This window comes from Salmo trutta, chromosome 8 (genome assembly GCF_901001165.1).
Source record: "Salmo trutta chromosome 8, fSalTru1.1, whole genome shotgun sequence".
NCBI classification, from domain to species: Eukaryota; Metazoa; Chordata; class Actinopteri; order Salmoniformes; family Salmonidae; genus Salmo; species Salmo trutta.
The window spans coordinates 28,789,433-28,856,194 of record NC_042964.1 but is presented as its reverse complement, the minus strand read 5'-3'; the positions used below and the strand labels follow the sequence as shown (position 1 = coordinate 28,856,194).

Here is a 66,762-nt window from a genome sequence, read left to right as displayed (position 1 = left end):
GCTTCGACCCAACATCGAGTACTATACTTTGTTGAAGTCATGCCTTAATAATATTTAGATATGTTTTCTTCCATTCCAAGTATGTTCATTTTGTTTTTATATTATTACTAACTAAGTTCATGGTGTGTTGCTTACCCAAAGACTTGGCTATATTTAGCTACTCCTACTTTGGCTGGCTAGCTAGTATACATAATAGCAACTGTAGCTTGATACAATTTAGCTAACTAATTCCTCTCGTCTTGAAGAACAGTAGCACAAATGCTCTCGCAGCCAGTCACTAACAGCAATAATACTCTGTTATATATTAGCTAGATATTGTAATTTTGACCTAAATGCCTTCATTTGCGGCTAGATGTTCTTTACCATTCGGCCATCAGATTTTCCACCAATGCTCCTTATAGGACACATCACTGCACTCGATACTCTTCTGTAAACTGGTAATCTCTGTATACCCGTTGCAAGACCCACTGGTTGATGCTTATTTATAAAACCCTCTTAGGCCTCACTCCCCCCTATCTGAGATATCTACTGCAGCCCTCATCCTCCACATACAACACCCGTTCCGCCAGTCACATTCTGTTAAAGGTCCCCAAAGCGCACACATCCCTGGGTCGCTCGTCTTTTCAGTTCGCTGCAGCTAGCGACTGGAACGAGCTGCAACAAACACTCAAACTGGACAGTTTTATCTCAATCTCTTCATTCAAAGACTCAATAATGGACACACTTACTGACAGTTGTGGCTGCTTTGCGTGATGTATTGCTGTCTCTACCTTCTTGCCCTTTGTGCTGTTGTCTGTGCCCAATAATGTTTGTATCCTGTGCTGCTGCCATGTTGTGTTGCTACCATGTTGTTTTCATGTTGTGTTGCTACCATGCTGTGTTGTCATGTGTTGCTGCCATGCTATGATGTTGTCTTACGCTCTTTATGTAGTGTTGTGTTGTCTCTCTTGTCGTGATGTGTGTTTTGTCCTATTTTTTTATTTTATTTATTTTTATTTTGAATCCCAGCCCCTGTCCCAGCAGGAGGCCTTTTGCCTTCTGAGAGGCCAGCGTTGTAATTAAGAATGTGTCCTTAACTGACTTGCCTAGTTAAATAAAATGTTAAACAAAAGAATACAAAGAAAAATGTAGATTCTTCATGTCTGCCTTGATGCATTGAATTTGTTGCAGTGACTACTCCTCCATGCTGGATGCACTCAATTGCAACGGTGACATGTTCCTCTCCAGACAAAAAGTTACTTAGAAAGTGGTTTATTTTTTTGTGAATATTCAATAAAAATTGATTTAAAACGTTTATTTTTTATTATAATACTACTGTGGTTGATGCATTATATTATGCACGCAGGATATATATATGTCACACCCTGATCTGTTTCACCTGTCTTTGTGATTGTCTCCACCCCCTGCAGGTGTTGCACACTTTCCCCATTATCCCCTGTGTATTTTACCTGTGTTCTATGTTTGTCTGTTGCCAGTTTGTCTTGTTTTGTCAAGCCTACCAGCATTTTTCCCTCTGTTTCTGTCTCTTGATTGGTCCTGTTTTCTAGTTTTCCAGGTTTTTACCTTTTCTGCCTGCCCTGACTCTGAGCCTGCCTGCTGTCCTGTACCTTTGCCCCACCTATCTGGTTTACTGACCTCTGCCTACCCTGACCCTGCCTGCCGTCCTGTACCTTTGCCCCACCGCCTGCCCTTGACCTGTCTTTGCCTGCCCCTGTTGGATTAAACAGCAGTTTTGATGTTAATTTGACGTTGTCTGCATCTGGGTCTTACCTTGAAACGTGATATTACATTACAAAGCCAGAAAACAATAAGTAAAGTAGCCTACAAATAACAGTATAAGGAACTTAATTTGAGCAAATATGAATGGCATTTTTCCATTTCTATGTGTAGAATCCAGGTCTAGTAATTGTCATGAAAGGGGTACTCTGGATGGTCACTCTACATGTTGAGTCAGAGTAATGTTTTTAGATCAACAATATCTGGAAGCAAATGGAGAAAACATACAAAGTGTTGCAGTGCAATCAGAAAGTCTTCTGTATACTTACATGAGAAGCTCCACAAACCGAATGTTCTTGTTTAGGTCCTCCATTGCCTTCTTTTCAGCCTCAGGTAGGGAGAAGTAAAATATCTTCATTGGGAGATATGAGGGAAACAGGAATGGGACATCATATGCTTCAGGAGTTTTCCTTCACTTAATCAATAACAATTGTAGCTAAATACATTTTGCACTCCCAATACACAAAATATTGTGTCCCACAATCGGACATTATTCAAATGGCACGTGTCTTAGATTCACACAGACCTAAAAGTTATCCTTTATGCGCTGTGGGTTTGAGCTCTTAGGGATGACTACCACCCCTCTCTGGATGTTGAACCACAGGGACATCTGAGCTGTAGTCTTCTTGTACTTGTGGGCAATGTACACCAAGAGCTCATCTTCTTACTAAGGGCGGACAGGTCATATTCACCCTATTACGTGAAATGTAATCAACACGGTTAAGAAAATATGTTTTAGGTATGTATATCTAGCTGTACATAGCTACATGCATTTTGTGCTCAATCTTTTTGCGGACTAATAGCTGTACTTATTTGATTGACTATACCATTAATCATTAATGCTTCCTTAATGCTATGACAGATTCTGCAGGAGATCCTGCAAAACTCTGGAAAACCGTTAATTCTCTGAAACGGGGGAATTCTGCTGTTTCTCTTCCTAAGCAAATTACCTCAGATTCCTGTATCCTAAGTGAAAAAAATGATATTTGTGATGCTTTTAATAAGCATTTCATCTCTGCTGGTTTTTTATTTGAAAGGAAAAGTGGCCATTGTGGTACTGGCCAGTTAGTTGATTTTTCGTCTTGCTTTTCAACCGTTACTCTGAAAAATGGTAACCCTGTTTTTAGTTTCCAGAAAATAACCGAAGCAGAGGTTCTAGCTGCCCTGTGTGCCATTGATACTAAGAAATCCTTAGGCGCTGACAATTTAGACCCGTTCTTACTTAAGTGTGCTGCACCTATCATTGCTGGTTCAGTGACACACATTTTTAATCTAACATTAAGCACAGGAAATATCCCTAAGGTGTGGAAAGCAGCTTTTGTTCTGCCATTACATAAGGGAGGTGACGGTAGTGATTTGGATAACTATCGACCCATCTCTAGGCTCCCTTGTCTGGCAAAGATCCTAGAATCTATAGTCAACAAACAGTTAGTCTTTTCTTTCTGCTAACAGTATTCTTAGCACCAATCAATCTGGTTTTAGATCTAAACACAGTACCACATCGGCCACTATGCTTGTTGTAAATGATATTGCAAATGCCTTAGATGATAGAAAGCACTGTGCTGCGTTGCTTTTGACACTGTAGACCGTGCTATCCTTTTGAGTAAGCTGTCATCTATAGGAGTGGGCACTGATGCCTGCCGATGGTTTTATGACTATCTTAAAGATAGAACTCAGGCCGTCATGGTCGACGGGGTCAAGTCTGACCCCTTACAGTTACTTAAAGGGGTCCCTCAGGGTTCAATAATTGTCCCACTATTGTTCTCACTTTATATAAACAACATTGGTGATGATGTCAGATATTGTAAATTCCATTTATATGCAGATGACACAGTGATGTACTCTATTGCTCCAACAGCGGACCAAGCTTTAATGCAGTTGGAGTCGGATTTTAGGATACTACTGGGGTCTCTCTTACAGCTTAAACTTGTTTTAAACGCTAAGAAAACAAATGTCATGTTTTTTTCTAGGTCTAAACTCTCAGTTAGAAACACTTTTGTAATCACTAGCTTGGATGGTACTCAAATCAAACAGGTCTCTGCATAAAAATATTTAGGGGTATGGTTAGATGATAGGCTTTCTTTTAAAAAACATGTTACTGAATTGGGAAAAAAGCTCAAATTCAAGATAGGGTTCCTTTACAGAAACAGGGCTTGTCTGTCCTCCGTAAATAGAAAACAAATTGTGCAGGCTACTTTTATGTCCGTTTTAGATTATGGTGATATTATCTATATGCATGCATCGGCAAACACATTAAAACCACTGGATGCTATTTACCATTGTGCAATCAGGTTTATCACGGGTGATAGTTACAAAACTCATCACTGTGTCCTATATCAACATGTGGGTTGGGCCTCTCTATCTGTGAGGCGAGAGCAACATGCTCTTTTGTTTATTTATAAAGCACTTCTTTTAAAACTACCTCCATATATATCATCATTAATTTCCACTAGATATACAAATTTTAAAACCAGATCAGAGATGTGGATTACATTAGAGACTCCTGCGGTCTCCACAGAGTTGGGTAGGACTGCCTTTAGTTCCTTTGCACCTTATTTATGGAACAAACTGCAGATCCAACTTAAGTTAGACACTCTGGTGTCCCTTGCCCATTTCAAAAATGTAATGGAGGATCAATATGATGTTGTCTGTGATTGTTTCTGTTGAATTGTGTCTTGTTTTGTATGTTTGAAATGTTCTTGTCTGTATGCCTAAAACTGTACATGTCAACATGTTTACACAGGGCACAGCCGTAAAAGAGATCCAGGTCTCAGTCTGTTTTCCCTGTTAAAATAAAGATTAAAAAAAAAAATAATCATTAACCATTGGATTAATTGTGTTGTCCTCATCCAATGTAATCACCATTGATTATGTCATTGATAATTATTTTCTAATGTAGTGCATTAGTTTTACCAGGATGCATCTCTTGACGTTCCTATGGAGCTGTATCCCACTTTGACGATGTCGTTCTGCAACTATTCAAGCAGCTTTGGCTGAGTGAAATATGGATGACATTCAACCTGTGTTGAGAGAAAATAAAGCACTCTAAGAAGATCAATCAGCTCTTATACATGTGTAGTAACACTGTAATTACTACAGTTACAACATTGTTGTTACATAGTTCTTTAGCAGTTGGAGTTCATGATTGTGTCCCAAATGGTTCCCTATTCCCTATATACTGCTGCAGTACACAGGGAATACGGTGCCATTTTGGACCCAAACTATGTCTACCTGATTTGAGACCAGTCTGTGTTTGAGGCCTGGTTTCTTCAGGATCAGCTCTAGCTGCCTCTTGTTGAAGTTGGAAACTCCCAGAGACTTGGTTAGGCCAGCATGTTGGCAAGCCCCTAAATCCTGTTTTCATGGAAGGAAAATAAAACAAAACCAAGAAACTCGTACATTAAAAAGACATCTCATTCATTCTGGCTAAGCACTCTAAAAGAAAAGGAACACAATCTTTTTTACCCCTTTTTCGTGATATCCAATTGGTAGCTAAAGTCTTGTCCCATTTCTTCAACTCCCCTACGGACTCGGGAGAGGCAAAGATTGAGAGCCACGACCCTGCCAAGCTGCACTTAACCCGGAAGCCAGCCACACCAATGTGTGGAGGAAAGTCAGCTTGCAGGCGCCCTGCCCACCACAATGAGTCGCTAGAGTGGGTTGGGACAAGGAATTCCCGGCCAGCAAAACCCTCCCCTAACTCAGATGACGCTGGGCCAATTGTGCGCTGCCTCATGGGTCCCCATGAGGCGGCGCACAGCCTGGGATCGAACCCAGGTCTGTAGCAACGCCTCAAGCACTGCAATGCAGTGCCTTAGACCACTGCGCCACTCAGGAGGCCCAGGAACCAGACTTTACCCTTCACTGCAAAGTGAGCAGGATGTATTTTACTACCTTTTATGGCCTTGGCCTTGACCTTTGGGTGAACACTAAAGCTTTTACAAAACTGTATTTCTAAGTCAAGGGGTAATCCGCAAGCTGAAGATATCTTGTACATTTTGTGAATTTAAAATACAGTGGTGAATGCATTTTTTTTTATAGATTTTTTTACCAAGTGTGGCGCAGTGTATATCAGTAACTGACACGGATCATCCTTGAACTCATTTGAATCAGCGGTTGTTATGCAGGTCTAGTTGGCGTACCTTCCATTTGGCACAGAGGTCTGTCTCATGGTATAAGTACTTACCATTCCACCCTTGGGGTAAAATGTGTCTCCTGGCTTCACAAAACTACACGTTTTAGGTAGAAATGTAGAGAGATAGAATTGTATTCAATATTCAGTTAGGACATGGGTCATTGCTGTACGTTGAAGGCAGTGTCCATTTCAACAATGTATAGGCCCACAAGGTCAAGCTGTAAGGTCTTCAGTGTTCTCTCTAAAGCACGTCTGACCAGCTCCAGAGGATGGAAGGTATTCCACAGCTACATATTTTGAATAACATTTGAATAAATACATTATTGACATAGGCTCTATGATCACAAAAGAAGACAGTCAGTGACCTTGCCCACTACTAAAATACATTTGATCAAATACTTCATGGTTTCATTAGACCAAAACAGACATGAGTATATGCCTTTCAAACTTTCTCAAAATATACACCTTTCTACAGTAGAAGATATCCTCTCTGTTTTATATTACAACATTTGGAAGTCCAGTACAGAAGTCCAGAGAGGACATTTGAGAGGAGATCAACTCCTCCCCAGGCTACTGGGTTTTGCTGGCAGGGACTTTGGGAGGGATTCATAAATTGATAATGAATGGGGAATCATGTAAGTAAATATGACTGTGAAAAAAATCTAATAAATGAACTGTTTTTTTTTACTTGGTACATTTATTTGCTTGTGTTGATTGCATTGAACAATTAAAAACGCCTTTCGAATATAACAAGCTATTTTGGCCTGAACTGGTCGCTGTACCATAAAAATATCGGAGTGCATGCTGGGCACTCCGTGTGTGTTTTTTTGGGGGAAAGAATGTTGCTTGTACAGATGGTAGCTAGCAAGCAATTTCCATTGATAGAAGTTTGTATTGCACGTTTATTGTACAACATTACTATTCGGTGTCCTCTACTATGGTTCAGTTTCATTGACACTAGGCAGCTATTTAATAACTAAATTACGTCATCCTTCGTGGTAGCAACTGTGTCATCTAGCTAACGTTAGCCATCTAGCTTCTCAACCGCAGAGTTAAACACTTTCAATTTATATTTTATACTAATGTTGGCTAAACCTGCCATAACTGTGGGTAATTTCGGGAGGTAGTATTATGTAGGAACCATGAAATTTGCTCGTGCAAGGCATATGTCCAACTGATTTCGACTTTAACAGACTGCAGAGAGACTAGCTAACATTAGCTAGTATCCGCTAGCTAACAGTGACTGGTTTCCAAGCACTCAAGTCCATCTTGAATAGGCACAAAGCAACAACCGAGACAATGGATGAGAGCCCAGAAGCTGCTGTGGACAACGATGACCTTGTTATTATTGTGGAAAACGAGGCAGAGAGCTTGCCAGCTGAAGAGGAGAGAGCGAAACAGCTAGGAGGTAGCATCGGTCTCATGGACACTTGCCCTGTCTGTAAGTTGAATTTCCACAACCGAGAGCCGAAACTTCTGCCATGCCTCCACTCTTTCTGCAAGAAGTGTCTTCCACCCCCTTCAAGGAACTTAGTCAACACTGAACAACGTCGCGACCCGCAACTTCAAGCGGACAACTCGAAACCACGTGAGATCCGTCAGCTTGTTTATCGGGAAGTTGATAACTGTACTGAAGTGCAGGATGATCATTGCAACTTTTCATTAAAATGCAGATGTCTTTTGTAACTTGATATTAGAAGATGCCTTACTCATTCCTGTGTATGTTATTCCCCTGGTTCCAGTCAATGTGATCCGCTGCCCAGTTTGTCGACAAGAGTGCTGGGAGGTGGAGGTGCTGGATAACTTCTTTGTGAAGGACTCTGTGGAGGTTCCCAGCAGCACAGTGGAGAAGACCAGTCAGGTGCGTTAATATTGTTTACCAGTAAGGGTGACAAATGGTACACTCGAATGGGGAAAACATTTTTCTGATGGTGGAGTCTGTTAAGGTCAGGTAGTAAGTGCTTACTGACTGAGACCCAGGACACTAACAGTGCCTAGAGAAAGTATTCATACCCCTTTACTTATTCCACATTTTGTCGTGTTACAGCCTGAATTCAAAATGGATTAAAAAAAAAAATTCTCACCCATCTACACACAATGACAAAGTGAAAACATGTTTTTAGAAGTTGTTACAAATGTATTCAAAATTAAATACAGAACTATCAAATTTTTTATTTCACCTTCATTTAACCAGGTAGGCCAGTTGAGAACAAGCTCTCATTTACAACTATGACCTGGCCAAGATAAAGCAAAGCAGTGTGACAAAAACAACAGAGTTGCACATAAACAAATGTACAGTCAATCACACAATAGAAAAATATATGTACAGTGTGTGCAAATGTAGAAAAGTATGGAGGTAAGGCAATAAATAGGCCATGAAGGCAAAATAATTACAATTTAGCATTAACACTGGAATGGCAGATGTGCAGATGATGATGTGCAAGTAGAGAATAGAGATACTGGGGTGCAAAAGAACAAGATGGTAAGTAACAACATGGGGATGAGGTAGTTGGGTGTGCTATTTACACATTGGCTGTGTACAGGTACAGTGATCGGTAAGCTGCTCTGACAGCTGATGCTTAAATTTAGAGAGAGAGATAAGACTCCAGCTTCAGCGATTTTTATTTTTTAAATTTTTTTTTTTATATTTTTTTTATTATTATTAGTATTTTTTTGGCAATTCGTTCTAGTCATTGGCAGCAGAGAACTGGAAGGAAAGGCAGTCAAAGGAAGTGTTGGCTTTGGGGATGACCAGTGAAATATACCTGCTGGAGTGTGTGCTACGGGTGGGTGTTGCTATGGTGACCAGTGAGCTGAGATAAGGTGGGGCTTTACCTAGCAAAGACTTATAGATGACCTGGAGCCAGTGGGTTTGGCGCCAAATATGTAGTGAGGGCCAACCAACGAGAGCATACAGGTCGCAGTGGTGGGTAGTATAAGGATGGGGCTTTGGTGACAACATAAGTATTCAAACCCCTGAGTCAATACTTTGTAGAAACAGCGATTACAGCTGTGAGTCTTTCTGGGTAACTCTTTAATAAAGGTCGACCGATTATGATTTTTCAACGCCGGTACCGATTATTGGAGGACCCAAAAAAGCCGATACCGATTAATCGGCCAGTTTTATATAAAAAAAGCTGATGGTTCCTTTTAACATGAGTCTTCAATATTCCCAGGTAAGAAGTTTTAGGTTGTAGTTATTATAGGAATTATAGGACTATTTCTCTCTACGATATTCTATTTCATATACCTTTGACTATTGGATGTTCTTATAGGCACTTTAGTATTGCCAGTGTAACAGTATAGCTTCCGTCCCTCTCCTCGCTCCTACCTGGGCTCGAACCAGGAACACATCGACAACAGCCACCCTCGAAGCAGCGTTACCCATGCAGAGCAAGGGGAACAACTACTCCAAGTCTCAGAGCGAGTGACGTTTGAAACGCTATTAGCGCGCACACCGCTAACTAGCTAGCCATTTCACATCGGTTACACCAGCCTAATCTCGGGAGTTGATAGGCTTGAAGTCATAAACAGTGCAATGCTTGAAGCATTGCAAAGAGCTGCTGACAAAACGCACGAAAGTGCTGTTTGAATGAATGCTTACGAGCCTGCTGTTGCCTACCACCGCTCAGTCAGACTGCTCTATGGAATCATAGACTTAGTTATAATATAATAACACACAGAAATACGAGCCTTAGGTCATTAATATGGTCGAATCCGGAAACTATCATCTCGGGAAAAAAACCGTTTATTCTTTCAGTGAAATATGGAATCGTTCCGTATTTTATCTAACGGGTGGCATCCCTAAGTCTAAATATTCCTGTTACATTGCACAACCTTCAATGTTATGTCATAATTACGTAAAATTCTGGCAAATTAGTTCACAACGAGCCAGGCGGCCCAAACTGTTGCATATACCCTGACTCTGCGTGCAATGAACGCAAGAGAAGTGACACAATTTCACCTGGTTAATATTGCCTGCTAACCTGGATATCTTTTAGCTAAATATGCAGGTTTAAAAATATATAGTTCTGTGTATTGATTTTAAGAAAGGCATTGATGTTTATGGTTAGGTACAATCGTGCAACGATTGTGCTTTTTTCGCAAATGCGCTTTTGTTAAATCATCCCCCGTTTGGCGAAGTTGGCTGTCTTTGTTAGGAAGAAATAGTCTTCCCACAGTTCGCAACGAGCCAGGCGGCCCAAACTGCTGCATATACCCTGACTCTGTTGCAAGAGGTGACACATTTTCCCTAGTTAAAAGAAATTCATGTTAGCAGGTAATATTAACAAAATATGCAGGTTTAAAAGTATATACTTGTGTATTAATTTTAAGACATTGATGTTTATGCTTAGGTACACGTTGGAGCAACGACAGTCCTTTTTCGCAAATGCACACCACATCAATTATATGCAACGGACAGGCTAAGGACAGGCTATGCAAAGGACAGGCTAGATAAACTAGTAATATCATCAACCATGTGTAGTTAACTAGTGATTACGATTGATTGATTGTTTTTTATAAGGTAAGTTTAATGCTAGCTAGCAACTTACCTTGGCTTCTTACTGCATTCGCGTAACAGGCAGGCTCCTCATGGTGCAATGTAAAGCATGTGGTTAGAGCGTTGGACTAGTTAACCGTAAGGTTGCAAGATTGAATCCTCGAGCTGACGAGGTAAAAATCTGTCGTTCTGCCCCTGAACAATGCAGTTAACCCACCGTTCCTAGGCCGTCATTGAAAATAAGAATGTGTTCTTAACTGACTTGCCTAGTTAAATAAAGGTGTAATTTTTTTTTTTTATATAAATCGGTGTCCAAAAATACCGATTTCAGATTGTTATGAAAACTTGAAATCGGCCCTAATTAATCAGCCATTCCGATTAATCAGTCGACCTCTACTCTCTAATAGCTTTCCACACCTGGATTGTACAACATTGGCCATTATCCTTTTCAAAATTCTTCAAGCTCTGTCAAATTGGTTGTTGATCATTGCTAGACAACCATTTTCACATCTTGCCATAGATTTTATAGCATATTTAAGTAAAAACTTGAACTCGGCACTCAAGAACATCCAATGTCTTATTGGTAAGAAACGCCAGTGTAGATTTGTCCTAGTGTTTTCGGTTTTTGACCTGCTGAAATGTGAATTCATCTCCCAGTGTCTGGTGGAAAGCAGACTGAACCAGGTTTCCCTCTAGGATTTTGCCTGTGCTTAGCTCAGTTTATTTTTTATCCTGAAAAACTTCCCAGTCAGCATACCCATAACAGCATACCCATAACATGGTGAAACCACCACTATGCATGAACATATGGAGAGTAGTACTTAATAATGTGTTGTATTGGATTTGCCCCAAATAAAACACTTTGTATTCAGGACAAAATATTGATGACTTTGCTACATTTTTTGCAGTAATACTTTAGTGCCTTGTTGCAAACAAAATGCAGGTTTCTCAATAATTTTGTTCTCTACAGGCTTCCTTTTCACTCTGTCTATTGGGTTAGTATTGTGGCGTAACTACAATGTTGCTCCATCCTCAGAGTTCTATCACAGCCATTAAACTCAAACTGTTTTTTAAAGACCTTTGGGCTCATGGTGAAATCCCTGAGTGGTTTCCTTCCTCTCCGGCAACTGAGTTAGGAAATGCGCCTGTATCTTTGTATTGACAGGCAATCAAAAGTGTAAATAATAACTTCGCCATGCTCAAAGGGATATTCAATGTCTGCGTTTTTATTTTTACCCATCTACTAATAGAGGTGGCCTTTGCAAGGCATTGGAAAACCTTCCTGGTCTTTTGTGGTTTAATCTGTGTTTGAAATTCAATGCTCAACTGAGGGACCTTACAGATAATTGTGGGGTACAGAGATGAGGAATTAATTCAAAAATTGTTAAACACTGTGTCCATGCAACATATGTGACTTGTTAAGTACATTTTTATTCCTGAACTTATTTAGGCTTGCCATAACAAGAGATTGAATACTTATTGACTCAAGACATTTAACCTAACATAATTCCACTTTGACATTATGGGGTATTGTGTGTAAGCCAGTGATAACAAATCTCTATTTAATCCATTTTAAATTCAGACTAACACAACAAAATGTGGAAAAAGTTGAGTGTGAATACTTTCTGAAGGCACTGTATACCATGTGTCACCACTGAAACGTTGCCTTGCATAAGACTAAAATCATGGATTCAAGCAAAAACCAGTTCTTGCTCATATGTTCTCCCTTCCCTATTTCCAGGTGTGTATGAGTTGTGATGACAACACCGAGGCCACAGGGTTCTGTGTGGAGTGTGTGGAGTTCCTGTGTGTGACGTGTATTGAGGCCCACCAGAGGGTCAAGTTCACCAGGGATCATACCATACGGCAGAAGGAGGAGATGTCCCCAGGTAGCCTACTCTATGAAAATATGTGGCTTTCTGAATAGTATACTGTAAGAAAATATAATGTCCAGGGCCAAGGAAGGTGGAAGGTACAACGAAATCTATGAAACCAAATCACAAATATGTAGAAAGGTAAATGCATAGTGATTTATTTTCTTATATGCTAAATTCTTGTCTTATTCCAGAGGCTGTGGGTGCGTCCTCACAGAAGCCAGTGTTCTGTGACATCCACAAGCAGGAGCCTCTCAAACTGTTCTGTGAGACCTGTGACCGTCTCACCTGCAGGGACTGTCAGCTGCTCAAGCACAAAGACCACAAGTATGACCACATTATTTATTCACCCTTTATGTTTCCAGGTTAGTTTCAGAGAATCTCTTTTGTCGTGCCTAGCTACCTCAACTTCTTTGGGATAGGGGGCAGTATTTTCACGGCCGGATAAAAAACGTACCCGATTTAATCGTTACTACTCCTGCCCAGAAACTAGAATATGCATATAATTAGTAGATTTGGATAGAAAACACTCTAAAGTTTCTAAAACTGTTTGAATGTTGTCTGTGAGTATAACAGAACTCATATGGCAGGCCAAAACCTGAGAAGATTCCATGCAGGAAGTGCCCTGTCTGACAATTTGTTGTCCTTCTGTTGCATCTTTATTGAAAATACAGCATCTCTGCTGTAACGTGACATTTTCTAAGGCTTCCATTGGCTCTCTAAAGCCGCCAGAAAGTGGAATGGGGTGTCTGCTGTCTCTGGGCAAAGTACAGCAGCAGAATTTGTAAGTGGTCAGCCTGGGGACAGTGAGACTGAAAGGCGCATTCACGAGACTACTCCATTTTTTTCTTTCAGCCTTTGAATGAATACAACGTTGCCCAGTTGGAATATTATCGCTATTTTACGAGAAAAATAGCATAAAAATTGATTTTAAACAGCGTTTGACATGCTTCTAAGTACGGTAATGGAATATTTTGACATTTTTTGTCACGAAATGCGCTCGCGCATCACCCTTCGGATAGTGACCTGAACGCACGAACAAAACGGAGCTATTTGAATATAACAATGGATTATTTGAGACCAAAACAACATTTATTGTTGAAGTAGAAGTCCTGGGAGTGCATTCTGACGAAGAACAGCAAAGGTAATCCAATTTTTCTAATAGTAATTCTGAGTTTAGTAAGCCCCAAACTTGGTGGGTGTCAAATTAGCTAGCCTGTGATGGCCGAGCTATGTACTCAGAATATTGCAAAATGTGCTTTCGCCGAAAAGCTATTTTAAAATCTGACACCACGATTGCATAAAGGAGTTCTGTATCTATAATTCTTAAAATAATTGCTATGTATTTTGTCAACGTTTATCATGAGTAATTTAGTAAATTCACCGGAAGTTTTCGGTGGGTATGCTAGTTCTGAACATCACATGCTAATGTAAAAAGCTGTTTTTTGATATAAATATGAACTTGATTGAACAAAACATGCATGTATTGTGTAACATAATGTCCTAGGAGTGTCATCTGATGAAGATCAAAGGTTAGTGCTGCATTTAGCTGTGGTTTGGGTTTATGTGACATATATGCTTGCTTGGAAAATGGCTGTGTGATTATTTGTGTCTATGTACTCCCCTAACATAATCTAATGTTTTGCTTTCGCTGTAAAGCCTTTTTGAAATCGGACAATGTGGTTAGATTAACGAGAGTCTTATCTTTAAAATGGTGTAAAATAGTTGATTTGATTGTTTGAGAAAATTGAATTGTGGTATTTTTTGGGGTTCCGCTAGCGGAACGTCTGTCCTCAACAGGTTAACCTCTCTGGGGTGTGTGGGATGCTAGCTTCATTTTGGGCCCACTTTTTTTCACGGTCGCTGCGCTTAGACCGAGCGAGCTACGGTCAAGCGGGGCATCTCATTGAACTCGGCACGGCCTTGAGATTATGGTAATACCATTGCAGGCTCTTTGTGTCTTTAACCTCTCTGGGACATGTGGGAAGCTAGCGTTCAACAGCCAGTGAAATAGCCAGGCGGCAAATTCAAAACAACTCATAATTCAAATTTCTCTAACATACAACTATTATATCCCATTTTAAAGATACACTTCTCATTAATCCAACCACATTGTCCGATTTCAAAAAGGCTTTACGGCGAAAGCATAACATTAGATTATGTTAGGACAGCGCCGAGACAAGAAAAACCACACAGCCATTTTCCAAGCAAGGAGAGGCATCACAAAAACCAGAACTACAGCTATAATTAATCACTAACCTTTGATGATCTTCATCAGATGGCACTCATAGAACTTCATGTTACACAATACATGTATGTTTTGCTCGATAAAGTAAATATTTATATCCAAAAACCCCATTTTACATTGGCGTGTAATGTTCAGAAATGTTTTGCCTCCCAAAACTTCCGGTGAATGAGCACATCAATTTACAGAAATACTCATCATAAACATTGATAAAATATACAACTGTTATTCAAAGATACACTTCTCCTTAATGCAACCGCTGTGTCAGATTTCCAAAAAGCTTTACAGCGAAAGCACACTTTGAAATAATCTGAGTACAGCGCTCAGTCACAAAACCAAACCCGCCATTTTGTGGAGTCAACAAAACTCAGAAATAGCATTATAAATATTCACTTACCTTTGATCTTCATTGGAATGCACTCCCAGGAATCCCAGTTCCACAACAAAGGTTCATTTGTTTCGGTAAAGTCCATCCTTTATGTCCAAATACCTCCTTTTTGTTCGCGCGTTCAGTCGAGTAATCCAAATCCACTGTGCTAGAGCAGTTAGTTCAGGCGAATAGTCAGTTATATTACAGTTCGTAGAAACATGTCAAACGATGTATAGAATAAATCTTTAGGATGTTTTTATCTGAAATCTTCCATAATATTCCAACCGGACGATTCCTTTGTCTTCAAAAAAGAAAAGGAACACAGCTAACTCTCACGGGAGCGCGCGCCACTGAGCTCATGTCATTTTCTCAGTCATCTGATTCCACTGGCTCTTATTCTCTCCCCATTCACAGTAGAAGCATGAAACAACGTTCTAAAGACTGTTGACATCTAGTGGAAGCCTTAGGAAGTGCAAAATGACCCCACAGACACTGTATATTGGATAGGGAATCACTTGGAAAAACTACAAACCTCAGATTTCCACACTCCCTGGTTGGATTTTTTTCTCAGGTTTTTGCCTGCCAAATGAGTTCTGAGTAGCAGGCAGTTTACTCTGGGCACCTTTTCTTCCGGACGTCAAAATACTGCCCCCTACCCCGATTAAGTTAAAGGGATACTTTGGGATTTTGAGCATGAGGACCCTAATCTACTTACCCAGAGTCAGATGAACTAGTGGATACAATTCTTATGTCTCTGTGTCCAGTATGAAGGAAGTTAGTTAGTTTCTAGAGCCAATGCTAACTAGTGTAAGCACAATGACTGGAAGTCTGTGGGCTTCTGCTAGCATGCTGTATCTGCTAGCATTAACTGGAAGTCGCTCTGTATAAGAGCATCTTTCTAAACGACTTCAATGTAACAAGAGACCTACCTATCAGAGGTCTGAGTTGAAACCTTCAATAGTCAATATTATGCTCAAACTGGTTCTATATTTTGAAGTATTGTTTTTGTACCTGTGCTTCATGTGTTGGTATTAATCCTCTGTGGGGATTTTCAGGTGAACAAAAAGGAGAGCAGTCGTTGATAAGATCAATAAAAATCCATCTGGTTTATTACAAGAATTCAGGGAGAACACCTCTAATTATATATTAATCATACAGCACTGAAGGTTCTGTAAACAGAGGCTTGTAGGAAGTCACATGAACTGCTACATAATCTGTGTCTCAGATAGATACATTACATTATCAGTGTGCCCTAGGCTCAGACAAACTTTAACCATAACATTCAACACGGACAGACATTTGATACTAGCAGTTAAACAGGTGTAAGGCGGAACATCAACTTATACTTAACAAAAATATAACGTAACATGTAAAGTGTTGGTACCACGTTTCATGAGCTGAAACAAAAGATCCCATTTTCCATATGCACAAAAGGCTTATTTCTCAAAAATTTTGTGCACACATTTGTTTACATCCCTGTTAGTGAACATTTCTTCTTTATCAAGCCAATCCATCCACCTGACAGGTGTGGCATATCAAGAAGCTGATTAAACAGCATGATCATTTCACCGGTGCATCTTGTGCTAGGGACAATAAAAGGCCACTCTAAAATGTGCAGTTTTGTCACACAACACAATGCCACAGATGTCGCATGCAATTGGCATGCTGACTGAAGGAATGTCTACCAGAGTTGTTGCCAGAGAATTGATTGTTCATTTCTCCACCATAAGCCGCCTCCAATGTTGTTTTAGAGAATTTGGCAGTATGTCAAACCGGCCTCACAACCGCAGACCACGTGTAACCACGCCAGCCCAGGACCTGCACATTCGGCTTCTTTACCTGAAACTGAGGAGTATTTCTACCTGTAATAAAGCCCTTTGTACAGATTGTAGCTAGCAATTTCCCTTTGGCTGTGCCCCCTGCCCAGTCATGTGAAATCCATAGATTAGGGCCTAATTTTATTTTAATTGGCTGATTTCCTTTTATGAGCTTTAACTCAGTAAATTTGTTACAACAGATAATTATAGACTAACAGGTGCAAAATGACTTAATTAAATATGGTACTTAAACATACGTGGTTAATTCCTGTTTCCCTTCCCCAAGGGAACGCATCTGTCTGCGTCTCCCAGCACAAACAGTTATGTTTTTTACACATCAATCAATATCACCAGTAAATCAAATACAGGAAAATAATTACTCAAGTAATTTCCCATTACACTCTGCGTATCTTGTCTCTCCAGTTACCAGTTCCTTGAAGACGCCTACAGAAACCACAGGCAACACCTGGAAAACATGACGCATCAGCTACAGGAGAAGAGGAAAGCCATAGAAGAAGTGTCCAATTGCATCAACAATGGGTAATTACATACACTAAACATGCAAACTAAACTCACATGTCATGGTATGTACATAGACGCGTTCAATAGCATGACTGACTACAGGCAAACTCAACATTTCCTGCTTTTCTACTATCTTTATTCTTTCAGACTCCAGCAAGTCGATGAAAACCGCAAGTCTGTCACCAATGAGATAAAGAAGTCAATTTGCAACTTGATCATGGAGATCAACAGAAAGGGAAAAATCTTGGTCAATCAACTTGAGGTATGCTTGTTAAACAGGACATGAGCAATCACATCATTCCACCACATAATAAAATAATGTACACTTCTGCTGACATGGCGCTAATCACACTATGTGAGCATATTTGTAAGTAGCTTTGTGCTAATCATGGTGGTTCTGTCAGACACTGACGAAGGACCATGAGGTCGGACTAAAGAAACAACAAGAAGATGTCAGCCACCTGACCAGACATCTAGATCACGTCATCAACTTCACCAAGTGGGCCACAGCCAGTCACAGTGGCACAGCTCTCCTGTACTGCAAGAGATTGGTAGGAACCATGACTTTCACTAGGGAGATGGATTTATTTTGGCCTACCTTTTAATCCCAATGTTGACCTAAATTGGTCAGACAGCTCTGTGTAGAAATTCACATTGGAAACTGAATTTGTTATGTTCAAAATCATTATGCTACTACAATTTGAGTGATTCAGAAACCTTTTCTTTCAGATTCTTTGCCAAATCCATTACCTAATGAGGGCCAACTGTAACGCATCCATCGTTCCTCAGAGCTCAGTCCGCTTCCAGTGTCGCTCCGGTTTCTGGGCCTCAAATGTCGATCTTGGTAAGAACGCTGAAACTTCAGTTCTGACGGATACTGTAGGCGTAATTCAAAATCATCCCCATGATGTTAAATGCAGACATTGTTGAACTTTTTTTTCCTTATGTTTCTGTGTATTTCCTAAGGGTCTTTGGCAGTAGAGAGAATCCCTGGTCGTCAGCCCAGTTCCATGCAGCAGGGCTTCCCTCCTGGCCACCCCAGCCAGCCTGGCCCCGGCCCCAGAGGAGAGGGCCCTCCCGGGGCTTTCCCTCCAGGCTCCTCCGCCCACCAGCGTGGGAGCACCCTGGCCCAGCTCCAGCTGCAGGTAGAGAAACTTGCCCAGCACCCCAACAGGGCTGGACAGCCCCCTCCCAACCACTGGTCCTGGTACCAGCAGGGTCTGAAGCTCCCGGGGCCAGGGGGCCCCCTTCCACAGAGGCCCCACCAGGGGGGTTCTCCGTCACAAGGTCCCCCCAACATGGTACAGATCCAGCAGCCGGGCCGGAGTTACGGACCCTCCGGGCCCCAAACCCATCCCAACCCCAGGAGCCCCACCTCTATGCTGCAAAACACAGGATTCCCTCCTCAGGTATTTGTTATTCTTAAAAAAATATGTATATATTTCTTATCCCTTTTTTTAGTTGTAGATTTGCTCTTTGCTGTTATCAGACAGTGTACAATAAGACTGAGCCACTGAGAACATGTTAGTTCAGTTGTGATAAAATGGAGACAAGCTGATGCAAAGACACCAGTTATGATTAAAATGTTTACTGAGTTGTGTTATTGCCTGTAGTAATCCATGTTTAGCATTTGTCATAATTCGCCTACAAATTGCAAGACTTGTGAAAAATGCTTACCTCTGACTTTTGTGCCATTCTAGTCTCTGAGGGATCTCATCCACAACTCCAGCTTCCCTCCCAAACCAATGGATGTGTTACAGGGTACCTCCCGCTACTCTCATGCACCCCCTTCCAACACAGGACCCATCAGCACTCAAGCCTCTATACACCAGGTACATGCGGTTTCTCGTAAACTGAAGCTGAAACTCATTATTTAATATATTTACATGTATTTTATGTCTCAATGGTTGTGTATTTGCCACACACACACAAACGAGAAATAGAGTAAATCTGGTTGTTGTTTTCAGCGTAACATGATGGAAGCCGCACAACTGAGGAGGAGTGACCCCAGTGGAGCTTCATCATCATTATCCATGCCCAACCCCAGAGCTAGTTATGCTCCGAGCCAAGCTACTGCCTTCCCAGACAGACATGGTAGGCGTCTCACCCTCATACTTCCCTCATTTGTTACATGCAAAACAAACATGAAATATAATTAAATGAGCTATTCATGCCCAAACATAATTTATTCTCATTAAAACCACTTTCTCTTTCTCTCCTCAGCACAAGGAAGACAGAATTCCCCCATGTCCAAATCTTCTTCCTCTGAAGCCAACATAGGGTAGGTGAACCCCACTCCCACACCACAGGGTGCTGTCCTCTTTACACCCCACACCAAGGTCACAGTATGTACCTTTTGGTGGATGTGTTCCTGGCTGTAATATCTGTACCATGAGATTGATGTGTTCCTGGTTGTAATATCTGTGGTTCGGTGTTGAAGGTCTGCTTCCTGGAAGCGCACAGAGCCTAATGCGGCGGCTCCACCCTCCTCAGCTAAGCGGAGGCGAAGGTCGTCCCCCGGACCAATCATCGTCATCAAGGACGAACCAGAGGACGATGACGAAGTCAGCTTTGTAAGTATGACTGCATTTACACACTCTCAGTATGTGTCTATCTCTGTGTGCCTTTGAAAGAGGTATATTGTATACAATCATGTATGAAAGATGATAGAATCTCCCTAGTCTCTCTTCCATCCTCCAGGTACAGTGTAGTGTTGGAGCCTCAGCCAGCCTGCCAGACAGCAGTACAGGCATCCAGCCCAAGCCCCAGTCCCAGCCCCAGCAGCAATCTCTCCCAGCACCCATGGTGGAGCCCCAGCCGGAGCCCCAGCCGGAGCCCCAGCCGGAGCCCCAGCCGGAGCCCCAGCCGGAGCCCCAGCCGGAGCCCCAGCCAGAGCCCCAGCCAGAGACCCAGCCAGAGACCCAGGTAGAGCTAGAGGCAGACCCCCAACCAGACCCAGAAAAGGCCCCAAGTGTCCCTGAAGACGACCCCAATGAAGACTGGTGCGCTGTGTGTCAGAACGGAGGAGAACTGCTCTGCTGTGACCGATGTCCCAAAGTCTTCCATCTGAACTGTCATATACCTACACTTAGAGAGTCTCCCAGGTAATTAACACCTACTTTTACATTTCTATGTGCCACTCACAGCTGCACTGTCCTACCTGCTCTGCCTGTTAAATTTAATACACCTGGGCCTCCCAAGTGACGCAGTGGTCTAAGGCATTGCAGTGCTTGCTGTGCCACGAGAGATCCTGGTTCGAACCAGGATCTCTCGTGGTCGCGGCCGGCCGCGACCAGGAGACCCATGGGGCGGCTCACAACTGGCCCAGCGTCGTCCGGTTTAGGGGAGGGTTTGGCCGGCAGGGATGTTCTTGTCCCATCGTGGCTCCTGTGGCGGGCCGGGCGCAATGCCCGCTGGGTTGTGTTTCGGAGGAAGCACGGCTCTCGACCTTCGCCTCTCCGAGTCCGTACGGGAGTTGCAGCGATGGAACCAGACTAACTACCAATTGGATACCATGAAATTGCGGAGAAAAAGGGGTAAAAAATAAATATATAATTAAAAATGTAATAAAGCTGTCTGAAGGGTGATTAGTTAGCAGTACCTTGTAATATGAACTGGGGTTATTGCAATATTGAGACTGAATTCACTAACCCCCCTATGTTTCCAGTGGTGAGTGGTTCTGTTCGTTCTGTCGTGACCTGACCAGTCCTGAGATGGTGTATAACCCAGATAGCCAGGGAGAATTGCCAGCCATGAAGGAAGAGCCAGGATCAGAGGGATTCCCTCCAGTTGATAAAAGGAAATGTGAGAGACTGTTGCTCTGCATCTACTGCAATGAGTTCAGTACAGATTTCCAGGAGCCTGCCTCACCGTCGGTAAGACTGCAATTACCAACTGCCCCATAGAATGTTTTTGCTCTGTAGTTTTAATTAAATCAATACGATACGACTTTGTCTATGGAATCAGAAAAATTGTCTTAACTCCCAATCCCCAGACACCACACATTTTGGTTAATTTATCACAGTTAAGTAATCATGGTTCCCCCATCTGATATGTCCAGTCAATCCCAGAGTATAAGGAGCTGATTGAGACTCCAATGGACCTGTCCATAGTGAAGAGCAGGCTGGAATCTAAGGAGAGCCCACGTTACTGCAGTGCTGAGGAGTTTGTCAAGGATGTCAGGCTCATATTCAGGAACTGTGCAAAGTATTACCAGGTATGGCAAGACTACACGACACACAATATGACGAACTTAGAATGGATTATTGTGCTGGCGTACCACACTAGAATAATACAAAAATTGGACCACAACTGAATATGCCCTGGTTTCCCAGACCCAAGTTAAGCCTATTTAGAATGGACTAAAAGTATGCTCAATGTCTAGTAGAAGGCTTAATTTAGGTCTGGGGAAACCAGCCCTAAATGTGTTAACAGAGTTCAGACAGACACAACACTTCTGTTTTGTTTACTGTATGCTATGTATATCTCTAATTAATGTGCTTGTTTTCCTATTTTATTCCTTATGACAGTGCTTTCGCTTCTGCTTTGCTTGGTCTTTGAGCTCGGGTAACTGTAAAGCACTTTGTGACAACTGCTGATGCAAAAAGGCTTCATAAAATACTTTTGTTTCATTGACAGGCTGACACTGAGGTGGGAGGTGCAGGACTGAGCCTGGAGGAGTACTTTGAAGAGCAACTGAAGTTTCTCTACCAAGACAGGAGCTTCCCTGGGGGCAGAGAGGAGGGCATGATACCCCCTGTGGAGGACGAGATGGAAGAAGGGATGGAAGACGATGGGATGGCTCCTAACGAAGGGGATATGCCCCCTGTCGAGGACGACCTAACACCTGTTGAAGAAGGGATGCCTTCTATGGAGAAAGAAGGAACTGAAGAGGGGATGGATCCTGTGGATGGAGAGTTGGAGGAAGAAGGGATACCTCCTTTAGAAGAGAGCATGGAAGAGGAAGAGACTTCTCCAGTGAAAGAAGACTCACCACCTTGTGATGCTACTGAACCAGTAGATCCATCAACAAGGGGTGCATCATCGCCCAACCTTTCCAGCAAGGAGGCTCCCCAACCCCTCTCAGATACTCCAGACAACCCTCCCTGCGAGGAGGAGGCCCCCCAACCCCCCTCGGATACCCCAGACAACCCTCCTGACTCCCAGGGCACCAGCCCTGCTGACTCCCAGGGCACCAGCCCTGCTGCAGGCTTAGCCACAGAAAATGATGGGACGACTGAAGTGAGAGACAAAGCAGAAGAGGAATGATTCTTGTTCTTCCACTGTAAATTGGATGGCCAATAAAGCTTTTTGAATTATCTATAGGATCTGTTGTCTGAAAATACAGGGAGACCTATTTGCTGCATCATACACTTTCTGATATGATTTGCAATAATAAATAAAACAGAGAAACCTGGGATGTATAACAGGGTACAGAGATGGACAATGAATGCACAAATGTTTGTCTTGTTACAAAGCAATGTAGCTACATGTATGAACTAATAATGCACAGACTGTCTGCTGAGATTGAGAAGTTACAATCATGGTGTAACTGATTAACTTTCTACAATAACAATCATAACACACAAATAATGTCCATTATTGATAAGTTGTCTGCAATTTTCCATGTTGGCTTTTGTAAAGATGAATGCCATATAATACTGTATATTTATAATAATGTAAGTTTATTTATCCAACTCTAAAGGAAAAATAACTGCAAAGACCGAACTCCATGAAAACCATACATCACGTCTTAACTCTGGTCAATCATTTTTAACAGACATTTTTATGTGTAGTTGTGTTTGTGTTATAATTTAGTTAAATTATAGGCTACTCATGTACAGAACATTGTAAAGGAGGTATTCTGAAAGGTAGACTCAGCGATATAACGGATGCAAAAAGTTAACTGCATAGAGGGTCAATTTCAGTGACAAAGAGCGTGAGGCTCAACTTCTCTGCTGTTTTGGTGCCCTGACTACCGTTAAGGCAACTGTGCACATGAGTAGATGCTGTGTGAGGGCGAAGCCTTGCATCTACTCATCTCAATATCTGATGTGCTGCTGGTGGCAATGTCATTTCGCGTAGTCTACCTTTAAGACTGTTCACTAGATTACAGGGATGCAAAATGTAAATATTTTTCTCAGAATGAACGTGCAGTGTTCTCGAATGGTGCTGCTTGCTTTTTGGCATGTAAAGAGAACCAAACTGTTCCCCTCACTTTTCCTTGTTGCATGTTTTCTTGTTGCCTGGCTACCCAGACTTGGTCTGGCCGAACGCTGCGCCACACCCACGGACGTTAATTTCTTCTCCACTATCAATCTGGATCGATGTACCTCCCCAACCCTTCACCGAATGCGAACACATTTGGGGCCGTCTGATTGGTCCAGAGACCGATGGGTTGAGCCAGAACACACGTGGGTAAAGCGTCCAGTTAGAAAATGTGTAATTGACTTTGATACTCTGATTGGTTAGAGATGATCCAATCGATGAAGACTTTGTTTTGTACAACGCCCCTCATCCCCACCACAAGACTTCAATAGATGCTGTAAAGAGGTCACTGGAAAGCAGACTGGGGGGATAGAAGAAGGATGCCAGGTTGGTGCACATTCAACAAATCTGATCTAACAAAGTGGATATTCGTCAAATCCGTCGTGATTGATGTATTGTAACAGGCCCACTGTGGTTACTAAAGTCTGATTTGGCTTTTTTTGCTGCATAACATTTAGAAGTAGTCCCTTTTCAGGTTTAGAAGTGACTGCTAAATGCTAACTCCTGTTAGTATAAGCTGGTAGCATACAATAAAACTTTAAATGCTAAGTCTCAAATAGCCGCTTGTCCGTTTTAATAGCCGGGTAATGCCCCACATTTCAGCAAATAAATGCCCCTTTCAAGTAAATGCAGGGTCTAAATGAATTGTTTACAGAGGTTACCAGGAATTTCCAAAAACAGTCAACTTCCGGAGTACTGACCCCCAGAAATCGGCCGATCGCCTTCTAGTGGCGAAAGTAAGAACTGCCGGAAATGCAGTCAGGAGAATGATGATTCTGTCAATAAAAAGTACAAAAAAATAAATAAATAACAGGCATACTAAGACAAAAGTAAATGATAACACATTAGTGTAGGAAATGAAGAAATGTATTAAAATGATGGAAGTGAATTCTGGAATTAAGCAAATATTCAAATGAGCAAAAGCTGTGTGCATTAAGGAATTTAATGCCTGGCTCAAATTGTAGCCTGGCTCAAATAGACGCCTGTTGTGTTCAGTGATTTAAGCAAATAAACACTGGGCTATTAATTGTGGTACAGTAGCTAGCAGAGAAATCAGTGGTGTTAGTCAAAGTCATTTTTAACTTTAATGGAGTTGATTGGTGACAATGACATGAACATGTACTGGGGTTGACATCCGTACAAGCATTATACTCAGATTTGTACCTCAACATAGTGTGAAATACACATACAAACAATAGCCTAAATGTAGACAAATTTTGCTGGTGGGCAATGAGGAGATTTGGGCGCTTTCCCGCAGGCATCTTTCCCCATGCGTTTCCATGGCATTTCCATTGTTTTAATTGAGTTCTATTGATCTCTTTACCACATCTATAATGACAGCCTCAGACTAAAGTATGTAGCAAACGACAGAGCAACGGAAGAATTTAATGTGAGTCGTCAGGCTCGTTAACCTCCTTGATAAGTGTCTCTGAAGTAGAGATAGGAGACCATTCAGTTCCTATCAAGTCACTGGTGTAAGGCGGCCAGACTTCTTGTTTAAACCAGAATATCATGCAACCTTGTATACTCCAATATCTCTATCAGTGAAATGGTAGCATCAGAGCACGAATTACAGGGGGCAGGTGGGTCTCAGGCCCCCTATAAGACATGAGTCCCCTTGAATGTAGCAAAGTCAAACTTTGGGGGAGGTCTCTAAATAATGCTATTTTAACCATTCTCCTATTTGTTTTAAATGCAATCTGTACCTCTACAGTGGTATATATACAAATAAAAGCTTATTCCAAATTAAATGAATACCCCTACCTCTGTGTCATGGTTTAAAAAAAACATCCCCATGTGGCTGCACTTTTCATCTTGGGACAGTCCCATATCACAACCCTTTTTCCGGTGACCCAACTTCTTTCTACAAAAAAAGGTCCTTATGTCAGCAAAACGCATGAATGAATTCAGGCTACAAGAGTGCAAGTCCAATTACAATTATTGAATGTCATTACACTTTTTGGTGTTTTGTAACAAGATGTATCTTTCAATTGATCAAATGGCACAAGTGCACAGTGCACTGTTTGGATGCTGGAATTATTTTGGAGAGGATGAACATGCTCAGGTAGCCTATGTTTGAAAGTGATTTGTTTGGCAATAAGATGAAAACTGTTAAATGACATGTCTTTAGCCTGCTATAGTAATATATAGTATAGTAATATATTAGGCCTATAAAACATGTCATGCACATAGTAGTTCCTTTGAAAAAATTATTTGCACTGGGTAGCACCAGGACATGCTGAAAACGTAGTAAAAAAATATATAATCAAACTCTTGAGTACATTACTTCAGTTGATATCTGTGTACTGATTACCCCTAGCACAAACAGAAAAGCAAGCAATGTTGATCAATGTAAGAAAGCCTATTATATCTCTATAGCCACTAATTGTATATCATAGATAACGTGGAATGCATTAATTTTGGACACCACATCGGCTAATAAACCAACAGTGAGATAGATGATGTCCTACACTCCCTCATACCCCAAAACGAGATTATTCGCGCTGTTTTGCTCCACTGCTGCATTACATGAGATTCTCAGAAACTGTCTGACCTCCCTATATGCCGACTCACTCTCTCCTTTTGTCCCCTTCATGACGGGAGCGCTCAGCGGTCCAGAATAGAGAATGGTTTTCAAAGACTCAAGCAATCTTAAATATACACTGCTCAAAAAAATAAAGGGAACACTAAAATAACACATCCTAGATCTGAATGAATGAAATAATCTTATTAAATACTTTTTTCTTTACATAGTTGAATGTGCTGACAACAAAATCACACAAAAATAATCAATGGAAATCCAATTTATCAACCCATGGAGGTCTGGATTTGGAGTCACACTCAAAATTAAAGTGGAAAACCACACTACAGGGTGATCCAACTTTGATGTAATGTCCTTAAAATGAGGCTCAGTAGTGTGTGTGGCCTCCACGTGCCTGTATGACCTCCCTACAATGCCTGGGCATGCTCCTGATGAGGTGGCGGATGGTCTCCTGAGGGATCTCCTCCCAGACCTGGACTAAAGCATCCGCCAACTCCTGGACAGTCTGTGGTGCAACGTGGCGTTGGTGGATGGAGCGAGACATGATGTCCCAGATGTGCTCAATTGTATTCAGGTCTGGGGAATAGGCGGGCCAGTCCATAGCATCAATGCCTTCCTCTTGCAGGAACTGTTGACACACTCCAGCCACATGAGGTCTAGCATTGTCTTGCATTAGGAGGAACCCAGGGCCAACCGCACCAGCATATGGTCTCACAGGGGGTCTGAGGATCTCATCTCGGTACCTAATGGCAGTCAGGCTACATCTGGCGAGCACATGGAGGGCTGTGCGGCCCCCCAAAGAAATGCCACCCCACACCATGACTGACCCACCGCCAAACCGGTCATGCTGGAGGATGTTGCAGGCAGCAGAACGTTCTCCACGGCGTCTCCAGACTCTGTCACGTCTGTCACGTGATCAGTGTGAACCTGCTTTCATCTGTGAAGAGCACAGGGCGCCAGTGGCAAATTTGCCAATCTTGGTGTTCTCTGGCAAATGCCAAACGTCCTGCACGGTGTTGGGCTGTAAGCACAACCCCCACCTGTGGACGTCGGGCCCTCATACCACCCTCATGGAGTCTGTTTCTGACCGTTTGAGCAGACACATGCACATTTGTGGCCTGCTGGAGGTCATTTTGCAGGGCTCTGGCAGTGCTCCTCCTGCTCCTCCTTGCACAAAGGCGGAGGTAGTGGTCCTGCTGCTGGGTTGTTGCCCTCCTACGGCCTCCTCCACGTCTCCTGATGTATTGGCCTGTCTCCTGGTAGCGCCTCCATGCTCTGGACACTACGCTGACAGACACAGCAAACCTTCTTGCCACAGCTCGCATTGATGTGCCATCCTGGATGAGCTGCACTACCTGAGCCACTTGTGTGGGTTGTAGACTCCGTCTCATGCTACCACTAGAGTGAAAGCACCGCCAGCATTCAAAAGTGACCAAAACATCAGCCAGGAAGCATAGGAACTGAGAAGTGGTCTGTGCAGAACCACTCCTTTATTGGGGGTGTCTTGCTAATTGCCTATAATTTCCACCTGTTGTCTATTCCATTTGCACAACAGCATGTGAAATTTATTGTCAATCAGTGTTGCTTCCTAAGTGGACAGTTTGATTTCACAGAAGTGTGATTGACTTGAAGTTACATTGTGTTGTTTAAGTGTTCCCTTTATTTTTTTGAGCAGTATATTTTCAAGTCGTTTTAATCAGAAAATATATTCCAATTGCAATGGGAACGTGGGTATTAGGACAGAGCGAGGTACATTGTCAAACTGTTCATAACTCCAACACTAGAGGCGCTATCTCAAAAATCAAATAGCTACTTTAGGTGACTACATGTTCTATGGTCAACTTCCTGCTCACATGTAGTCAAGGTCACTCTAATCTGAGGTGAGCACAAGTTTCTTATTTTTCCCCTTCAAAAGTAAAAAATTGGCAATTTACATTTTATGCAATAAAACTTTGTTAGGTATGAATGTTTAGCTGCATTCCTATGTCGAGCTAACCTTGAAATTTAGCCAACATTAGCACACATGTCAGTTTGGGGCAAGTTGTCTCAATGACTTTGGGGCAAGTCTTCACATGTGACAACTTGCCCCAGTATACATAGACACATAGCACATGCTCAAAAAACATTGTGATATTGTGTAATCAGCTCTGATAATAGTATTACATGTTACTGTAAATTGATTATTATATATACACATATAGTTTAGAGCAGAATACATATCTCTGGACTACACAAGACAGGCTCTGGCATGTGTGTGTGTGTGTGTGTGTGTGTGTGTGTGTGTGTCTACTAACACAGTACATGCCTACTGTATGAGACAGTATATATACACACACACACACACACACACACACACACACACTACTTCATACAGTGTCATGAATTTAGTGTGGTGTTATGAATTGCAATGTGGCAACAAGGATAGTAGACAGGGAGGTGGGTGTAATAAGCCTGTAATGAATATGTAATTGCAATGAGGAAATGTGTTTTTGAAGGAAAGAAGAATGGAAGGAAGGAAAGACAGAGGGGAATGAAAGAATGATGGTTAGAAATTATAAAAGAAAGACAGAATGGCAGCACACCACCTGGCATAATGTTAAAGGCAGTGAGGTAGGTGGAGTTGCAGAACAAATCAATCAGGAGTACAGTGAAGGATTTTTACATAAATTCCCGTACTCTGACTCGGTATTGTCAAAAGGTTACCAGAGAAAAAGTTGAAAGTCAGACAGCCATGCCAACAACAGTGGTTGGCTATACAAAGCCACGGCAGGTTTTTTCACCTGATTTGGAGATGCAGCTTGTTCAGTATATTGTTCAGCAGACATTTAGTTTGGTCTGTCGCCAAGTGAGGTCAGAAGACTTGCCTACCAGTTTGCTGTGGCCTACCAGCTAAAGTTTGTGACAATGTGGGCAGAAAAATTAAAGACTAGCTCGGAGTGGTTTACAAGCTTCTTAAAGTGGCACCCAACACTATCGCTGAGAAAGCCAGAGGCAACTAGCCTTGCCAGAGCAAGTAGCTTCAACAGAGAAAATGTTAATGCTTTCTTCGACAATGTAGCAGAAGTACTACAGAGATATCAATTTGGACCAGGAGACATATGGAATGTCGATGAAACTGGGGTGAACACTGTACATAAACCTGACAAAGTGGTGGGCAGACGTGGATTCAAACAAGTAGGGTCACTGACCTCCGCTGACAGGGGAACCCTCGTCTCAGCCACAGTAAATTGTCACATGTGCTCCCTCTGGCCTCTAGGTCACCAGGCTGCTCATTATGGGGCACACCTGTCACCATCGTTACGCACACATACGTGTCATCAGACTCACCTGGACTCCATCACATCCCTGATTACCTTCCCTATATATGTCCCTCCCTTTGGTTCCTTCCCCAGGCGTTATTGTTTTAGTTTCAGTTTCATGTCGGTGCGTTGTTTGTGTTTCTTGTTTTGTATTATGTTGCGTTTATTTATTAAAACACTCACTCCCTGAACTTGCTTCCCGACTGTCAGCGCACATTGTTACAGAATAAAGCCTCACCTAAGGGAAGCATCAGGGAGTGTTATTGTTTTATTTATATATATATATTTTTTTGTCAGGTGGAATGGTGTAGGGTCCGGGAGCCGCTACAGACTTTCATGCCTCAGTTGGATCGCCAGGCTCTCCTGCCTCAGACGGTCTGTCAGGTTCCCGTGTCCCAGCCTGCGACAGGTTCCCACGCATCAGCAGGGGTGACCGGTCCGCTCCTGATCCCTGGGATTGTCCCTTGGGTTGGCGTCCTGCGGCTGAAGCCAAACGCGCCGGGGAGGGGGTACCGTCAGGTATGCTCTTTCTCTGGCGCTCTAGGTTGCCATGCTCCTGCGTCTCAGCCGGATTGACAGGTTTCCCGCACCTCTGCAGAGGTGTCCGCTCCGCTCCTGATCCCCGGGATTGTCATTTTGGTCTGCGGCTGGAGCCGCGTGTCGGGGAGGGTGTACTGTCACATGTACTCCCACTCCGGCTTCTAGGTCACCAGGCTGCTCTTTATGGCGTACACCTGTCACCATCGTTACGTGCACCTGTGCGTCATCAGACTCACCTGGACTCCAATCACTTCCTTGATTACCTTCCCTATATATGTCACTCCCTTTGGTTCCTTCCCCAGGTGTTATTGTTTCTGTTTCAGTTTCATGTCTGTGCGTTGTTCACGTTTCTTGTTTTGTATTATGTTGTGTTTATTAATTAAAACCCTTTAGACAGGTCTGTCTACGGGCCGCTAAAAAGGCACATCAACGCCGCGTGTGATGCCTGGGTGAGGAACAATCCCGGGAAGACAATGTCAATTTATGACATTCCTGGGATTGTGGCAATCGTCTATCCTCTGGCTGCAACCCCCTTGAACATTCAGGCTGGCTTTAGGGTGGCTGGGGTACAACCTTACAACAGGGATGTATTTCTGGAAACTGTGTTTGCGCCATCCTACGTTACAGATCGGCCCATTCAGAACCCAACCCTACCAGGCCCCAGCACCAACCCTGCCCTGCCAGGGCCCAGCACCAACCTGCCCGGACCCAGCACCATTTCAGCCCTGCCAGGCCCCAGCACCATTCCAGCCCTGCCTAGCACGAGCTAAGACACAGACCTGCCCAGTTCTTATGCTAGCACCAGCTCACCCTTGCCCAGCAATGCCATTGCTGACAGCGGACTACCAACTCCAGAGGACATCCGGCCATATCCAAAAGCTGGCCCCCGAAAACCAGCCTGCAAAGGAAGACAACGACACAAAACAGCAATTTTAACTGACACACCAGTGAAGGCACTAGAAATGGCACTAGAAATGGAAAAGGACGAGACACAATCTAGCAAATGGCTGCTTCCGAAGAAAGGGAAGCAAGCAGAGGAGTCAAAATCTGGATCTACAAAGAACAAGAAGGCAGCTTAAAAAAAGAAAAATCGTAGAAGAGTCATCATCAGATGAAGAGGAGTGCTTCTGCCTCGTCTGTGTGGAGCCATTTTCAAACAGCCTTACAAAGGAGACTTGGGTGAAGTGTGTGAGATGCAATGAATGGACCCATGATGCTTGCACCTCAGGCCAGGAAATGTATGTGTGCCAGAACTGTGACTCTGAAGATGAGTCTGATTAGTCAGATATGGATGTACGTCGCATAGGCTGTTACAAAACTACATTAGTGCATTAGTGTGTTTAAACACCACTTCTGATTTGCTAAGACTTTTAACTTCTATGGGCTAGGTGGGACGTTTGCGTCCCACCCTAGTCAACAGCCAGTGGAATCGCATGGCGCGAAATACAAATACCTCAAAAATACTATAACTTCAATTTCTCAAACATATGACTATTTTACACCATTTTAAAGACAAGACTCTCGTTAATCTAACCACATTGTCCGATTTCAAAAAGGCTTTACAGCGAAAGCAAAACATTAGATTATGTCAGGAGAGTACCCTGCCAAAAATAATCACACAGCCATTTTCAAAGCAAGCATATATGTCACAAAAACCAAAACCACAGCTAAATGCAGCACTAACCTTTGATGATCTTCATCAGATGACACTCCTAGGACATTATGTTATACAATACATGCATGTTTGTTCAATCAAGTTCATATTTATATCAAAAAACAGCTTTTTACATTAGCATGTGATGTTCAGAACTAGCATACCCACCGAAAACTTCCGGTGAATTTTCTAAGTTACTCATGATAAACGTTGACAAAATACATAACAATTATTTGAAGAATTATAGATACAGAACTCCTTTACGCAAACACTATGTAAGATTTTAAAATAGCTTTTCGGTGAAAGCACATTTTGCAATATTCTGAGTACATAGCTCAGCCATCACAGGCTAGCTAATTTGACACCCACCAAGTTTGGGGCTCACTAAACTCAGAATTACTATTAGAAAAATTGAATTACCTTTGCTGTTCTTCATCAGAATGCACTCCCAGGACTTCTACTTCAACAACAAATGTTGTTTTGGTTCGAAATAATCCATAGTTATATCCAAATACCTCCGTTTTGTTTGTGCGTTCAGGTCAGCGAGCGCATTTCGTGACAAAAAATGTCAAAATATTCCATTACCGTACTTAGAAGCATGTCAAACGCTGTTTAAAATCAATTTTTATGCTATTTTTCTCGTAAAATAGCGATAATATTCCAACCGGGCAACATTGTATTCATTCAAAGGCTGAAAGAAAAAAAATTGAGAAGTCTCCTGAACACGCATCTCAGTCTCACTGTCCCCAAGCTGACCACTTACAAACTCTGCTGCTGTACTTTGCCCAGAGACAGCAGACACCCCATTCCACTTTCTGGCGGCTTTAGAGTGCCAATGGAAGCCTTAGAAAGTGTCACATTACAGCACAGATGCTGTATTTTCAATAGAGATGCAACAGAAGGACAACAAATTGTCAGACAGGGCACTTCCTGTATGGAATCCTCTCAGGTTTTGGCCTGCAATATGAGTTCTGTTATACTCACAGACACCATTCAAACAGTTTGGTGTCTGTGAGTATAAGACACCATTCAAACAGAGTGTTTTCTATCCAAATCTACTAATTATATGCATATTCTCATTTCTGGGCAAGAGTAGTAACCAGTTTAAATCGGGTAAGTTTTTTTTATCCGGCCATGAAAATCCTGCCCCCTAGCCCCAACAGGTTAACGGGATGAGAACGGGAAGGGGTCACCAACAGGTTATAAAAGGCTTTGTACATTGTATGTATTTTAGAGTTCTCATAAATAAAAGTTTTGACTATTGTAGGCTGGTTCTCCGTCTGCTTCATTCAACCGGATTCTTACACACTCTGGGGGGGGGGGGCAGACAGTAGTTTAATTGAAGTTCGGTTTAAGAACATTGATAACTTAATTCACGTAACACCGGGTAAGAAGAGGAGGAGCTGATCACTCTGCTCCAAGAGCTGAGCCTCTGTTGGAAGTGGCTCCCCCCCAAATGAACGTGGGGGAAGTACGATGAACGGCCCCTGGGAGGAACAGTCAAGTCGGCCATGGATCCTGCACCATAGGGCTCATACCAGGACACCCCGCTCCACACCCAGTGGAGGTTCCTTTTTCACCATGTCCACAGCGCCACCTGGAGGAATGTGCGGTGCCTCGTCGTCCTGCACAGTGGCATGGAGACGGACCTGGACCAGATGGTGGTGGTCAAAGGAATTAAGTACCCACCCGGAACGTGAAGGTTGCCCGCTACGGGGGAGTGGAGTACTGGGAACCCTACCTAGCCCAATTTCAGCTATTTATGTGGCAAAATATATGGGTTGAAGAGAAAATGGCTGTGCAGCTTGCCCTGGCCCAGGAGGGGTGTGCGTTACAGGCCCTACAGACCTCAGCTCTGATCAGCGGATGGACTACACTGCCCTAACTACCACTTTGAGGTATAGGTTTGGCAGTTGGGACTCCAGCGAGAGAATGTGGGAGAAGTTAGCAGGTCATAAGATAAATGGATGTGAGAGCCTTGGCGTCTTGACTGCAGATATGTTTTTTTGCCAGACAAAGTTACCCCCAGTTTGCCACGACTGCTCAAAATGAACTGGCCTTACAATCCTTCCTCCGGACCTTGACACCAGAGAGGCTCCAACAGCAGGTGTGCCTGGCTGCTCCTGCCACACTGTGTAAGGCCCTGGAAGAAGTGGAATGAGTGGAAAGCTTCTTGAATCCAGAGAGTCGGGTTAGCCCAAGGATGCGGTGGGTAGAAACGGAGGTGGAGACCAAGAGTGATTTCAGATGAGGTGGTCTGTCAAGCCAACATGGAACACTGACAGTGGACTCCATGATGGTCCACTTCTAGAGGTCAACACCAGCCTAAAATAATCTGTTTTCGTTATGGCCAGAAATGCCACATCGCTCAACACTGTGAAGCCCCACCTCAGCCCTTGCCCGCCACTGAGTCGACAGAAACGCTAGGGGGATGATGAAGTAAGGGGAACATCATCTGAGTCCCCTGAGCCCCTCGTTGAGCTGGAACATCAAGTTGGTTGTTTGGGCCAGATGCAGGGCCTCTACCTTCCATGCAGCATCAGCGGTGAGGCCTGCCAGCCATTGAATGACACCGGTTCCACAATATCCCTTGTTTGGCGGAGGTCCTTATCGCTGAGAGTTGGCAATGCCTCGTTGGCCAACATCCAAGATAACTGCATCCTAGTGTTGGATTTCCTCAGTCATGTGTGAGCATACCTAGATCTTGGAAGGCAGAAACTCCAGATGAAAGACTCTGATGGGATTTTGGAGCAGTGGAAGAAGACAACGGCAGCCGCAGGTGACTTGGCAGGAATTGGCAACACAGACTCACAAAGATCCTTTTTCCAGATGAGAAGGAGCAGCCCACTGAAAAGGTGAGTGAGAGGAAGCACTGATTACACAGTTTGTGGATATCTTTGCAGCATGAGACAGACTGCCAGAGATCCAGTCTGGTCCAACACTCTATCGATACTGGAGACGCAGCACCTGTCCGTTTGCGGCCCCATCGCTTGCAATTGGTGAAGAGAGAGGTAGCGGCACAAAAGATCTGGTAGATGGGGAGAAAGGGTTCATCGAGCCATCCAACAACCCTTAGGTGACCTCCGTAGTCCCTGTCAAGAAGATGGACAGCTCTTTTAAAAAAAACATTTGAATGATTTAGCAGACCCTCTTATCCTGAGTGATTTACCGTAGTGTGTGCATACATTTTCGTACTGGTTCCCCATGGGAATCAAACCGAAAACCCTATCATTGCAAGCGCCTGTCACACCCTGATCTGTTTCACCTGTCCTTGTGCTTGTCTCCACCCCCTCCAGGTGTCACCCATCTTCCCCATTTATCCCCTGGGTATTTAAACCTGTGTTTTCTGTCTGTGCCAGTTCGTTTTGTATGTTCCAAGTCAACCAGCGTGTTTTTCCTGTGCTCCTTCCTTTACCATTCTCTTTTGCTAGTCCTCCTGGTTTTGACCTTTGCCTGTTTTCTGGACTCTGTACCTGCCTGCCTGACCATTATGCCTGCCCTGACCTCAAGCCAGTGAGAGAGAATAAAGGAGACGGCATCGGTCAAAATCGTGATTTATGACCCTATGCGTCCGATTTATGACCCTATGTCCGGCTGGTTCGTACATGCCCAAATAAGGGCATCCGGTCTGGACATCCTGGCGGGAAGGTGTCACGTGGTTAGGGTCATATAGTTTTATCCTGTTCTGTCACGCGTTAGAGTGTGTGTTATATCTATATTGCATCTCTTTGAAGTTGTCATGATGATTGATGTGTAGGGCCCTCATTGAACTGGGGGGGTTGTGTTTGAACATTTCAAAGAGGATGACCCCACACCCCCCTATTTTATTGCTCTTAGGGTTGTTGTCTATGAATTAGGAATGTCCGGGGGGTTATGTGTTGGAGGCAGACATCTTATAAATACGCCCCAGACACACATGCGGCCCCAGAACACTAAACAAGATTTTTAAAATAAAAACCCTGAACATTAAACAGAAAATTATGACTCCTAGGCCAATTCTCGGGGTACTATGCGTCTCTTGTCGCGAACCCAATGATAAAAGCATCGAGGATCTTTGGGGTGAGGCCCCAGAATGTTTTAAAGAGTTTTTGGATACTAGTGATGGCCATATGACATATATGTTCAAACCTGAGGATTCAACGGTGAAGATTTTCACAGACAGCGAACCCAGACCCCTTTATCATGCAAAAGCCGGGAGTTTTTCTCCTGCACTGCGTATGAGAGAATGGCTTAAGATACGGCTAGCGCTCTGTCAAATTGAACAGGCCCTGAGTGGTACAGCCGTGCCAGGTTACGCTATGGAAGAGAGGGTGGAGGGTCGCTATGATTTACAAGCCATCAGGATCTTTAGCATGTGAACAATTTGATAGTACAAATGCTACCAAGTCTGTAAATTCATATGTATTATCGAAAGCCTGCAAGGATGTGAATTTTTTACCCTATATTCATAACCCTGATGAATAAGCTAGACAATCTTTTCAAAAATCGTGAACAATTACGTCGATGGCCGCTTCTATCCTTAAGACACACGGGCGATAGTCTACAGGCCAGACGTAGGATCTATCCCTGGGGTGAAAACTTACCGAGTCTTGACACTGGGGAGTTGGACACAGACGGCGGTTGGGGTTCAGTGACAACCCTATAGCCGGGCCCGTTATCCGTAAGAAAGGAACAGTAAAAATGTATTGTATTAATTATGCAAAGGTCTGTACTAAATATTATGAATTAAATAAATGGTTTTAAAGCTACCCCTTAACGAACGGGAATCTGTCATTTCTTCAAACGTTGTTTATACATAAAAAAACATTAATGCGTGTTACAATATTGCACAAGCTGTTTTTAAAAAGGTCTGTACTAAATATAATGAATTAAATAAAATGTTTTTAAAGCTGTATCTCACCTTTAAAGTTAGGGGCTATGCATTTTCGAGCCATCCCCAGGCAGCGCTTGAGAAAAAAGGAATTCCGGAAAGACGGGTGCGTGCGCAGGGGGGGTGTGCGTGTGAGGGTGGGTAATTGTGTGTGTGTGTGTGTGTGTGGGGTGTGTCTCTGCATGGGGGTGCTTTTGAAACCAGAAAAGGTGTGTGTAAGTTTGTTTAGGATTGCCGGCTTCTCTTCAATTGGTCTAGGCACTTTCCATTTTATTACCCCCCAAGCCCTTTCAAATACGTAGTTATCTCACCTTCAAACGTGTGGGGGCTAAAAAAGTGAAAAAGCCCAGGCATAAGACATCAGGTCTAGACGAACTCCTACTGTTTAAAACATATGTTATTTTCTAATCAGCGCATATACTAACGGTCCCCCACCCCGGGATATAAATTTACAACGGACACCCCCAACGCTGTGCTATGAAGCATAAGTGCAATATCGGCAGACCGAATATGTCGAGACACCCGCCTGTGGTTTTGGGTCTCTAGACATTCGAGTACTTTATATGGCCCTTTTTTTGCATACAGGATGACGCCCGAAAAAACGGCACCCCCCGCTCTGTAAACTCATGGCAGGATAGTGAAACTATCCAGACCGTAAGACATCCCGTAGCGCACCTCAAAAGACTCCGGGCCAGCAGACAGAAGAGTTATCAGGCCAACAGATAATCTCGGAATCGGTCCTAATGGAGCTTTCTGAAGGTGAGTTAGTGAAAATAATATATTAGATTTGGAGAGGTATTTTCAGGGAATTGTATAGATATTAAAAATGTGATATCACTATTCTAAAACTGATGGACAATGATTTTAAGGTAATATGTCAAATGCCCGTATTCTCATATTTAAAAAATGTGTATATTTCGTATATATGTTAATATTATCTAACGTCTGTAGGCTCGCAATCCTTTACGCAGATGCTCCGTGGGCTAGATGATTTGGAACCGAATTTGTCAGAGAGGGATTCTCAGAATCAAACTGCGTGCAGCGGCGAAAGCAGCCAGTCTCCGTCACACTATTGTAGACGTAAGTTCAATAGTAAATAAATAAAAAAATCCCTAAGAAAATGTATACATTAAAAACAAAAAGTGTGAACCCTATATTAAAAAGCTATTTTTTGTGTTTACAGCGGACAGACCCAAAAGAAGGATCACGGGTGCTTCGTGTACTCTGAACGAGGACATCGATGCTATTCTGCCTTTCTGTTCGAACAGGTTTACCCTAACACCACCCAGGAACCAAGCGACATATTTCCCCCCCAAACAGGGCACAACATCGGCGCAAGTGCATTGCGAAGAATCTCCCAGGCCCAAAAAGTTACTTCTTCAAGAAACGGCCCTACACGGACATGGTATGAAGCCCTTATGTTATTAGTAATACAGAGTTTATTATAATTTATACATTTTTATGATTGAAAATGCTAAAACAATGACAAATAATGTTTTTACAGACTCCTCCCCGGCGTATAACGGCACAGAAGACCATACACACCGAGAACCCGCGGAGGATTTCGGAGCGCCTGACATTCACAATAAAACAAGGAAAACTGATGATTTCAACGTTTTAAATGACATTTCACAGGTAGATGACTGGCTATTCTGTAACGCAGCCAATCTTCTTGATTCCTCCAATTCTTATGTAGAAACACCCAAACCTGAAATAGACCAAGCGGAGTTTATTAAGGCCTTTTCAAAGGCTCTAAAATCCAGAAATGTCTTGCTACACCAACGAATGGTTGATTTACTCGAGCGGCAATACAGTCAGGATCTATCCTTCTGGCATAGAACAATGCCCCGGTTGTTAAAACGCAAATACCGGCGCTAAAACCAGTTACCGAAATGGACGTGCCTATAATTGAGACAGTTGAAAGCCTTTTGGCGAAAATACCCGCCGATCTACTAGCTTTAATTGAACGGATGAACGAGGGTGGGGTATCAGACATAATTCCGATAGACGAAAATCTATTTTCCCAAATTCCCGCCGACCTAATTGAAATAATTAAACATATGAACGAGTCAGGAACAACATATGAAAAGCAATTATCTCAAATCCCGCCAGCCCTAGTTTTTTTAATAAACCAGATGAACGAGAGCCTGAGAACTTCTACATCTACCCCCCCAAGCAGCCTGCTATTAATGCCCCTTTCAGAAGAGTCTGAAACGGAATATGATGTTTTTGAGGAATTGGAAAATTGTCTAATAAATCAGGAGGGAGATGGTCTTGATAGAAGTGTCAGGGTTGTGTACAGAAATAAATTCAGCAATACAGAGATTAGACAGTTTTTCAATTTCACATGGGTGAATCAAAATCTCGATTATGCTGTTTTTTACGTGATGATTTTGGATACTCTGAACGAACTGTTAGAGAGGGCAAGAGATTATGGCGAACCTCGCGATGTCTTACAGTTGGAAATTTGTGGAGATAGCATGCAAAACAGTGTCTCTCTTATTTTACCCAATGGTGAAGCAGATCTTGAACAATTTATAGCCCTGCTGGAATGACTTGTTCAATCAAATTTATCCATCATAGCCGATAGGTCGCTGGAGCTTGTTGTGCAAATAATAAGGCATCCCCTGGGTGGTGGGGGGCAGAGAAGGAAGCTAGATAGCCTAAGGCAATCAGAAATCATAAACAATAAAAGGGCATGCCTCATAAACGTTCACAATCATGGTAATAAGCTATGCTTTGCAATAGGCCTAGCACATTTACTAAACCCAGGATGTACGGATCTAGAGGCGTTGCAAAAGGCTAGAGAGCTTCAAAATGCTGTCGGTCTGGGTATACAGGATGCTGTCGCATTCTCTGACATAGTCAAATTTGAAAACTTTCTGAACATCAAGATTGTGGTTTTGTACCACAGTAGAGCTAATGCTTCTCTCTTGAAATTCCAAAACAACCCCCAACCTCATCCTCAGATCCTGTACTTTTATGTGCAAAACGACCATTACTATGCCGTTACCAACATCGGAGCGTTTTTAGGCGCACCATATGTGTGTCCAGCCTGTCATACCGGCTACACCCGAAAGGGTGGCCACTCGTGCCGTTATAACTGTTCCGTATGTCTGGATGAAAAATGTCCGATGCAGCCCTTAAACCTGACACCCTGTGCCGATTGTCACAGGACATGCCGTTCGGCCTACTGTTACGAAAAACACAAAATTGAAACATGGCACCCCAAGGCCTGTAAATCTGTAAGCAGTTGTGATATTAACAGGAAATGTCCAAAATGTCAATGCAATTACAACCTTAAAATAGACAGCCCTAAACCTCATGTGTGTGGAATCATTCATTGCCCAATCTGTAAAGGGCCTTTGAAAAGCAGAAACTCTGAAGTTGTTCAAGAAGTGCCCCACGAGTGTTATATTCAGCCCTTGGCTGAAGATGAACATTCAGAGAAATACGTTTTTTATGATTTTGAGACTAATCAACAATCAGGGGTTCATTTGCCTATTTTTGTATCTACCATGACTTTCAAGGGGGATAAGTGGTCAGCTGAGGGACCCAATTGTGCACTCCTCTTTCTAAAACACTTCAGAAAACCCCAGTACAGAAACTTTACGTTTATAGCGCACAATTCTAGAGCATATGATTCGTACCTTCTTTTGAACCCTCTGATACAGCAAGGTGTTGCACCCAGTGTCATAGCTCAAGGTAGTAAAATCTTGTGTTTTGTAGACCCCGCTTTCAACCAGAGATACATTGACAGTTTAAGCTTCTTACCCATGAGATTGTCTCAAATGCCTGAGGCCTTGGGTTTTGAGAACTCTGTGAAAGGTTGGTTTCCCCATTTTTTTACATCTGAGGAGAATTTACACTATATAGGATCTTATCTGAGACCTGAAATGTACGGTTGTGATCAAATGTCTCCCAAAGAGCGAGAGAGATTCATGACATGGTACGAGACAGTATGTCACAGCACTTTTGATTTCCACAAAGAGATGGAGTCATACTGTGACAACGACGTGGTTATCCTTCGCGAGGGGTGCCTCAGAGCAGAGGTCATCAAAGATGCAGGCATTGACCCCTGGAGTTGTACAACTATTGCATCGGCATGCATGAAAACCTATCGTACACACTTTCTACCTCTAGCATCTATAGCTATCCCCTCGCCTGACAACTACCGACGCCAATTTAAGTCATACTCTAGTGGCTCCATTCAGTGGTTGGAGTACTTGGCCCAGGATAAAGACATTTTTATTCAACATGCTTTGAATAGGGGTGAGAAGGCGTTTGGGCCTTATCATGTAGATGGATACACACAGATTGACGGTGTTGAGGCCGTGTTTGAGTACAACGGTTGTTTCTTCCACGGGTGTAAATCTTGCTTTGAGCCACAGGCCCTGTGTGTCCTAACCCAAAATACTTTTGGTGAAATGTACCTAGAGTTTCAAGACAAATGTGAATCTTTACAGGCTACTTATGGTTTGAAAGTGAATGTTATGTGGGAGCATGAGTGGACCGCACTCAAAAAGTCTGATCCTCATGTTCGAGCTTTCCTTTCCAGCTTTGACCCACCAGAACCCTTGGAGCCACGACAGGCCCTGTATGGAGGCCGTACCAATGCTTTGACCTTGCGGTATGTAGCGCAACCAGACGAGACAATAGGTTATGTAGATTTTACATCTCTTTATCCTCATGTAATGAGTTCCTCATGCTATCCTATGGGGCATCCTGAAATTATTCACCGCGACTTTGACTTACCCCAAAACTATTTTGGTCTGATCAAAGCAACGGTCTACCCACCTAGGGGTTTGTTTATACCAGTGCTGCCTTACAAGGGACCTCAAGGAAAACTTTTCTTTCCCCTATGTCGCACCTGCAGTGAAAACAACAACCAGGAAAAGCCTTGTGATCACTCAGATCAGGAAAGAGCCCTTACAGCTGTCTGGGTTACACCTGAATTCACAAAGGCTCTAGAGAAGGGGTATCGTGTGGCCAAAATCTTTGAAGTGTGGAACTTTTCCAGGAAATCAGACACTCTTTTTAAAGAGTACATCAAGACCTTCTTGAGATGCAAGCAGATGGCTTCAGGCTATCCTTCATCGGTCACAGATCAAGAGAGCAAAGACAAGTACATTCGAGACTATCATGACAGAGAAGGCATTCTTCTTGACCCTGACAGAATAGAGGTCAACAAGACCAAACGAAATGTGTCGAAATTGTACTTAAACTCGCTTTGGGGGAAGCTTTCGCAGAGATGCAATATGCTAACAACGTCGATCATTAAAGACCCCGAAGAATTTTTGGAATTTGTTTTTTCGGACCAATACAAAATTTCACACTTTTCATTCTTGAGTCAAGACATTGCCCTGGTGCAATGGAGACGTAACACAAAGTGGGTTCTACCCCCAGGTAATGTAAATGTGTTTCTTGCAGCATTTACCACGGCCTATGGCCGACTTGAATTGTACGCCCTCATGGAGCAGCTTCAGAGGAGGGTTCTTTACCACGACACAGACTCTGTGGTCTATGTAAGCAAACAGGGTGACTGGAGCCCCCCGCTTAGCAACTGTCTGGGTGGTTTAACGAGTGAACTCAAAGATGGCAACCATATCACAGAATGGTCCTCCTGTGGGCCCAAAAGCTATGCTTTTAGGACTAAAGACAATCACGTGGTGTTGAAAGCCAAAGGCGTGACTCAAAACTACAAAAATGCCCGCGTGTAAACTTGGAATCAATCACACGCTTGGTCGAGGGGTCCATAAACGATCGGAATAGTGACTTGGAGATTTTGAGCTCCTACAAAAAAATTGTTAGGGATAAAAAGGGCTTCCATCTCAGGAATGCCCCACTTACTAAAAGATTCAGGGTAGTCTATGACAAGAGAATGCTTTTACCTAACGGGACCACACTGCCCTTTGGCTACTGACTTATGCTACAAGCCCCAGTGTGTCTTAAAGCTTAAGATACAATGGCTGCTGTAGAAGGTTTTGACCCCCGGTTGCAACTACCATTTTCGGCCTTAATCGCAGGCCCCTCCAACAGTGGTAAAATTTGTTTTGTAAAAAGTATTTTAGAGAATTCTGAACATGTGTTATCTCAGAAGCCTGACAATATTGTGTGGTGTTATTCATGTTATCAACCTATGTATGATGAATTGTTGAAGAAAATAAAAATCAAGTTTGTTGAAGGAATACCTGAATCCCTGTCTGATGATGAACTTTTACCTCCACATAAAAACAATCTGCTGGTTTTGGACGATATGCTATTTGCAGGTAGCGAACATCCTGAAATTGCACGAGCATTTAGCCAATATACTCATCATAGAAACCTGTCTGTGCTTTACTTGGTGCAAAATGTGTTTCACCAAGGTAAAAACAGCCGTACCATCAGTTTGAACGCCAATTACATGGTTTTGTTCAAAAACCCTAGAGACAAACTACAAATTAACACTCTAGCTCAGCAGATGTACCCGGGAAGGAAATCCTACTTTATGGATAGCTATGAGGACGCTACCAAAGAGCCATTTTCTTATTTAATTGTGGATTTAAAAGCAAATACTCCAGAACACCTGAGGCTCCGAACAGGCCTGTTCCCGTGGGAGTGGCCGGCGGTGTACATTCCTAAAAAGTAACCGCTATGTCTCTGCGTTTAAAAAGAAACCTGCCCCTCTTGAGAAGCCTAGTTGGGGCTACAGCTAAAGAACGGAAGGCCATCTTGGATCACTGTTCTTCAGATCTCATATTATCCCTATGTGAGATTGCTTTGAATCTTCTCAAAGGGCGCATTCCACTCACCCTGACCCAATTAAAAAAATTAAAGAGACAAAAAACCGCGATTAAACTCTTTGCCAATAAAAGAGCCAGTCTTCGAAAGAAAAGACATAGCCTACAACAGTCTGGGGGTTTTCTTCTGCCGTTGCTAACTATAGCAGTACCCTTCATCACCAGCCTTATTGCTGCCAGGCGTGGGGGTTGAACACAGAGTGTGATGGCAAATAAAATGTACTTGGTGCCTCAACAAGAGTTGGATAGACTTAAAAAACAAATGAAGGGTCCTGAAAATATCAGACAAACAGCGGAAAATGATTTGGATATGGCCATGAAGGATGTTTTGAACCGAAAAGAATTGAACCCCTATGATAAGGTTAAAAAATACACAAACCTCTTGCAAAGGTATTTGACCTTGGTAAAACAAGGTGAGAGAGATACCAACCATTTAACCCTTTCCCTACCTGAACCTTTAAAAGATGACGTGCTTAGAGAGAGCCATCCCCCGGTAATGCCTGTACCTGCGATCTTACCGGCTGAAGATCATATGCCTGTTGAAGATAATGTTATGCATGACATGTTGACACATGTTCCGGCACGTAACAGGAAAAATGCTAGATACATTATGAACAAGCTAAAAGACTCAAAGGGGACCGCTACTTGGAATGACAAAGGAGAGTTTATCCTTCAGGGCGCTGTTGTCAAGGGTTCACATATGTTTGACTTGCTTAAAAGTACCACGGCAGCCCACAAGGTTGCTGATGACCGAAGACCACCAGGGTGGCCTCAGTTTCTTAAGGCCCTGGCAATCCTCAACATTCCCCTCTCGGGGGTACCTAACCATAAGCTTCGCCAACAGATTCAAGCTTTAAAACAAAACCCTTCACCGAGCTACAGCACCCCTAAAGATGTCCCAACAAACCCTCCCCCCTATGAAGGGGATGATGATGACTCATTTAGCCCCATGAACGCCTCCGGACCTTTTCCTAATCCCGATCTCTCGGGGTGGTTAGACTTTTGAATGAATTTTGAATGACTTTTGAATGAATTTTGAACGACTATGATTAAATTCAATAAAGTTTATTAGAAAAATTAAGCAATTTAACATTTGTGGCATTCTTGAAACATTTGACGTGAGCATACGCCTTGATTACACGGTCTTAAAGGACACATATTTGAACATTTTTGATATTTTCTAACAAAACAATCTACCACGCTATCATTACTTCTTAAATCATCATTATAAAGAGACATAACATCTTCAAAAGAAACTCCACGGGCTCTTTGGCACAGGTAGAATACACAGTGTTGACCACATTTAGTGGAAAGGTTATCTTGCACTTGTTTGATGCTGTAGTAGATCTTTCATCCGTTTTTGGTCAAAAAATCTTTAATAGATTTGGGAAAATGTGAAAAACCAGGGGGAAAGCCGTAGGAATCAAAAAAAGTTGAGATTTTTCTTCCTCCTTCATCTTCTAGTGTCACAGCTAGCCAGTGTTCACCTGGCATGTGTTTAGGATGGGTATTGACAATAAACATGGCTGGCCGCTCAGGCCATTTCTCAATAGGTAATTCATCACAAGCCCACACTCCATAAAATTGTTTTCCAATCAAGCGGGTCATGAGCCCTTCCAACTCTTGGGTATTCATGTCTTTGCTCAACAGTCCTTAATAATAATCCACTAAGACCTGTCTTCGGGCATTCACTTCCAAGATTGAATCAGAGCACGCATAAACAATCATGCTAACTGTACAGGCTAAAGGTGTACGGAAACGCATTTCCAGCCTAAGGTTGCCTTGGGACACCACAGACAGATTTCCTGAGGTGTCATCATCGGGGATAAATTTAAAGCATATAATGTGTAACCCTCTGCAAAATCATTTCTGTCAATAGGTAAAGAGAGATCTTTTAGATGCCTCCCGGTAGCCAGGAATAGATTGTAAAATTCTCGCACAGATATGTTGTTATTAAATTGCGGTTGGAAAGCCTTAGCAGGGACCTGACGTCCGTCCTGACAGAGAGCTACATACTCTGCATTGAAGTGTTGAAAATTAAATGGGTTTTTATGTAAGCTGCCCGTATTAGAGGCGTGATCAACCAAACCTATAACATTTTTACGTTTTACATTTTAGTCATTTTAGCAGACGCTCTTATCCAGAGCGACTTACAGTAGTGAATGCATACATTTCATACAATTTCATACATTTTTTTTTTTTCTGTGCTGGCCCCCTGTGGGAATCGAACCCACAACCCTGGTGTTGCAAACACCATGCTCTACCAACCCCACATAGCGGGGTAAAGGGCCTAGAAAAAGGTTTTCCTGACTGCAGATTCTACTGCCCACAGGTATGCTAAAGGTTTTCATGGTAATTCTTTGGAGAGGGTAAAGGGCATTTCCTTTCATCAAAGCCTGTGTGTGACCCAGACGAACTGCCGGACATACAGACACTTTTTTAATAAAAAGCGTTGCCCCCAACACTTTTAAACTAAAGTCACCGTCTTGGGCAGACATCAGACAAAACTCATCCTTGGCCCTGGTTAATTTGAGTCTTAAATCAACCGAATTTAAGAGTAAACGTTCTTGAAAGAAAATGTCAGAGTGTATAGGCCCTAGCAGATGAAACTCTCGAGATTCGACACAGTAGCGAGCGCGTGCCTCCAGTCCTTTGTTTGCACCGGTGGAAGGGTCTATCGATTCCATAGAGACTCCTGCAGTATCCTTGCTAAACAGCCCGGTGCTGAATTGTGTCTTGAGAGTGTCTTCGGAGTAGTTGAGTAAACACTCCATGATGGCCCTATAGGGGTATGTGGCACTGCTTTGACTGATTAGACGTTCACCCAAAGTCACATCCACTTGGGAGAAGATGGTGGCCAAGGGGTAATTAATGAGACTCACTTTGGCATCGTTTGCAATATTAGTACCATCTCTTTTGGTCACTTTTAGACGTAAATGCACCAAGGTGTTGTTGAGGTCCAGATAGTTGTCACCGTGGCCTGGTATGAAAAATTCTATAGGACCGTTGTTGGTAATGGCCGAGAGTGGCGCTATCTCCACATAACAGGACCTGTCTATTGAATGTTGGGTTAAGGGGGCCGTGAAAAGATCGAGCTCTGTCTTTATAGCTTCAGAGGACATGCGGTGTAAAAGAGCCATGTTTCTTGGTTCTTTTAGAAAATACTTCCGAGTATTCTTTTTGTCGTTTTAGGTCCAGACCTCCTCACTTTACCACGTCTTTGACTTACTGAGTTTCTTTTAACGGCTAACCTCTGCTTTTTAGGGGCAGACCTGAGCCTTATACCTGGAGGTCTCTTTTTTGGTCTTCGAGACAACATCATAAGCCCCGAGCCTTCTTGATGCTCGGCATCTGGTGACGCCCTTCGGGTCATAGCATTGGCTACAACCTCACTTACTATATTTTTAGCCGCTGATTTTAAATGCGTTTTGGCTATGCTGAGGCCTCTCTTCATAAACGGTAAAACCATCCTAAAGAGGTTACGAAATATACCGCCTATCCCCGAACCGTACATGGTCGGGGATCCATGATAGCCGGGTAACCCATTACCCACTTGATCAACATAGTATGAGACGTAGCGGTTAGGGTCGAGATGGTGGTTTTGTTCCAGAACCATTTTTAATTTATTTTGTATTATGTTTATAAAAAAAACTATATAAAATAATAATATATAATACTAATAAGATATTATATATGTAGAGAGGCTTTGGAGGGCCTAAAGTGGAGTTTTACAATCGTTTTACCATAAGTAAATTCGATGTTTTCGTTCTGATCCGTTTTAAGCTCAACCAGGATGTTCTCAATATATTTCTTGCTTACAGGTACGTAGTGTGGCTTGTCGTAGATGACAGTGACTATCCCTCCATCCTTTCCCTCTATATGAACTGTTCTCAGGAGGGGCACACAACTGTCTCCTACCCTCTGATATGATATGATGTCGGTATACACAAATATGTTGTAAAACCCTGCATGTATATACGCAGGGAATGGGGTTATTTTATCTTTCACATACGTCCATTTATTGGGAACCAGCCCCAACATGTAGGCTAAATTACCGGTGGTCTTTATACCCCTATCCGCAGTCCCTGAGATTTGTACACGTTTATGAATAGGGTTGTAGCTCAAGAGTATTTCCGTATTGTTCTGGGTTAGGAGTTCATTCAACTCTGAGACGATCCTGTCGACGGTTCTATAGAACCCTTTTTTAATCTTTATAAGTTTCGCAGGTTCCGATATCCTTTTGCAATAAAAATCCCGGTCCTTCTCTTTGATATTATACCAGCTGTGGGGGTATGTAATCTCGCTGAGACCTACTTCCCAGGCCTCGGATAACTCTATAGGCTTTGGAAAGTTGGTTGTATAATTAGAACTTTGGTTCTTACTATATATGTGTGCAGACGCATTACTGGGGAGGGTCAGGTAGAAGCCGCTGTGTTCCATGATGCACTCCCGTGTACACGCGAATGACGATGTATTTATCATGCCTGAGGGTTTAAGTTAACCCCCGTTGCCTCCACCACATCTTGCTCTAAAACCCAACTGTTAAACTTTTGGGGCCAGTTTTTCCAACGGACCAAGACCCATTTTTTGCCCCTTTCTCTCTTATGATCTAGAATTTCCTCCACGTGAAAGACTTTGTCTTTAACCACCTGTACCTTCTGTAGCTCCTTCTCGTAAAACGATCCCTCTATAAACTCCCCGTCATAATCTTTTAATTTGTAGACAGGGGGTATGCGAGGTAGACATTCGGTAACGGTGAACACTTCGTCACTATAACCTTGCTCATATTTCTTGTCGAAAACACCCCTCAACTTTGATATACGTACCATGTCCCCCACTATGAATTTAAAATAATTTTTTTTCTTACGGCGAAGGGGGAACAAACCATACAGATTTTTAAAGACTTGAAAAGAGTTTTCAGAAGAGACCTCTGCGGGCTTCATCCTTATACTCTTATGGTAGCTGTAGTTGTAACTCTTTACTAAATCTTGAACTATATCGATATATCTATGCGTGTTGTGAGCTGTAAAATATCTCCACATCCGCTCCTTCAGAGTGCGGTTAAAGCGTTCGACAACTGAAGATTTCAAATCCGAGCCTGTAGCAAAATGTACTATATTATGATTCTTCATGAGTTTCTGAAAAGTATTATTAAAAAATTATTTTCCGCCATCAGTCTGCACTTTCTTGGGGACTCCTCCTTCCTTCAAGATAGATTCAAAGGCCCTGGTCACCTCTGCCCCACTCTTATTTCTTAAGACCCTTACAAAGGCCATTTTAGAGAAAATATCTATAACCGTTAGCATGTATCGATTTCCATCATTTTTATCTGCATGGGCCTGCATGTCACATAGATCCGCCTGAAACTGGGACAGGGCATGAGTCGCAAAAACTCTATTTCTTGGAAATTGTTTTCGTACAGGTTTATGCAGAGTATAAGCATCCTGCATGGCTAACCAATCATCCACTTGAGCAACGCCTAACCGGCTACCTGTTCCCTCGGCCAAAGCTCTCTGTAAACGCTCCTTACCCCCATAAGACCCAGGGTTAGAGGGGGTGTAATACACCTTTTTCAACATCTGCTCCGCCATCCTTCCTGCCTCTCTGAGGTACAATAACGTTAATGAGCCACTTTCAAATAACGACAACATTTCAGTTTCATTTTTTTTTTTTTTTTTTTTTTTGCAAACATCATGTATTACATATACAGACAATTTAGGATTCGTTGCAGGATACTTGTCCCCGTTTTCTCAATGATCCCAGCATGCAACACCCTGTATATTTGGTTTAGATTTACAGGCTTTTGTCGCTGAATTTTTAAAACACACACATCAGATATATAAGTATATAAACAACAAATGTGATACATATTACAATTAAACGGTGTTTCAAACAAATAAAGTAAAATCTTAGACAAGTTTGTTTCTAGTTCTTCAGAATCATCCACAAGCCGTGAGACCAGTTGTGTCCATTGCATACTCTCGCCCGTATGTCGTACATGATTCATGATTTGCTCCATTTTTAGCACACGCTCTACATTAGCCCAGGTATTATGGGTTGTGTAGAATGATACATGGTTCACTTTATTTTCAATAATTTGATGCATCACATTTGTAAGTTCTCTCAAAAGAAAAAACGTATTTATTTCCTCTAACATCGTATGTATATAGTTCCCCATTGCTTTACATCTAAATAACAAATAGGTATTATCACTCGGTCTCTGGGGTTTTGTTGAGCCAGAAAGTCATCACGTCCTCCACCACAGCTTCCCGGTATTTGTTGTCGTCCACCAGGGTTTGTCGGATTTCTTTGAGTTTCTCGTGGATGTAGATCGCCTCCTTCAGTTCATGTAGGAAAGCCTTGGTTACCCCATAAACTCTGGGAATAGAAGGCACAAGACCCATAGACTCCAGGGCTCTGACCAGGGCAGGTATAAACCTGCAGGACCACAGTCTTTTCACCAGCTCCTCAAAATGGTTGAAGAAGTAGTATTTTGGGGGCTCGTATAAACACGGATGCCGGCGCTGGCTGGGGTGATTGATCTCACAACCGATGCATTTTTCACGCATATACTCTCCAATCACCACGTTTAAAAGTGTGGCCACAGAGGCCTTGATGGTGTCCACAAAAATAGTACTGACCACCCCATCAAACACATCCTCAGGCTGTGGACATGTAGGGGGTGTCGAGGGTCTTGGCTGGGGGGAGTAGAATGGTTGGCTGCGAGGCATACAGTCCTTAGGGTCTGGCCCCCATGACGTATCAGAGTCCAGGTATGTTGTAGGAATATCCATGGTATATGCTGAAATGAAGAAGTGGAGGCTTTAAGGGACCTCCTTTTATTGTAGAACCAGGCCTTTGGGTGGGGTCAGGGCGTGGTTAATGCAGCCGCGTACTTAGTTTTCTTCGGGGGCTGACCCTTCTGAGGATGAGCCTTCTTGGGATTGCTTTGAATCATAATCCTCAGGATTCGTATATATTATGCACTTCCTTAGCCGAACAATGCTCTGCCACTGTTGGCTCTGTACAAAAAGAACGTCCAACAACTCTAACATGCTCAATTCCATTAGCTCCCAACTTTTAAAAGGAATAAGCATGCGCAACCTGAAATCCCCAGTCAGGCCACCATCACGAATGTTTTGGTTGCGGGTTTCCTCGTTGCTGATATAGAACTCCACGCAGCCACATGGAAGTCCATTCTTTCTCTGTATTTTCACCCTGTGAAATACTCTTCCTGAGGAGTCTGGGGTACCTTCCCAACGGGTCTCGTAGCCCGTGAACAAGCTATACCCCTTGGTGATAACTCTCAGTTCGGGACACAAAACCTTGCGAAAAACCGCCCAGTCTTCAACCCCATAGTCCACTCCTAAAGTCTGGTCTGTATATTCTCCACCTTCGGCTACAGTATAGAGTTTCACTCTACGGGCCGGGTAATCAAACTGATACCCCCAGTGCTGTCCATTAGACATCATCACTTGATCTTTCAGTGCAGTTGCGGGCGGTATTTGGGTTCTACACACACATATAAACCGCTTTTTTGGCGCGTCGTATATTGTTGCTTTATACTGGGTCTTTTCTCTATGTTTCAACCGAGGTCCTGCTTCCGTTGTTACGGTCATCACTGCTTTACCAAAATCCATGTTTATTTTAAAAATCTTGTTTAGTGTTCTGGGGCCGCATGTGTGTCTGGGGCGTATTTATAAGACGTCTGCCTCCAACACATAACCCCCCGGACATTCCTAATTCATAGACAACAACCCTAAGAGCAATAAAATAGGGGGGTGTGGGGTCATCCTCTTTGAAATGTTCAAACACAACCCCCCCAGTTCAATGAGGGCCCTACACATCAATCATCATGACAACTTCAAAGAGATGCAATATAGATATAACACACACTCTAACACGGGACAGAACAGGATAAAACTATATGACCCTAACCACGTGACACCTTCCCGCCAGGATGTCCAGACCGGATGCCCTTATTTGGGCATGTACGAACCAGCCGGACATAGGGTCATAAATCAGACGCATAGGGTCATAAATCACGATTTTGACCGATGCCGTCTCCTTTATTCTCTCTCCAGTGTGCCACACTGTACCTCCTGGACTCTGAACTGGTTTTGACCTTTTTCCTGTCCACAACCATTCTCTTGCCTACCCCTTCTGGATTTTAAATTTTTTTACATTTAATTTTATTTCACCTTTATTTAACCAGGTAGGCTAGTTGAGGACATGTTCTCATTTGCAACTGTGACCTGGCCAAGATAAAGCATAGCAATTTGACACATACAACAACACTGAGTTACACATGGAATAAACAAAAACATACAGTCAATAATAAAGTAGAAAAAAAGTCTATATACAGTGAGTGCAAATGGGGTAAGATAAGGGAGTTAAGGCAATAAATAGGCCATGGTGGCGAAGTAATTACAATACAGCAATTAAACACTGGAATGGTGTTATGTGCATAAGATGAATGTGCAAGTATAGATATTGGGGTGCAAAGGAGCAAGATAAATGAATACAGTATGGGAATGAGGTAGATAGATGGGCTGTTTACAGATGGGCTATGTACAGGTGCAGGGATCTGTGAGCTGCTCTGACAGCTGGTGCTTAAAGCTAGTGAGGGAGAGATGAGTCTCAAGCTTCAGTGATTTTTGCAGTTCATTCAAGCATTGGCAGCAGAGAACTGGAAGGAAAGGCGACCAAAAGAGGAATTGGCTTTGGGGGTGACCAGTGACATATACCTGCTGGAGCGCGTGCTACAAGTGGGTGCTGCTATGGTGACCAGTGAGCTGAGATAAGGCGGGGCTTTACCTAGTAGAGACTTGTAGATAACCTTAATAAATATCAAAGACTCAAACCATCTGCCTCCCGTGTCTGCATCTGGGTCTCGCCTTGTGCCCTTATAGCGCCATGCTTTACCAACTGAGCCACACGGGACCACAAGCTCATGGTGCTGGACTACCTCACAGCGTCATGGTTGTTCAGTGTCCTTGATCTCCACAGCTGTTATTGGCAAGTGGAGCTTGCCCCTTAAGCCAGGCTGAAGACCGCTTTGTCGATTGGACAAGGACTGTGGCAATTTACAGTGATGCCCTTCGTCTCTGCAATGCTCCGCCAACATTTGAAAATCTTATGGAGCAAGTGCTGGCCACAATCCCCTGCAACAAGTGTGTAGTCTACCTGGACGACATCTTTGTGCATGCAGCAGACTTCCATGGATTTCTGGCGAATCTACTCAAGGTTCTACTTCCCATAGGGCAGGCAGGATTCAAGCTCCACCCCAAGAATTGTGACCTACTGCAGCGGGAGGTCAAGTTCCTAGGCCATGTCGTTGGGGGAGACGAAGTCGCAGCTGATCCAGCCAAGGTGGTGGCGATTCAGCACTGGCTGACATGAACAAATTCCTTGCAACAATAGCCAGCTCTCTACACTGCCTTACAAACAAGGCATTGTGGACACAGATGACAGCAATGTGGGTTTTGGGGCCGTTCTTTCACAGGAGGAGCAGGGTGGGGAACGGGTGATGACCTTCTACAGAGTGCAACTACTGTGCCACCCAGCGAGAATAATTGTCTCTGGTCAATGCACTCCATAATTTCCGACCCTACCTCTACGGTACTCAGTTCCTCCTCCCTACTGACCATGCCTCACTCACCTGGCTCCTCAACTTCTGAGAACCACAAGGCCAGGTGGCTCGCTGGATAGAAGAGTTACAGGAGTATGACTACCAGATGCACCCCCGAGCTGGTCATCTCCACACAAACGCTGATGCGTTGTCTCGCCGGCTGTGTGAAGAAGAATACTGCAAGTACTGCCCACGTTTGGAACAAAAGTGGCAGACAGGAGCTCAGCACCTTGGAGACCTGGAATGACCAATACCTGAAGAGGGAGCAGGAAGGTGACCCGGTGTTGGCAAATGTTCGGGGCTGGTTGGAGACCGGCCAGCGGCCTGCCTGGAACAGTCTCACCCCTGTGCACCTAAGCCAAGGCATACTACTCCCAGTGGGACAACCTTTCCATTCAACAGCTTTCTGGCAGTGGTTGTGGTACCCTGGTCGAGGACCGAGTAGGCTTCTGGCCGCTTGATAATACAGTCCATGGCCACAAGTATGAATCGATTGCCCGCCTCTGTCACAGGGAAAGGACCAAGGATGTCCACACCAACCCACTCCATGGGAGCCCCCACCTGGTATTGCTGCAACGGGGCATGAGAGCGTCAGGTTGGTCCTTTGTGGGCAGTACAGGTGTCGCAGGCATTCACATACTGGAGGGTCTTTGTGTACTCAAAGTGGCCTGCCCCCACCGACCCATGGACAGCTCTGATGGCATGGGCATGCATGAAACGAGGCACCAGCCGCTGCCACACCACTGAGTTGCATGTTGGTTCCCTCCATCTTCGAAACAGCACCACATTATGTTGTCTTAGGTCTCTTTTTATGTAGTGTTGTCTCTCGTCTTTTATGTGTGTCTTGTCCTACGTGGTTACTCCTCTTCACAGCCCTGGACCATCAGACAACGCAGCGGTTTCCTCACACGAGTGGCAAGGTGAGAATGGGACTCCCACAAGACCACCAGAGCGTCGTCACCGCAAGCACCCATCTTGAGTTTCATTACTTTGTTGGATTTCGGGGTTGTCAGGGATGACCCTTTAGGGGGGGGGGGGTGGCAATGTAGTAGTGGCAGCCTATTAGAGGCTTGTTGGAAGCGTGTCCATGGGTTAGCTCTGTTGGACACCCGTGGGAGAAAGTGTCATGCCAGTTCATGTGGTATATTGCACTCCCTTTTAACAGTTGAGCTTGTACACTGCAAGTTTTGCAGTTTTAATGAGACTGACAAGTGTATGTTATACCAAAAAGCTACTAGAGTTCTATTGTTAACAGCAACTATTTACTTATGATATGATCCATATAAGTAGGGGTGATAAATGTAAGTAATTTGGCTGAAATCAAATAGAAATAATTATGCCAAAAATTACAGGATATTACTCCTGTCTGAACCAACAAAAATAAAATCATTAAATACTACACCAAAGAGCCTAATTTAGCCACAGAGGAACAATAGCTTCCAAAAAATTGCTGTGGTTTTATCACAAGCACTAAAACATGATTTACAGTCAATCTGGCATCTTTATTGGTCAAATCAAATTTTACTGGTCACATACATATGGTTAGCAGATGTTATTGCGAGTGTAGCGAAATGCTTGTGCTTCTAGCTACAACAGTGCAGCAATATCAAACAAGTAATCTAACAATTCCACAACAACTACATAATACACACAAATCTAAGTAAAGGAATGGAATAAGAATATATATTATATGGATGAGCAATGACCAAGCGGCATAGGCAAGAGCTGTGTGAAGGAAATTGTCAAGGAAGTGAGTTTGTGTTTATACACTGCTCAAAAAAATAAAGGGAACACTTAAACAACACAATGTAACTCCAAGTCAATCACACTTCTGTGAAATCAAACTGTCCACTTAGGAAGCAACACTGATTGACAATACATTTCACATGCTGTTGTGCAAATGGAATAGACAACAGGTGGAAATTATAGGCAATTAGCAAGACAACCCCAATAAGGGAGTGGTTCTGCAGGTGGGGACCACAGACCACTTCTCAGTTCCTATGCTTCCTGGCTGATGTTTTGGTCACTTGAATGCTGGCGGTGCTTTCACTCTAGTGGTAGCATGAGACGGAGTCTACAACCCACACAAGTGGCTCAGGTAGTGCAACTCATCCAGGATGGCACATCAATGCGAGCTGTGGCAAGAAGGTTTGCTGTGTCTGTCAGCGTAGTGTCCAGAGCATGGAGGCGCTACCAGGAGACAGGCCAGTACATCAGGAGACGTGGAGGAGGCTGTAGGAGGGCAACAACCCAGCAGCAGGACCGCTACCTCCGCCTTTGTGCAAGGAGGAGCAGGAGAAGCACTGCCAGAGCCCTGCAAAATGACCTCCAGCAGGCCACAAATGTGCATGTGTCTGCTCAAACGGTCAGAAACAGACTCCATGAGGCTGGTATGAGGGCCCGACGTCCACATGTGGGAGTTGTGCTTACAGCCCAACACTGTGCAGGACGTTTGGCATTTGCCAGAGAACACCAAGATTGGCAAATTCGCCACTGGCGCCCTGTGCTCTTCACAGATGAAAGCAGGTTCACACTGAGCACGTGACAGTCTGGAGACGCCATGGAGAACGTTCTGCTGCCTGCAACATCCTCCAGCATGACCGGTTTGGCGGTGGGTCAGTCATGGTGTGGGGTGGCATTTCTTTGGGGGGCCACACAGCCCTCCATGTGCTCGCCAGAGGTAGCCTGACTGCCATTAGGTACCGAGATGAGATCCTCAGACCCCTTGTGAGACCATATGCTGGTGCGGTTGGCCCTGGGTTCCTCCTAATGCAAGACAATGCTAGACCTCATGTGGCTGGAGTGTCAGCAGTTCCTGCAAGAGGAAGGCATTGATGCTATGGGCTGGCCCGCCCATTCCCCAGACCTGAATACAATTGAGCACATCTGGAACATCATGTCTCGCTCCATCCACCAACGCCACGTTGCACCACAGACTGTCCAGGAGTTGGCGGATGCTTTAGTCCAGGTCTGGGAGGAGATCCCTCAGGAGACCATCCGCCACCTCATCAGGAGCATGCCCAGGCATTGTAGGGAGGTCATACAGGCACGTGGAGGCCACACACACTACTGAGCCTCATTTTGACTTGTTTTAAGGACATTACATCAAAGTTGGATCAGCCTGTAGTGTGGTTTTCCACTTTAATTTTGAGTGTGACTCCAAATCCAGACCTCCAGGGGTTGATAAATTGGATTTCCATTGATTATTTTTGTTTGATTTTGTTGTCAGCACATTCAACTATGTAAAGAAAAAAGTATTTAATAAGATTATTTCTTTCATTCAGATCTAGGATGTGTTGTTTAAGTGTTCCCTTTATTTTTTTGAGCAGTATACAAAACGTACCGCACCCACCTAACGTCAACCAATCATGTCACTGCGTAGCTATATGGAGCCCTCCGCATTATTACAAAATTTGGAAGGTGCACGGCTCAGCAATTGCGTCACACCCTCTGTACAATGTACATCCTCCGTTTTGCATAAATCGACTCTTACAGACGGGATGGATGCAATTTGGGCAGCGTGCGTGCCAAATATAGAACGGCTTGGCCTTAGACATACAATGGCCAGTTTTTTTAGGTACACCCATCTAGGACTGGGTCAGACCCCCCATTTCCTCCAGAACAGCCTAAATATTTTGGGTCATGGATTCTACAAGGTGTCAGAAACTTTCCACAGGGATGTTGGTCCATGCTGACACGATGGCATTGTGCAGTTGCTGCAGGTTGGACAACGGTACATCCATGCTATGAACAGCCCATTCCATCTCATCTCAAAGATGCTGTATTGTGTTTGGTCAGCAACAATGCTACAATACGCTGTGGCGTTCAATCATTTCTGAGTTGCTATCAAGGGACGTAACGTGTGCCAGGAAAACGTTCCCCACGCCAGAACACCACCAGCCTGTCCTGTTGACACCAGGCAGGATGGGTGCATGGAATCATGCTGCTTACGCCAAATCCTGACTATGGCATCAGCTTGACGCAACAGGAACTGGGATTCGTCGGACCAGTTGATGTTTTTCCACTCCTCAATTGTCCAGTGTTGGTGATCGCGTGCCCACTGGAGCTGCTTCTTCTTGTTTTTAGCTGACAGGAGTGGAACCCGGTGTGGTCGTCTGCTGCAATAGCCCATCCGTGACAAGGATCAACGTTTTGTGCGTTCCGAGATGCCATTCTTCACACCACTGTTGTACCTCGCCTTTATTTGTCTGTTTGTGGCCCTTCGTTAGCGTGCATGATTTTTGTCATTCTCCTTCAACCTCTCTTATCAACGAGCTGTTTTCACCCAAAGGACTGCCACTGACTTGATGTTTTTTGTTTTTGTTCCACAATTTTCAGTAAAACCTAGATACTGTTTTGCATGTAAGGGAATACCCCCCTGATTTGGACAAAATAACATGGCAACATATTGGCATAGCACGAATCATACACACGATTGCAAAAACCACCCAAAGCGGCCCATCTCCGGGCCAATCATATGGCAATTTTCCGATGGCAATTGCCAATTGTAACACCCCAAATTTCCTTTAGATGGCGAGCGCGCTCCACCTTGGATTTTCATACAGCAAATGATACCCAATTCTTACCCAAGTCTCAGATTTTGATAAAATGATTTTTTTTTTGAAAACTTAGCACCTTGTAAAAAAGTGGTTTCTGGACCGTTTTTCGAATTTTTTTCGATTGTTATGTCAATTACACATGTATAAGAGCTGTATGAACATGCTTCTGACGTTTTTTATTGATGTCGTTTTTTGGGTTGCTTTTGCTTGTGCGCAAGGCATATGTTTTGTGCATTTTGAATATGATTTCATAGGAAAAAAGTGACTTTTTTTTTTCATTTTTTTTTGCAAAATGACATATCCAATGCTTTTTTTTGTCACTTGTGGAAGTATTGCATGTGCCAAATTACAGCAAATTTCCAAAAGATAGCTAGAGCTCTCCGCAGTGAATTTTCATATTGCAAATGTAACACAATTCAAGTCCCAAGAGTCAAATTTGGAAAAAATGACATATTTTTTGAAAACTTTTCAACCCTTAAAAAGTGGTTTCTGGACCGTTTTTCGAAAAAATTTTGATTTTTATGTCAATTACACATGTATAAGAGCTGTATGGACATACTTTTGACATATTTTATTGACATAATTTTTTGGGTTGTTTTTGCTTGTGCATAAGGCATATGTTTTGTGCATTTGGAATATGATTTCATAGGAAGTCAAAAGTGACATATTTGCTTGTGCATAAGGCATATGATTTGTGCATTTGGAATATGATTTCATAGGAAGTCAAAAGTGATATATTTATATTTTTTGCCAAATGCCATTAGAAATGTGCAAATGAAATGTCCAATTCTTTTTTGTCAATTATACATGTATGAAAGTATTGAATGTGCCAAATCAGTATGTTTGTCCGTTTGCCATGTACGATCATAGGAAGTCGGTTTCCAAACCCAAAAGTCAGTGAACCATGGTCCAAATGGCATTTATACTGCCCAAATGATATATATCCCTATGTTGAGCCATCAATCAACGCAGATGGTCTACTTGTCATGTATGATGAGGGAGAAGTGGGACTCTGTTGCTTTTAACATTTTTAACGAATTTGACATGCTCAGAATGCATAATTGACTGGCCCGATGATCTCGGGATGGCCGTGCAGTGACTGTGGTTTCTCTCCATCGCTCGTTGTGTTGATTTCATCATGTCAACTTTGGTGATATTTTTTGCTGTTGAATCATCTTGCAAATGCGCGTTACATTTGCAATATTGCGCGTTACGTTTGCAATATGATTCAATGGGCATTTAGCATCACAAATTTAGGCATGCTCAAAAATACTGCAGAAATGCATTATTGACTGGCTCGATGAACTCGGGATGGCCGGGCAGTGACTGTGGTTCCTCTCCATTGCTCGTCACCCAGCAGTCAGCGTCCATCAGTCAATTAGATGTCATTTTGACACCAAACTGATAGCATCTGACACCAAATCCACTTTTTCCAACTCGTATAGAAGCCAACTATCACATATGTCAGAGAAGGCCCATAATTCACAGTGCTTTCAATTTTAACCATAAAAAAACCTAAAACACATAGTTACGTTATAGCTGCGGGTCCAGCTCTGACATTATGTGTAGGCCTATGTGAGGCGACCCCGAATCCAAAGTTTCGGCTCGATAGGTCATTCGGTGCCCGAGCAATGGCCTAATTGGTGCTGAAAATCCACTTTTTCAGGGCGTTACTACGGGGACCCTGAATGAGCTATCGGACAGAGACATTGGGGTCCGTCTCTATGGGCCGAGGCGGTTTCAATGCACCTAGTCTTGCGACTCTGGGACATTTCTACATGTCGCCAGGTCCGTGATATTCAAAATGAATTGAAAATATTGCAAATGTACGAGGCGGTTTCTCGGTCAGAGAACCTTCTAGAGCCCCATAAATCACAGTGCACTATCAACTTGAGCTCTAGAACAGGTTTCTAAAATTTCGGAGCTCTAGGTCTGACGGTTCTTGAATCGTTTGAACGAAAGTAACTATTGAAGGCGGTATAAGCCTCTAAGCCCCACACTATGTACCTATGGCCAAATTGTGTGTGTGTGTTTTTGTTTTTTTTTGCAAAAAGAATAGACACACGTTGTCTTTGGGGTAGGCATATACAGAATCCTGAATATGAAGTCTCTACCTTAAGAATTGACTGAGTAACAGATGGTTGAGTTGCGTGATTTTCACTATCTGCAGGTGGCAATATGACAATAGCTCTTTGCTGTTTTTAACCACTTCCGGTTGTCACAGGAAGCTCTTGCTTCACACACGTTGTCTTTGGGGTAGACATAAACAGAATCCTGAATAAGAAGTCTCTACCTTAAGAATTGACTGAGAAACAGATGGTTGAGTTGCGTGATTTTCACTATGCGCACGTAATATGACAATAGCTCTTGGGTGTTTTTAACCACTTCCGGTTGTCACAGGAAGCTCTTGCTTCACACACGTTGTCTTTGGGGTAGACATAAACAGAATCCTGAATAAGAAGTCTCTACCTTAAGAATTGACTGAGAAACAGATGGTTGAGTTGCGTGAATTTCACTATGCGCACGTAATATGACAATAGCTCTTGGGTGTTTTTAACCACTTCCGGTTGTCACAGGAAGCTCTTGCTTCACACACGTTGTCTTTGGGGTAGACATAAACGGAATCCTGAATAAGAAGTCTCTACCTTAAGAATTGACTGAATAACAGATGGTTGAGTTGCGTGATTTTCACTATCTGCAGGTGGCCAAATGACAATAGCTCTTGGGTGTTTTTAACCACTTCCGGTTGTCACAGGAAGCTCTTGCTTCACACACGTTGTCTTTGGGGTAGACATAAACAGAATCCTGAATAAGAAGTCTCTACCTTAAGAATTGACTGAGAAACAGATGGTTGAGTTGCGTGAATTTCACTATGCGCAAGTAATATGACAATAGCTCTTGGGTGATTTTAACCACTTCCGGTTGTCACAGGAAGCTCTTGCTTCACACACGTTGTCTTTGGGGTAGACATAAACGGAATCCTGAATAAGAAGTCTCTACCTTAAGAATTGACTGAATAACAGATGGTTGAGTTGCGTGATTTTCACTATCTGCAGGTGGCCAAATGACAATAGCTCTTGGGTGTTTTTAACCACTTCCGGTTGTCACAGGAAGCTCTTGCTTCACACACGTTGTCTTTGGGGTAGACATAAACAGAATCCTGAATAAGAAGTCTCTACCTTAAGAATTGACTGAGAAACAGATGGTTGAGTTGCGTGAATTTCACTATGCGCAAGTAATATGACAATAGCTCTTGGGTGATTTTAACCACTTCCGGTTGTCACAGGAAGCTCTTGCTTCACACACGTTGTCTTTGGGGTAGACATAAACAGAATCCTGAATAAGAAGTCTCTACCTTAAGAATTGACTGAGAAACAGATGGTTGAGTTGCGTGATTTTCACTATGCGCACGTAATATGACAATAGCTCTTGGGTGATTTGAACCACTTCCGGTTGTCACAGGAAGCTCTTGCTTCACACACGTTGTCTTTGGGGTAGACATAAACGGAATCCTGAATAAGAAGTCTCTACCTTAAGAATTGACTGAGAAACAGATGGTTGAGTTGCGTGATTTTCACTATGCGCACGTAATATGACAATAGCTCTTGGGTGATTTTAACCACTTCCGGTTGTCACAGGAAGCTCTTGCTTCACACACGTTGTCTTTGGGGTAGACATAAACGGAATCCTGAATAAGAAGTCTCTACCTTAAGAATTGACTGAATAACAGATGGTTGAGTTGCGTGATTTTCACTATCTGCAGGTGGCCAAATGACAATAGCTCTTGGGTGTTTTTAACCACTTCCGGTTGTCACAGGAAGCTCTTGCTTCACACACGTTGTCTTTGGGGTAGACATAAACGGAATCCTGAATAAGAAGTCTCTACCTTAAGAATTGACTGAATGACAGATGGTTGAGTTGCGTGATTTTCACTATATGCAGGTTGTCCATATGACAATAGCTCTAGGCTGTTTTAACCACTTCCCGTTGTCACAGGAAGTTCTTACTCAACACACGTTGTCTTTGGGGTAGACATAAACAGAATCCTGAATAAGAAGTCTCTACCTTAAGAATTGACTGAGAAACAGATGGTTGAGTTGCGTGATTTTCACTATGCGCACGTAATATGACAATAGCTCTTGGGTGATTTTAACCACTTCCGGTTGTCACAGGAAGCTCTTGCTTCACACACATTGTCTTTGGGGTAGACATAAACAGAATCCTGAATAAGAAGTCTCTACCTTAAGAATTGACTGAGAAACAGATGGTTGAGTTGCGTGATTTTCACTATGCTCACGTAATATGACAATAGCTCTTGGGTGTTTTTAACCACTTCCGGTTGTCACAGGAAGCTCTTGCTTCACACACGTTGTCTTTGGGGTAGACATAAACGGAATCCTGAATAAGAAGTCTCTACCTTAAGAATTGACTGAGTAACAGATGGTTGAGTTGCGTGATTTTCACTATGCGCACGTAATATGACAATAGCTCTTGGGTGATTTTAACCACTTCCGGTTGTCACAGGAAGCTCTTGCTTCACACACGTTGTCTTTGGGGTAGACATAAACAGAATCCTGAATAAGAAGTCTCTACCTTAAAAATTGACTGAGTAACAGATGGTTGAGTTGCGTGATTTTCACTATCTGCAGGTGGCAATATGACAATAGCTCTTGGGTGTTTTTAACCACTTCCGGTTGTCACAGGAAGCTGTTGCTTCACACACGTTGTCTTTGGGGTAGACATAAACAGAATCCTGAATAAGAAGTCTCTACCTTAAGAATTGACTGAGTAACAGATGGTTGAGTTGCGTGATTTTCACTATGTGCAGGTTGACCATATGACAATAGCTCTAGGCTGTTTTAACCACTTCCCGTTGTCACAGGAAGTTCTTACTCAACACACGTTGTCTTTGGGGTAGACATAAACAGAATCCTGAATAAGAAGTCTCTACCTTAAGAATTGACTGAGTAACAGATGGTTGAGTTGCGTGATTTTCACTATTTGCACGTAATATGACAATAGCTCTTGGGTGTTTTTAACCACTTCTGGTTGTCACAGGAAGCTCTTGCTTCACACACGTTGTCTTTGGGGTAGACATAAACAGAATCCTGAATAAGAAGTCTCTACCTTAAGAATTGACAGAGAAACAGATGGTTGAGTTGCGTGATTTTCACTATGCGCACGTAATATGACAATAGCTCTTGGGTGATTTTAACCACTTCCGGTTGTCACAGGAAGCTCTTGCTTTACACACGTTGTCTTTGGGGTAGACATAAACAGAATCCTGAATAAGAAGTCTCTACCTTAAGAATTGACTGAGAAACAGATGGTTGAGTTGCGTGATTTTCACTATGCGCACGTAATATGACAATAGCTCTTGGGTGTTTTTAACCACTTCCGGTTGTCACAGGAAGCTCTTGCTTCACACACGTTGTCTTTGGGGTAGACATAAACAGAATCCTGAATAAGAAGTCTCTACCTTAAGAATTGACTGAGTAACAGATGGTTGAGTTGCGTGATTTTCACTATCTGCAGGTGGCAATATGACAATAGCTCTTGGGTGTTTTTAACCACTTCCGGTTGTCACAGGAAGCTGTTGCTTCACACACGTTGTCTTTGGGGTAGACATAAACAGAATCCTGAATAAGAAGTCTCTACCTTAAGAATTGACTGAGTAACAGATGGTTGAGTTGCGTGATTTTCACTATGCGCACGTAATATGACAATAGCTCTTGGGTGTTTTTAACCACTTCCGGTTGTCACAGGAAGCTCTTGCTTCACACACGTTGTCTTTGGGGTAGACATAAACAGAATCCTGAATAAGAAGTCTCTACCTTAAGAATTGACTGAGTAACAGATGGTTGAGTTGCGTGATTTTCACTATCTGCAGGTGGCAATATGACAATAGCTCTTGGGTGTTTTTAACCACTTCCGGTTGTCACAGGAAGCTGTTGCTTCACACACGTTGTCTTTGGGGTAGACATAAACAGAATCCTGAATAAGAAGTCTCTACCTTAAGAATTGACTGAGTAACAGATGGTTGAGTTGCGTGATTTTCACTATGCGCACGTAATATGACAATAGCTCTTGGGTGTTTTTAACCACTTCCGGTTGTCACAGGAAGCTCTTGCTTCACACACGTTGTCTTTGGGGTAGACATAAACAGAATCCTGAATAAGAAGTCTACCTTAAGAATTGACTGAGTAACAGATGGTTGAGTTGCGTGATTTTCACTATATGCAGGTTGACCATATGACAATAGCTCTTGGGTGTTTTAACCACTTCCCGTTGTCACAGGAAGTTCTTACTCAACACACGTTGTCTTTGGGGTAGACATAAACAGAATCCTGAATAAGAAGTCTCTACCTTAAGAATTGACTGAGTAACAGATGGTTGAGTTGCGTGATTTTCACTATGCGCACGTAATATGACAATAGCTCTAGGCTGTTTTAACCACTTCCTGTTGTCACAGGAAGTTCTTACTCAACACACGTTGTCTTTGGGGTAGACATAAACAGAATCCTGAATAAGAAGTCTCTACCTTAAGAATTGACTGAGTAACAGATGGTTGAGTTGCGTGATTTTCACTATGCGCACGTAATATGACAATAGCTCTTGGTTGTTTTTAACCACTTCCGGTTGTCACAGGAAGCTCTTGCTTCACACACGTTGTCTTTGGGGTAGACATAAACATAATCCTGAATAAGAAGTCTCTACCTTAAGAATTGACTGAGTAACAGATGGTTGAGTTGCGTGATTTTCACTATATGCAGGTTGTCCATATGACAATAGCTCTAGGCTGTTTTAACCACTTCCCGTTGTCACAGGAAGTTCTTACTCAACACACGTTGTCTTTGGGGTAGACATAAACAGAATCCTGAATAAGAAGTCTCTACCTTAAGAATTGACTGAGTAACAGATGGTTGAGTTGCGTGATTTTCACTATGTGCACGTAATATGACAATAGCTCTTGGGTGTTTTTAACCACTTCCGGTTGTCACAGGAAGCTCTTGCTTCACACTCGTTGTCTTTGGGGTAGACATAAACAGAATCCTGAATAAGAAGTCTCTACCTTAAGAATTGACTGAATGACAGATGGTTGAGTTGCGTGATTTTCACTATATGCAGGTTGTCCATATGACAATAGCTCTAGGCTGTTTTAACCACTTCCCGTTGTCACAGGAAGTTCTTACTCAACACACGTTGTCTTTGGGGTAGACATAAACAGAATCCTGAATAAGAAGTCTCTACCTTAAGAATTGACTGAGAAACAGATGGTTGAGTTGCGTGATTTTCACTATGCGCACGTAATATGACAATAGCTCTTGGGTGATTTTAACCACTTCCGGTTGTCACAGGAAGCTCTTGCTTCACACACGTTGTCTTTGGGGTAGACATAAACAGAATCCTGAATAAGAAGTCTCTACCTTAAGAATTGACTGAATAACAGATGGTTGAGTTGCGTGATTTTCACTATCTGCAGGTGGCAATATGACAATAGCTCTAGGCTATTTTAAACCACTTCCGGTTGTCACAGGAAGCTCTTGCTTCACACACGTTGTCTTTGGGGTAGACATAAACAGAATCCTGAATAAGAAGTCTCTACCTTAAGAATTGACTGAGTAACAGATGGTTGAGTTGCGTGATTTTCACTATGTGCAGGTCATATGACGATAGCTCTTGGGTGTTTTTAACCACTTCCAGTTGTCACAGGAACCTTAGAATCGACACAGGTAGACCTCACAGTAGCCTGATGGATTGTTGTAGAAGACAGGTTCATAAGGCATTCATAACCCACATAGGCTTCAGGTTGAATTTTGGAGAATAGTCTATGTGTTCCTATGGGGAGAGAAGTCATTGCACACAGTTTGATCTAAACACCTTCTTTTCACTGTGAAGGGTTAATGCCACAGGGTCAAGGTTGGCTTGCACAGATCGGGAGGACCTCAGGAACGCTCCTGGTTCCTCTCCATCGCTCGTTGTGTTGATTTCATCATGTCACCTTTGGTGATATTTTTTGCTGTTGAATCATATTGCAAATACACGGATGCGCATTTGCAATATGATTCAATTGGCATTTAGCATCACAACTTTGGCATGCTCAAAACCACTGCAGAAATGCATAATTGACTGTCCCGATGAACTGGGGATGGCCGTGCAGTGACTGTGGTTCCTCTCCATCGCTCATTGTGTTGATTTCATCATGTCAACTTTGGTGATATTTTTTGCTGTTGAATCATGTTGCAAATGCGCGTTACATTTGCAATATTCCATGTTACGTTTGCAATATGATTCAATGGGCATTTAGCATCACAAATGTGGCATGCTCAAAACCACTGCAGAAATGCATAATTGACTGTCCCGATGAACTGGGGATGGCCGTGCAGTGACTGTGGTTCCTCTCCATTGCTCGTTGTGTTGATTTCATTATGTCAACTTTGGTGACATTTTTTGCTGTTGAATCATATTACAAATACACGGATGCGTATTTGCAATATGATTCAATGGGCATTTAGCATCACAACTTTGGCATGCTCAAAACCACTGCAGAAATGCATAATTGACTGTCCCGATGAACTGGGGATGGCCGTGCAGTGACTGTGGTTCCTCTCCATCGCTCGTTGTGTTGATTTCATCATGTCAACTTTGGTGATATTTTTTGCTGTTGAATCATGTTGCAAATGCGCGTTACATTTGCAATATTGCGTGTTACGTTTGCAATATGATTCAATGGGCATTTAGCATCACAAATTTTGCATGCTCAAAAATACTGCAGAAATGCATAATTGACTGTCCCGATGAACTGGGGATGGCCGGGCAGTGACTGTGGTTCCTCTCCATGGCTTGATGGTGACATGAGAGAAGTGGGATTGTCGTTTTTTAGTGATGTTTTTGAAAAATGTCCAAAATGACTAGGTGCGCCCCATACTGGATGGGCACTGATGGAAGGTGCTCACTACCCAACCGTGCACCCCTTGCACCACCCTAAAGGCATTTAAAACCATTCAAAAAAATTACTCCTGGTAACCCATTTCGGGTCACCATGTCCACGGATGCGCATTTGCAATATGATTCAATGGGCCTCAACATCACGAATTTGGCATGCTCAAAAACACTAAAGATATGCAAAATTGACTGTCCCGATGAACTGGGGATGGCCGGGCAGTGACTGTGGTTCCTCTCCATGGCTTGATGGTGACATGAGAGAAGTGGGATTGTCGTTTTTTAGCGATTTTTTTTGAAAAATGTCCAAAATGACTAGGGGTGCCCCATACTGGATGGGCACTGATGGAAGGTGCTCCCTACCCAACAGTGCACCCCTGGCACCACCCTAAAGGCATTTAAAACCATTCTTAAAAATTACTCCTGGTAACCCATTTC

General features: G+C 43.1%; 1 protein-coding gene across 2 annotated transcripts; it reads left to right on the top strand.

The window, feature by feature from the left end:
• The first annotated feature begins 6,691 nt into the window (after positions 1–6,691).
• On the top strand, positions 6,692–42,600 carry LOC115198638 (transcription intermediary factor 1-alpha). 2 transcript variants are annotated; one of them, XM_029760721.1, is made up of 22 exons: positions 6,692–7,499; positions 7,654–7,772; positions 12,154–12,301; positions 12,481–12,613; positions 17,142–17,258; positions 17,388–17,502; positions 17,645–17,791; positions 17,970–18,084; positions 18,207–18,649; positions 18,941–19,072; positions 19,208–19,334; positions 19,464–19,521; positions 19,681–19,813; positions 19,941–20,344; positions 20,908–21,115; positions 21,301–21,456; positions 21,879–23,834; positions 29,646–29,867; positions 36,998–37,171; positions 37,384–37,492; positions 37,596–37,817; positions 37,917–42,600. In XM_029760721.1, exons 1-17 carry the CDS (start codon positions 7,211–7,213, stop codon positions 22,506–22,508), a joined length of 3,474 nt encoding a protein of 1,157 aa, XP_029616581.1. In that variant the 5' UTR covers positions 6,692–7,210; the 3' UTR covers positions 22,509–23,834; positions 29,646–29,867; positions 36,998–37,171; positions 37,384–37,492; positions 37,596–37,817; positions 37,917–42,600. The 2 variants fall into 2 exon arrangements, with proteins under 2 accessions (XP_029616581.1, XP_029616580.1); XM_029760720.1 differs by having other exon boundaries at positions 37,364–37,492.
• The last annotated feature ends 24,162 nt before the right edge of the window (positions 42,601–66,762 follow it).

Bases quoted from the DNA above. Each gene is read 5' to 3' on its own strand.
- LOC115198638 (XM_029760721.1), top strand. From the start codon at position 7,211: ATGGATGAGAGCCCAGAAGCTGCTGTGGACAACGATGACCTTGTTATT. The intron at 19,335-19,463 runs GTAGGCGTCTCA...TTCTCTCCTCAG, and splicing joins TGCCTTCCCAGACAGACATG to CACAAGGAAGACAGAATTCC. The intron at 21,116-21,300 runs GTAAGACTGCAA...TGATATGTCCAG, and splicing joins AGGAGCCTGCCTCACCGTCG to TCAATCCCAGAGTATAAGGA.